The sequence below is a fragment of the Mauremys reevesii genome, linkage group 15 (genome assembly GCF_016161935.1).
Source record: "Mauremys reevesii isolate NIE-2019 linkage group 15, ASM1616193v1, whole genome shotgun sequence".
Classification (NCBI taxonomy): Eukaryota; Metazoa; Chordata; order Testudines; family Geoemydidae; genus Mauremys; species Mauremys reevesii.
In genome coordinates, this window is record NC_052637.1 from 7758806 (window position 1) to 7819753 (window position 60948).

A 60948-nucleotide genomic window follows, 5' to 3' on the forward strand; every position below is an offset into this window, starting at 1 on the left:
AATTGGACTTTCTAGTCAGCATTCAGCCAGGTGATCAACGGTGATGCACAGCTTGGTCACAGCCACTGGGTCGGATGAGGGCTCTACCTGGCATCGGAAATAGGAATGTTCTTCTGCTTCATTCCATCTAGTGCCAGCCGCTAAGGGTTGGAATTCTACAGCGCACCTGGTAACAGGGCTAGTCCCCTTGCATAAGTCCCAAAGTGTGGTCTCAGCAGAATGGGTGCAATTTGGGTCATTGAAGACAGCCACCACGTCTCAGCTGAATTCCTCAAGATGCCCTAGCAAGGGGCTGGAAGTTCTAGGGCGGGAAACACCCAGACTAGGGCTTCCCCCACTAATAGGCCGATAATGAACCCCACTTGGGCCTGGTCACTGGGAAATGAACGGGGTCGAAGTATGAACAGGAGCCCGTACTGATTCAGGAAGCTGTGAAATTTCCTACAGCCAATCAGATCTCCGATCTTTCTCTTGGGTGGCTCACACTGGTAGGATCACAACCAGGTTGTGGGTGGTTGTATCTAATGGTCAGAACCATGGGGATGGCCAGGCCGGGAGGGTAGAGTGGAATCAAGCTGGAGACAAGAATCGGGACCACAGGGCACCTGGGGTCATCATCAAGAGCAGAGCTGTAAGCATGAAAAGGAGTCAATTTATGAATTTGCCAGGGTGCCAGATAGATTTCAAAGCTGAAACCTAACAAACTAGGCCTAGATATAATAGAATCCAACATAATCCCTTGTATTAAGTCCAGGGAACATTAGCTTACTAGTTTTAATGATGGGGTCTTTTCAGGTCCACTTTTAAGTTGAACTGTATTTCTCACATCAGGACACATGCTTTTCCTCAACCAAACAACAATTTATTAATTCACTCAGAGTCACATCAATATACAATCAGCAGTTCGCCACCAAAGTGCAGACACAACCAAAGTGCTAGGTGTATACAACACACAATACAGTCTTGAAAGCAATTCTCACAGGCTAGCGTGGAGGCTCAGCAGTTCTATCAAGGAACAAAGTACCAAGGTTTCTGATTACATTGATTTATGACCATCAATTCTAAATTCCTAACACATTTATCACACTTCCCAGGGTGCGCTTGTCTGCAAGGCACTTAGAAGAGTGTGGTTAGTACAGTTTGACTGGACTGGTCCGAAAGAGACAAGTTTAGAGTATTAAAAACAATTGCTAAAAGCAATTCTTTTTAATCTGTCAGGCCAATTTGCTTGGGCTTACAAAGAAGTTAAAATATGGTTACTTGAGGTCTCACTAGAGAACACAGACTGAGCAAGATAACGCACAGTAATTTATATGAAAGAACAGAATGGGAAATACAATCCTTGAAATGAAATCTCACCACTTCTTATCCATATAATCCTGGACTGGGGGGAAGAGTTCTTTCCACGTCTGGTCCGGGAGTGAGTTGTACTTAGGATTTTTCACTTTCTTGTTGGGTTCAGTCAACTCTCTTTAGCATATGGTGACTTCAGTTTATATACCCTAGTTTCAGGGCTCATAGGAAAGGGCCACATACACATTCCTATTGGACTCAGGTCAAATAAGTGCTTAGGTTTTTTCTTTGCTGCTTCCATTGGTATCCAGTGGGTGGCGTCAGTGTATCACAAATTTCTTCAGTCTTTTTTTTTTCATCAGAGGCTTTGTACATTTGATTCATTTCAAGGATTGTATTTCATCATTAGCCCCTCCTATCGATTGGGACACCCTCTTTTAAGCAATTTCTCGTAATATCCCAAAGTGATACCCTGGTTTATATCTTTTTACATTTCTTCTTCCTTGTGCCAGACAATTCTTAGAGGGCAACATTTACAATGAAACCCAACAAAACCTTTATACTCTTCTAAATTTGGAGGACATACTCCATACATTCTTTTGATTGTACATAAGCATTTCACCTTATTTAGGACATACAACAGAACAAGAGACATTTTCCACCTACAGAAGGATGTAGATCTGAGTCACAATCACAATGCAAACAGATGTGTGGATTTTAATTTGGGATGAAAGATGATTCACAGTATATTTGATTTACAAGGGAAACAATGTACAGTTTATACTTTGGAGTGAAAACATTTTGCATAGGCAAGCAGGGTGTTACCGTAGTTTGGTAACTTGGCGTTCTTTTTAGTTAGGCTGGGAGGGAGAAAGAGGTGTATACATAAGCAAATGATGAGATATTCTTTCCTAGCTGATTAACAGTACTCTCATTTAGACATTTTAGTTTCTATTCTTGGGGAGAGGAAATCCCAACCTTGGCTGATCTACGGGTTCTTAGACAAGGTGTGTCATATGATATGAACCATTTTCTTGTTGTCTTTACTTCTTAGGTGGATCCTATTTTTGGGATAAACAGAGGCGGCCTTTTCTATTTTTCTGAGGGCCAGAAAGAACCAGTAACTATTAATCATTCAAAGGCATATCTGTTCCCTACATCCATCACAGAGCCAAGGGTGAAAGGCAGGGATCAAAAGCTGAAAGCCAGAGTCAATGGGTGAGCCGGAAGCATGTTCAGGAAGCAGAGCCAGGGGTTGCAAAGATGGAGAAGGACAGGAACTGAAGCAGGCAGCTGGGCCCAAGAGCAGACTGGTGAGAAGCAGAAAGCAAGAAGCAGGACCAAATGCAGCTGCAGGCGTGGAACGCATTGAGCTTCCAGCGAGCCCCAGTTGCTGCTGGGTCACGTAGTCGCTAGTTCCACCCCTTCACCAATCAGGAAGTGCAATCAATCAGGCACACCCTACCAGTTGCCCAGTGAGCTGCTGGGAGGCGGACGCTGCTGCAGAATAATGACAGATTTCAGACTAGCAACTGTGTTAGCCTGTATCAGTTAAAAGAACAGGAGTACTTGTGGCACCTTAGAGACTAACAAATTTATTTGAGCATAAGCTTTTGTGGGCCCAAACCCACTTCACTGGATGCATGCAGTGGAAAATACAGTAGAAAGATATATATATATATCTACAAGATCTCTATCAAGCATTCTTACAACTCCAATACCCACCTGCTGAAGTGAAGAAACAGACTGAAAGAGCCAGAAAAGTACCCAGAAGTCACCTACTACAGGACAGGCCCAACAAAGAAAGTAACAGAACACCACTAGCTGTCACCTTCAGCCCCCAACTAAAACCTCTCCAGTGCATCATCAAGAATCTACAACCTATCCAGGACGATCCATCACTCTCACAGACCTTGGGAGACAGGCCAGTCCTTGCTTACAGATAGCCCCACAACCTGAAGCAAATACTCACCAGCAACCACACCACACAACAAAAACACTAACCCAGGAATGTATCCTTGCAACAAAGCCCCTTGCCAATTCTGTCCACATATCTATTCAAGGGACACCATCATACGACCTAATCACATCAGCCACACTATCAGAGGCTCATTCACCTGCACATCTACCAACGTGATATATGCCATCATGTGCCATGTACATTGGCCAAACCGGACAGTCTCTACGCAAAAGAATAAATGGACACAAATCAGACGTCAAGAATTGTAACATTCAAAAACCAGTTGGAGAACACATCAATCTCCTTGGTCACTCAATTACAGACCTAAAAGTTGCAATATTACAACAAAAAAACTTCAAAAACAGACTCCAATGAGACACTGCTGAATTGGAATTAATTTGCAAACTGGACACCATTAAATTAGGCTTGAATAAAGACTGGGAGTGGATGGGTCATTACACAAAGTAAAACTATTTCCCCATGTTTATTTTTCCCCCCTACTGCTCCTCACACCTTCTTGTCAACTGCTGAAAATGGGCCATTTTGATTACCACTACAAAAAGTGTTTTTTTTCCCCTTTCCCTCTCTCTCCTGCTGGTAATAGCTCACCTTAACAGATCACTCTCGTTATAGTGTGTATGGTAACACTCATTGTTTCATATTCTCTGTGTGTGTATTTTTATATATATATATATAATATATAATCTTCCTACTGTATTTTCCACTGCATGCATCCGCTGAAGTGGGTTCTAGCCCATGAAAGCTTATGCTCAAATAAATTTGTTAATCTCTAAGGTGCCACAAGTTCTCCTGTTCTTCTTCCTGCTGCAGCAGGACCCCGGACAGTCTGTGCTGCTACTGTAGGGAAAGACCAGGTGTGGGGGATTTTTCAGAGCTTGGGTGCTCTTTTAGCACACTGTTGGAGAAGCGAGATTTTAATCTTAGCGGGGGGCAATTTTAATTGTGCTCCTAACGAGCGATTGGCTAGGAACCCTGGAACTGCATCCACTCTCTGCTCGGTGACTTTCAACTCTTCTACAGGCTCGAATCTGTCATTTATTTTTCTTGTTTTCACTGCATTTTAGGTACCGATTTTATTAAAAGTCTTTTATTGTGGGAATTCTCTGATGTATAAAAATGTGAGAGCTCCCACTGAATCTTTTCTACCATTGAAGTGTTTCTAGGGTGTCTCACCCTTGTGGATTCTCCGATGTTTGGTGAGGTAGGAGCTGTTATTGAAGCTTTTCCCGCAGTCCAAACATTTATGGGTTTTCTCTCCCATGTGGATTGTCTGATGTGTGATAAGGTGTGATCTCTGAATGAATCTTTTCCCACAGTTGAGGCATATATGAGGTTTCTCTCCCGTATGGATTCTCTGATGTCTAATAAGGGCTGATCTCTGACTAAAACTTTTCCCACAATCCAAACATGTATGGGGTTTCTCTCCCGTATGGATTCGCTGATGCGTAATAAGGGCTGATCTCCGAACAAAACTTTTCCCACATTCGAGGCACTTATAATGTCTCTCTCCCGTGTGGGTTCTCTGATGCATAATAAGGTGCGAGCTCTGATTGAAAGTTTTCCCACACTCAAGACATTTATAGGGTCTCTCTCCTGTGTGAATTCGCCGATGTTTAGTAAGGTGTGAGCTGTGACTGAAGCTTTTGCCACAGTCCAAGCATTTATGAGGTTTCTCTCCCGTGTGGATTCTCTGATGAATAATAAGTTGTGATCTCACATTGAAGCTTTTCCCACAGTCGAGGCACTGATAGGGTTTATCCCCCGTGTGGGTTCTCAGATGCGTGATAAGACTAGAGCTCTGATTGAAACTTTTCCCACACTCAAGACATTTATAGGGTCTCTCTCCCGTGTGCAGTCTCTGGTGCGTAATAAGGTAGGAGCTGTGATTGAAACATTTCCCGCAATCCAAGCAAACATGGGGTTTCCTTCCCGTGTGGTTTCGCTGATGTTTAATAAGGTTTGATCTCACGTTGAATCCTTTCCCGCACTCGAGGCATTTATAAGGTCTCTCTCCTGTGTGCAGCCTCTGGTGTGTAATAAGGTGTGAGCTCTGAGTGAAGGTTTTCCCACAGTCCAGGCATTTATAAGGTCGTTCCCCTGTGTGCATCCTGCTGTGTTTAATAAGGTCTGAGCTCTTACTGAAGGTTTTCCCACAGTCCAAGCATTTATACGGTTTCTCGCCTGAGTGGTTTCTCCAACATGTAACAAGGTTTCTACTCACACTGAACCTTTTCCTACTCTCTAGGCGTTTATAGGGTTTCTCTTCCTGGTGATATGTCTGTGGGGGTGTGGTTTCCTTGGGATCTTTGCATCCTCCCCCATATTGAATGGATTCATCCACCCAAAAAATGAAGTAGTTTCTCAGCTGGCTCTCAGACCTGCACCGATTTCCCCAGGCTTTTCCCTGTTCCAAGCATTGGGAAAAATTCCCTTCAGCTCTTCTCAAAAACGTCTCCTGCAGTTTCACTTGCTCAGGACCTTTCTGCTGCTGAATCTCCTCCTTGTTCTCACTCACTGTCCTATCACCTGCTGGGAGAGAGAGAATCCAGACAAGGGTCATTGCCTGGGCTGGTAGAAAGGACAGAAAGGGGAACAGCACAGAGGGAAAACACAACACAGTGACTGTTGGGGAGATGGAGACACTGGATTCTGCCTCCACATCCCACCCCCAACACTCCCAGGGAAGTAAAGTCAGGGAGGACATTCCCAACAGCTAACAGGATGGCTTGGAAGCTCTGACTGATATTTGCCTTGATGCTACAACACCTGCTGACTGCAGCCCTGACTTGGGTGAGATGGGGAAGAACAGAGAGGGCTCTCGCTCACAGCATATTTTGGGAGTCCCAGCTTTTTCCTTCACTCACCGGATGGTTTCTCTGTCAGTTTCCCTAGCTCCTCATCTGTGTGGATGCCTCTCGGGCTCTCCCCTTCCTCTGCGGCCTGGAGATCCGGGACCCACGGCTCTTCCCCTCGTTCCAGTTGGGTGATCAGGTCAGGTTTGGGAATGGGGAATCCTGCTCAGGGGGTGAAATCAAACACGATCAGGATGCAAGGAGCATTGGTAGAGTATCTTTCACAAAGGGCATTCCCTGATTTTAACCTGGCCCTGTGCTGTGCTGGAGGGGTGGGAATGTGGAATCTGAACAAAGAGGGACATGGTCATTGAGCCTCCTTGGGAGAGGCAGACATGTGGGGAGGTGGGGGGAATTGTCTCTCACTAGGAGTTCCCAGGATCTGTGCGCTCTGGGGGACTTGCTGACGTGCACACAGCTCTGCTGTTTTAAACCACTGCCTATTTCCAAATTTGCAGAGCCCAGAGCCCTCCCCATGGATGGAGCTAGTCCCAGGAAGGGAGGAGAACCAGGATTCTGTGCGTGAGTGAGAAGTAATACAGGCAGGACAAGACACGGCTTCTGCCCCCTTGAAAGCTGGAGAGATGGGATGAATTAGCACATCCATTAGAGCGCAACATGTAATTTACCTGCCTCATGGGCAGCTGGTGAATATGTGCGTGCAATACAAGCAACTCACTGCCCTTAGAGACAAAGCACAGGGTGTGGAGGCTAGAGCGCCTTAACTGGAGGAGCAAAGGGAGATAGAGAGGTACAAAGAGGAGACTTTTGAGGACACTGTAGAGCGGTCCCACCTCCTGTCCAACAGGCCCTGTGCTGTTGAGGAAGATGAAAGTCTTGGGGCTTGAAAGCATCACGCTGGAACAGAGGGAAACGATCTCACAACTGGGACCCACCTTCCAGATGATGTCATGATAACCTCAGACACTGAGGATACCGATGGATGGGTGACCCCAGTTATTAGGAAGAGACAGGTAATAGCAATGGGGAGTTCAAATATTAGAAATATAGATGGGTTTGTGACAACTAGGAGAACCGCATGGTGCATTGCCCACTACATGCAAAGGTAGTAGTTCTCACAAGACATCTAGCGACCCTTACAAGCAGTGCTGGGGAGGAGCTGATGGTCGTGGTACATGTAGGTATCAATGACACAAGGAAAGGTAGGACAGTGTTCCTGGAGGCCAAAGTTAGTCTGCTAGGTAAGAGATTGAAGTCCAGGACCTCCATGGTAGCGTTCTCTGAAATGCTTCCAGTTACATGCACAAGGCCAGGAAGACAGGCAGAACTGCAGGGTCTCAATGCATGGACAAGATGATGGCGCAGGAAGGAGATATTTAGGTTTATTAGGAACCGGAGAACTTTTGGTGGCAGGAAGAGACTCTACAGGAGGGATGGGCTCCCACTAAACCAAAATGAAACTAGATTGCTGGCATGTCAAATTAAAAAATGTGTAGAGGGGTTTTTAAACTAAGGGAAGGGGGCGAGCCTTGTATCCGGTGAAGACATCTCTTAGGAATGAATTTATTAAAGGGATAGCTCTATATTCTAGTATCGAGGCTCAGGAAGGAGTTGGTAAAGTACAGGTAGGAGCTGGAGAGGAACAGTTACACAAAAGAGCGTCCCATTGGCACAGAACACGTGAAGGCAAGCCTATTGAGAAAACGTACAAGTGCTTATATACAAATGCTAGTGTCATAAATAAACAGATCAGGGTTAAGGTCTCTTTTACCTGTAAAGGGTTAACATGCAGTGCCTGATGACCACCTGACCAGAGGACCCATCAGAGACAAAAAAATTTCAAATCTCTGTGGAGGGAAGCCTTTGTCTGTGTTCTTTGTTAGAGAGCTCTCTTTGGATCTAAGAAAGAACAGTCATGTCTCCAAGTTCTCCTGGAGTAGTTTCTACTATTTAATAGTGAGTATTAAATTAGAAAGGTGGATTAGTCTTTTGAGTTGCTTTCTATATTTGCAATTGTGTGTTTTGCTGAAGGAAATTCTTTATTCCTGTTTGCTGTTACTTTGCTTTCACTGAGAAAGAAAGGGGGAGGGGGGATTCTCTCCAGAGATTGATAAGCTTAGACCCTGTATTGTTCTATCTTGAATTACAAAGACAAGTTACTTTCTTTTTATTCTTTAATAAACTCTTTTCTATTAAGGACTTGTTTGGTCTTTCCTTGGGTGGATTCTCAGGGAAAGAGAAGGAGGAGGTATCCCTCTGTAGTTAGATCCCGGTATCTCTCCTAGGAAAAGGGAGGGGGGAGGAAGCAGGGGGAATGGTAAATTTCTCCTGGGTGTAAGAACTCCATGGATTTGGGGCTCTTGGAATCCCCTAGGATTTTGGGGAAGGACTGTGTCTCAATCCACATATCTGATTGAGTGGTGGCAGCTTACTAGATCTAAACTAGGATTTTAGTTTAGAGGGAAACCAAGTCAGGTCCCCACATTGGAGCCCAACAGTTCCAAGTGGGGGTGAGACCTATGACAGCTAGAAATCTACAAATACTAAGATGGCTGAACTTGAGGGCATGGGTTAAATGAGCTTATTGATATAACAGGCATTACAGAATCTCGGTGGAATGAGGATAATCAATGGGACACAGTAATACCAGGGTACAAAATATATAGCCATGATAGAGTAGGTCACGCTGGTGGGGCAGTGGTGCTCTTATATGATAAATTAAAAAAACAGAGTCAAATAGGGTGAAAAACTAAAATGAATCAAACTGTAAATTATGGATAGAAATTCCATGCTTGAATATTAAGAGTATAGCAGTAGGAATAAGCTACTGACCACATGACCAGGAAGTGACAGTGACTGTGATATGCTAAGGGAGGTCAGAGAGGCTATAACAGTAGAAAATGCAAAAATAATGGGTGATTTCATCTATCCTCATATTGATGGGGTAAATGTCACCATGATTCAGAGATAAAATTTCTAGACACCATAAATTACTGCTTCTTGGAGCAGCTAGTCCTTGAACCCACCAGGGGAGAGGCAATTCTTGATTTAGTCCTAAGTGGAGGACAGGATCTGGTCCAAGAGGTAACTATAGCTGAACCATTCAGTAAAAATGACCTGTAATGTATTAAATTTAATATCCTTGTAGGCGGGAAAACACCAAAAAGTCTAACTTCAGTACCGGGCAAACTGGTTGAAACTACAGTAAAGAACACAATTATCAGACCCACAGGTGAACACACTATATTAGGGAAGAGTCAACACATCTTTTGTAAAGGGAAATCATGCCTCACCAATCTATTAGAATTTTTTGAGAGAGTCAACAAGCATGTGGACCCACCATAATAACATTTAACTTTAACGAGGGAAACGACACAAGAATGAGGATGCTGGTTAGACAGAAATTAAAAAGAGCAGTCCCCAGGGTAAAATGCCTGCAGACAACATGGAGACTACTTAAAATCACCATAATAGAGGCTCAGACTAAGTGTCTATCCCAAATAAAAAAAGACAGTGGGAGGACCAAAAGAATGCCACCATGGCTAAACAGCAGAGTAACAGAGGCCATTAGAGGCAAAAAAGCATCCTTTAAAATTTGGGCCTCCTAGTAAGGATAATAGGAAGGAGCGCAAACTCTGGTAAGTTAATTCGAAAAGTAAAATATGGCAGGCCAAGAAAGAATTTGAGAAACAACTTGCTAAAGACGCAAAAATTAACAGTAATTTTGTTTTTAAAGACATCTGAAAGAGGAAGACTGCCAAACAGGCAGTGGGGCCACTAGGTGACAAAGACTCAAGGAAAACAAGGCCATTATAGGGAAGCTAAATACATTCTTTGCGTCGGTCTTCACTGCAGAGGATGTGTGGGAGACACCCACATCAGAGCTATTCTTTTTGGGGAACATCTTTGAGTCCATATTTATCCCAGAAGATGTTTTAGACCAAACCGATAAATTAAACAGTAATAAGGAACCAGGCTCAGGTGGTATTCACCCAAGAGTTCTGAAGGAACGAAAATATGAAATTGCAGAGCTACTGATTGTAGTATGTAACCTCAGTCTCTGTACCAGAAGTAAGCTATGCAATGTCATTTTCAAGGATTCCATAGGTGATCCTAGCAATTACAGGCAGGTAAGTCTAACTTCACTACTGGGAAAATTGATTGAAAACCATAGTAAAGAACAGAATAATCAGACATGTAGATGAACACGATATGTTGGGGAAGAATCAACACAGCTTTTGTAAAGGGAAATCATGCCTCACTAATCTATTACAATTCTTTAAGGGAGTCAACAAGCATGTGGACAAGGGCAATCCAGTTGACATAGTGTATTTGGTCTTTCAGAAACCCTTTAATAAAGTTCCTTACCAAGGCTATTAAGGAAACTGAGGCCTGGTCTACACTGAGTGGGGAGGGGTAGGGGGGAATTGATCTAAGATACGCAACTTCAGCTATAAGAATAGCGTAGCTGAAGTTGACGTATCCTAGATCGAATTAAAATTACTTACTTTGTGTCCTCGCGGCGCTGGATCAACGGCCGCGGCTCCCCCGTTGACATTGCTTCTGCCTCTCGCAATGCTGGAGTTCAGCAGTCGAGGGGAGAGCGATCGGGAATCAATTTATCGCGTCTACACTACATGCGATAAATCAATCCCCAATAGATTGATCGCTACCCGCTGATCCAGGGGTAGTGTAGACATACCCTAAGAGTCATGCAATAAGAGGGAAGGTCTGCTCATGGATCAGTCACTTGTTGAAAGATAGGAAACAAAGGGTCAGAATAAATGGTCAGTTTTCACAATGGAAAGAGGTGAATAGCAGGGCCTGCAAAGAATCTGTACTGGGACCTCTGTTATTCAACATATTCATTGATGATCTGGGCAAGGGATGAACAGTGAAGTGGCAAAATTTGCAGATGATACAAAATTGTTCAAGACAGATGAGTCTAAAGCAGACTGTGAGGAGTTACAGAAGGATCTCACTGAACCATGAGACTGGGCACCAAAATGGCTGATGAAATTCAAGGTTCATAAGTGCAAAGTAGTGCACATTGAATATGTATAGTTAGGATTATTTTCTCCAGTGTATGTTCTAAATTAGCTGTTTCCACTCAAGAAAGAGATCTTGGAATCACCGTGGATAGTTCTCTGAAAACTTCTGCTCAATCTTCAGCAGCAGTAAGAAAGTCTAACAGTATGTTAGGAACGATTAGAAAAGTAATGCTGGAATGCTGTGCCCAGTTCTGGTCCCTCCACCTCAAAAAGGGTATCGCGGAACTGGAAAAGGTTCAGAGAAGGGCAACAAAGATAATCAAGGGTATGGAATAGCTTCCATATGAGGGGAGACTAAACAGATTAGGGCTCTTTAGTTTCAAAAAAAGATGACTAAGGGCGGGATCTGACACAGATCTATACAATTATGAGTGGTGTGCAAAAACTGAATAGAGAAATGTTATTTACCCTTTCATACAACACAAAACCAGGGGAGACCCGATTAAAATAACTGGCAATAGGATTAATACATACAAGAGGAAGTTCTTTTTTCACACAACGCAGAGTTAGCCTGTGGAACTAATTGTCGACGGAAGTTGTGATGGCCAAAAGTATAACTGGGTTCAAAAACAAACTGGAAAATTTCATGGAGAATAGGTCCAGCTAGGGCTATTAGCCAAGATGATCAGGGATGCAACCCCATGCTTGGAGTACCGGCGAACATCTGGCTAACAGAAGCCATGAGTGGAAGACAGGTGTGGGTCACTCCATAATTGCCCTGTTCTGAACACTCCCCATGAACCTCTGGTACCAGCCACTGTCAGAGACAGGATACAGTGCTAGATGGACCGTAGTCTGACCCAGTACGGCAACTGTTATGCTCTTACGTTTCTGATTCCCCTATCCCACTGGAGGGGGTATGGAGATGAAAGTCTCTCTCATGCTGCAGCTGTGGACTCTAGGACCTAGTCCCCCCAGTCTAACTGACCAGGGAAGAACCTGACCAGATTCAGACACGCAGACCCCATGGTATCTAATAACTGAGGGGACAGGAATCTCTTACCCAGTGAGGTCACCATCTCGTAGTTCTCCTGCATGACGTCCCTGTAGAGGGCTCTCTGAGAGGGGTCCAGCAGAGCCCCCTGCGCCTGGGTGAAATACACAGCCACCTCCTCGAAGGTCACCAGCATCTGGAACAACAAGAGTCCCCCACTCAGCACCTGCTGCCCCAGCCACAATCCCACTAGTCACATGGGAGGAAGGATAAATAAATGGAAGCTCTGGGGGTGACAGAGGAGCAGAATCCCACCCCCACCCTGCTCAGAGCAGCCAGGAGGCTTCAGGGGGTGGGAGAAGGTGAGAGCTCCTTGTCCCCCAGCACCCGGAGCAGGGCAGGGTCTTCTCATTTCCCACACACCTGCCAGTCACAGGCTGATCCGGGAAGCAGAGCTCTGAGCCGGGGACAGGGACAGGAATCCCGACAGCTTCCCTGCATATTTCACAGCAGCCTCTGGCCAGTGGGGTCAGGCTCCAGCCCTGGGAGTCTGGTCAGTTTTCCCAGCCCTGCCCAGGGGGGTGTTTCCTGTTTCAGAAATGGGGGAATGTTTCTCCCCCACCGCCACCTACCCCACTTCTCCCCCGCCACTGCCAATGGGCCTGTTCAGAAAATCAGGCTCCAAGTTGAACGTGGCCCAGCAGGTTTTCACACCCTGTCCCCTCCCTGCCTCCCCCTGTGTGTTTCCTACCCCCGTCTACAGAAACTCCCCCCTGCAGCTCCCTGAAAATCCCCTACCTGAGCTGGCTCCATCACAGCTATTTCCCTTCCCTGGCTCCTGGAAGACAGGACGATCTGGAGCGACACGCGGACGTGATTCCTCAGCCTGTCAGGGCGAGACGGACGATGGGGGAGGTTTCAGAAGGGGCTTGAGTCCATTTCACACCCCGATACCCCCCGGCTCTCCCTGCAGACAGACGCTCTAGGCTCTGCCACGCTGGGAAAACCCTCAGTCACTTTATTACAACACAGACCCGGCGCCTCCCCCCAGCACTGAACCCCCTGAGACACTTTTAACCCCCCCCCCCAGGGACAGTCACTAAGACAAATGCTAGAAAAGAGCAGAATCAAAGGAGCCACTTTGGGGGATTCCCCTTGACATTGGCCCTGAGGGCAGCGCATCCCCACAGCAGCGCAGGGACTGAGCCAGGGCAGGACCTGGCTTCTCCTCTCTCTGCTCCTCCCCTTGTTCCCAGGAGAGTCAGTCTGCCCCGGGGGATGCAGGGAATGAGGCTTGGAGACTCTCTTCTGGCTTCTTGCTCCTGCTGCCCTTTTCAGTCTCTCCACTCTCCCTTTCTGTCTCATTCCCTCTGCCTGGGAGAATTGGTTACTGCTCCATTTACACGGGTGTTTGCTCTCCAGTAGTCAGATCTGCTACTACAACAGCTACGTCTGTGTCACTGGGGGCAGCAGCTCAGGGACCCCCAGGCACAGGGGGAGCCCCTCCCTCCCGGTACAAACTCACCAGCAGGTCCCTGAAAGGGGCCCTTTGTGCAGAGTCACTGTCCTGCCCAGCCCCAGCCCTTTCCCCCGGGTCTCCCCATCCCCTGCAGGCTGCGGCTCAGAGGCTGGTGTGGGCAGAGCCCAGGGCTGCCCCACTGGTTCCAGCCACCAGAGAAAGTGCCCACCCAGGCTGGGCATAGATGGGGACTGAAGGTCTGTCCCTGGCACAGCCCCAGCTGGGGAGCAGCAGTGTCACAGTCTGGGCTCTCAGGCAGAGGAGGCAGCAGAACCTGACCCAGGCAGCTGAATTAAAGGCTTTAATATCAGGAGCAGAGAGAGACACGTACCAGCCTCCTCCTCTCCCTGAGCAACAGCCAGAGCCCTCTGGTGGCAGCAGCTAATGACTGAGCCTCCCTGTGCTACCTCTGCAGTCCCCAGGGACAGGCAGACAGAGGCTGATCTTGTTACACTCACCCCCAGCCAGAGCCAGCAGTAACACCGGTGTGGCTGAGATCTGAATCCTGCACGGAAATCAGGCCAGGGCCCTGGGCAGCCCCCAACACTCATAATCTTGACTTTAGCAAAGCTTTTGGTACGGTCTACCACAGTATTCTTGCCAGCAAGTTAAAAAGGTATGGGCTGGATGAATGGACTATAAGGTGGATAGAAAGCTGGCTAGACTGTCAGGCACAGCAGGTAGAGATCAACAGCTCGATGTCTAGTTGGCAGCCGGTATCAAGTGGAGTGCCCCAGGATTCGATCCTGGGGCCGGTTTTGTTCAACAGCTTTATCAATTATCTGGATGATGGGATGGATTGAACCTGAGTAAGTTCTCAGATGACACTAAGCTGGGGGTGAGGTAGATATGCTGGAGGGTAGGGACAGGGTCCAGAGTGACCTAGACAAATTGGAGGATTGGGCCAAAAGAAACCTGATGAGGTTCAACAAGGACAAGTGCAGAGTCCTGCACTTAGAGAGGAAGAATCCCATGCACTGCTACAGGCTGAGGACCGACTGGTTAAGCAGCAGTTCTGCAGAAAAGGACCTAGGGGTTACAGTGGATGAGAAGCTGGATATGAGTCAGCAGTGTGCCCTTGTTGCCAAGAAGGCTAATGGCATATTGGGCTGCATTAGTAGTGTAAGCAGAGTCAGGATGAGCCCCACCCTGACATCTGGTGGTAAATTATGGGGAGTGCGGAAAGTGTTGCATTGGTATTTCGGTTATTTGCATGGGCACTCCCACCCCACTTAGCATACCGCAAAGCAGCATGGGATGGTTACTGTCACAGCTGTGGGAGCCCCCAATTTCGTTGTTATTGGGGCAGGAGGAATGAAATGTTGTCACCCTGATTGGGTAAATGGGGAACTACAAAATTGTCTTGTGATGGGGGGTTTCATTGTCAGCTGGATAAAGCTTGCTAGATGGGGCACATGGGTTCCAAAACCCATTGAAAGAAGAGAAGCTGGGGGACCAGTATCTGTACTTGGTGGTGCAGGTGCCTTCTGTGAGCCAGAAGCACCAGTTCCACCTGTGCCTCTCTCCACTGTGGAATGTTAGAGTTAATGTTTGATTCCCTTAAGAATCTAGATGCAGGTTACTGAGCTGAATTCACTGGTACTGGGGCTCTCCTACTATGAGCTGAAATCACTGAAGAGCTGGACTTGCTGAGCTGAGAGTACTGTGCTGATGAGTGGGGGAGCCTGAAGCAATACTGGCAGAGCAGAGTGGAGCAGTTTGTGCAGCCACTGGGTGAGTGGAGCTGAGCAGCTCGTGAGGACGGCTGGAGCGGATCACAGGACAGCTGGTGGACCAAAGCAGCTGGCAGAGTGGAGCAGCCCACAGAGTAAGCAGAGCTGAGCTGTTTGTGGGGACGACTAGTGGAAGCAGAACCCCACGAAGAGGCAGGGCAGCTGGCCCCGAACCATGTAAGGTGCCCCTTTCTACCTAGGCTGGGGAGGGGGACCTCTGCAAAGAGACTCTTGAACTCTGGGCTGCCTGACCCGGGACAGAGACTTTTGAATTGTGGGACTTTTGGGACTGTGGGTGATTTAGGGGGGTTGCTGGACTCAAGGGCCCAGAGAGAAGGACACGGCCCAAGTTGCTGGGGTGGGTCTTTGCTCACAGTTTGACCTATGAACTCCAGTTGAGGTATTTTCCAAATTTCATGCTTCTTGTTGTTTATTTTATGTAATTAAACCTTTTCTGCTACACCAAGAGTCTGTGCTTGCGAGAGGGGAAGTATTGCCTCCTTGAGGCGCCCAGGGGTGTGTGTAAGATTTTCCCAGGTCACTGGGTGGGGGCTCGAGCTGGTCTGCATTACGTTGTGGGGAAGGGACCCCTAGGTATTGAACCTGGCCCTTGCTGCTATTGTTTCAGCCTGGCAGAGGGGTTACAGTAGGAGCATTGACAGCAAACTGAGGGAAGTGACTATTCCCCTCTATTCAGCACTGGTGAGGCCATATCTGGAATATTGCATCCAGTTTTGGGGCCCCCACTACAGAAAAGATGTGGACAAAATGGAAAGAGTCCAGTGGAGAGCAACGAAAATTATTAGGGGGCTGGGGCACATGATTTACGAGGCAAGGCTGAGGGAACTGGGATTATTTAGTCTATAGAAGAGAAGAGTGAGGGGGGATTTGATAGCAGCCTTCAACTACCTGAAGGGGGGGTTCCAAAGAGGATGGAGCTCGGCTGTTCTCAGTGGTGGCAGATGACAGAACAAGGAGCAATGGTCTCAAATAACAGTGGGGGAGATCTAGGTTAGATATTAAGAAACACGATTTCACTAGGAGGATGGTGAAGAACTGGAATGGGTCACCTAGGGAGGTGGTGAAATCTCCATCCTTAGAGGTTTTTAAGGTGTGGCTTGACAAAACACTGGCTGGGATGACGGGGGGAGGGATAGCTCAGTGGTTTGAGCACTAGCTGTTAAACCCAGGATTGTAAACTCGATCCTTGAGGGGGCCACTTAGGAATCTGGGGCAAAAATCAGTACTTGGTCCTGCTAATGAAGGCAGGAGGCTGGACTCAATGACCTTTCAAGGTCCCTTCCAGTTCTAGGAGATAGGTATATCTCCTATTAATTTTTTTTTAGTTGGTGTTGGTCCTGCTTTGAGCAGGCAGTTGGACTAGATGACCTCCTGAGGTCTCTTCCAACCCTAATCTTCTATAATTCTGTGATTCTATGAGACAGACCCCAAAATCATGTGTGTCTTTAAAAAATGAAATAAAATAAATTGGGAGCAGGGAGGGGGGTCTGGATATTGGCTTAGTGGCTTTTGAGCCCTTAGGTGGAAGCCTCCACCTACCCCCAAAGCATCACAGACTAGTTGTGCTAAAGGAATTCCCGTCTGGCTGCTGGGAGGGGGCAGCCCCTCACCTGCCCCATGGGGTGGGGGAGCTGCACTTGTATCTCCCCCTCCCCTTCTCCCCAACCCCTCCCTCCCCCAGCCAGTCTGCTCTTCCTCTCCGTCTCCCCCCAGCCTCCCCTCCCCACACCCCCACTTTCCTTCACAGCGCCCCCTACTCAGTTTCCTTCTATTGCAGCCTTGTTCCCATCCGCCCCATAAGTTTCCCCCGATTGCCCTGCATCGCCACATCCTCCCTTCAGCGCCCCCCCACCCCATCCCATCCTGCCCCCTAAAATCCCCCCTTACTCTCACCCCACCCCGGCCCTCTTCAGCCCCGTACCGGCTCCCCACCCCGTCACTGTCCCACCCCCAGCACGGCCCGGCCGGGCTCCCCCCGCCCCGCCCCGCCCCCACCGGGGCTGGCGGCAGCTTTCCCAGGCCCCGGGCGGGAATCGCAGCCAGCTCCGCTGGGAGCAGCCTGGGGCCAAACCTCCCCCTGCAGCCCGGGGGTGCCGGGGGGGGGGCGGGTCTCTCTCACCTTCCCGCCGAGCGGGGCCCCCGGGGCAGGGGCCGGGCCGGGCTGGGGGCGCTGCCCTGGGCGAGGCTCCTGGGAGCAGCGGGAAGGGCCCTGCTGGAGATTCCCCTCTCCCGGCTGCAGCCAGGGCTCCCCGCACCAGCCGCCCCCCGGGGCTCGGGGATCTCGCCAGGAGCCTGGGAGCCAGAGTCACCGCAGCGGCTGCGAGTCACTTCCTGCGGCCGGGACTGACCCCAGAGATCGCTCCCAGCTGCTCCTGGGTCCTAGCGATAAACCCACCGACTGCAGCCCCCTGCCCCAGACACTTGCCATCAGGGGCTCCATACAGAGGCAGCTTCTCTCAGCAGTAAGGGAGCATCGTGCACAGAAGCCAATGTGCCCATGGATGGTCAGAGAGGAGAGGATTCCAGGGAGGGGAAGATGGGGCATATGTGGGGAGCCGCTGGCTTGTTACCTGGTGCGTGGGGGGTCTCAGTCCGTGCCGCTCACTCAGTGTCACCCTGGTGCTCCACCTGTTTCGTGGGGGAGCACCTAGGTCACACCCGAGTGAGCAGTGGGGCAGCCAGCACTGCTCCTCCTCACCACTGCAGTGTGCGGCAGCCTACACACATACACACAAATTGGGGCCTAGATTGCCAGTGCCTTAAACTGGGCCTGACCTCACTTGATCCCTCCAGGGTTGGGGTTTTGGAGAGGGGACTTGACTTATTAGCTGTGCCCAGCCGAGGCGGGGCTTTACGCTGGGCCAGGGAGGGAGAGAACAACTCTGTAGTCCAAGGGGCACCTGCCTGGGAGGGTCCTGTCTCCTTTAATGACTCATCCAAAGTGCCATGGGAGGACACATTCAGGGAGTCCTACACCAGAAGATCCCATGGCCCAGTGGTGAGAGCACTCTCGTGGGAGACTGTGATCAAATCCCTTCTGCAGTGGGGGGCAGAATTGAACCCTAAGCTTTTGCACAGCGGAGCAACTGCTCGAACTCCTGGGCTGAATGTTTAAAGAAGTAATCCCCCATGCACACTCCTCTACTCTGGTTACGTGGAGCAAGGCACCTGTCTAACTCACTTGCTCCCACAAGGAAAGAGCTTAGGAACCTGCCTTCCTTCCCAGCTGTGCATTCACAGTCAGACACAGGTGCTGTGATGCTACTCAGCAGAGCGATATCTAGGGATTTTTGTGCCCGAGGCAAGGGACAGGGGCGGCACGTTTGGCTCTTCGGCGGTGGGTTCCTCTCAGATGGTTCCTCTCCCTTGCCGATGACCAGTGGCAATTCGGTGGCGGGTCCCTCATTCCCTCTCAGAGGGAAGGACTTGCCACCGAATTGCCACCGAGAGATTTTCTGTGCCCCTCACCTTCTGCACCCAAGGCAAGTGCCTCACTCGCCTTGCCCTCGTTACGGCACTGCTACTTAGGGCCGGGTGTTACCTTGCTGTCACCAGCATGACGGAGTCTTGCCTGTGCCAGCTGGGTATTAGCACCTTAATACAACCAGCCTCTCAGCCACCATACCTCTCTCCCCTGGGCTAAACCAGCTCCGCCTTTGCCCTCCAGGTTGACAATAGACACACCCCAGTTCCTGCTTCCCTTCAAAGTGCCCCCCTGTGGTATCCAGCCCTTAATCACTGGATAGCCACAGACGTCCCAGTTCCATTGTTCCCAGAGGAACAGTGTACCCTGGTTTACCAGTTTCACCATACACCACCACTCCAATGTCTCATGCAGCACTGGAGTCTGATGATAAGAGAAAAAAAAAAGCTTCTTAAGAATAGAGATTCAAATAGAAACAAGTGTGAGGTACTCTTGTGGGAATTCTGCACCAAAAAATTACAAATTCTGCACACAATATTTTAAAATTCTGCTGGGGAATCTCTTCCTTGTTCTCACTGCCAGTCTCATCACCTGTTGGGCTAGGGAGTGAGAACCCAGACAGGACTCATTCTCTGTGCCAGGGAGAGAGGACAAAGAGAGGAACATTAAAGAGAGGAAGACACAGAACTGTTGGGTGGAGAAAGTGGAGTCTATTTTCAGTCCCATCCGGACAGCAGAGGGGAAGCAAAGGCAGGGAGGGAGTTCCTATCAGCTGTTGGCCAGGATGGGTGTGAAACTGTGTGTGACATCTGCCATGAAGATGGGACATCTGCTAATTACAACCCTGACCTGGAGAGATAAGGTGGAAGTGGGGCCTCACTCTCAATAGGGATAGCTCAGTGGTTTGAGCATCGGCCTGCTAAACCCAGGTTGTGAGTTCAATCCTTGAAGGGGCCATTTGGGGATTTAATTGGGGATTGGCCCTGCTTTGAGCAGGGGGTTGGACTAGATGATCTCCTGAGGTTCCTTCCAACCCTAATGATCTATGAACATTTCTGGAGGCATCTGGCACTAATCAGAGGGTTTCATTGATACTTTGCCTGTGCAAGTGCCTCTCCTAGCTTTCCTCAGCATGCTGGAGATCGAGGACCACCAGCGATTTGTTCCAGTTGGGTGATCAGGTCAAGTTTGGGAATGGGGGTGAAATCAGGATGCATCATGTTTGATTAGTTTGTCAGAGGAACATTCCTTGATTATGCCTTTGTCCTGCAGCTGGGAGGGGGACATGGAATCTGAATGGGTCTGAACAGAAGGGAACATGGTCACTGAGCCCCAGATGTCTGTTTAGGTGTGTGGCAGGGTTGCACCCCCAGGAGGGGACTTTTCTGTGTCCCCCACGGCTGGAGAAGCTGGCTCTCCCCACCAGGACCGGCTCCAGACCCCAGCGTGCCAAGTGTGTGCTTGGGGTGGCATTTTGCTGGCAGGGCGGCAGGCAGCTCCGGCGGACCTTCCGCAGTCATGCCTGTGGAAGCTCCACCGGAGCCGCGGGACCAGCGGACCTCCTGCAGGCATGACTGCGGAGGGTCCTCTGGTCCTGCGGCTCAGGTGGACCTCCCGCAGGCATGACTGCGGAGGGTCTGCTGGTCCCGTGGCTCCGGTGGACCTCCCACAGGCATGACTGCGGAAGGTCCGCCGGAGCCGCCTGCCGCCCTGCCAGCAAAATGCTTGGGGCGGCCGGATTCCTAGAGCTGCCCCTGCTCCCCACCCCCTGTGGCCGGAGGGCCTGGTTCTCCCTGATGCATGCAGCTCTGGGGCTGGTGGAGTTTGCTCTCCCCCCCAGCAGGAGGAACTGGATCACCCCACCCCGGCCCAGAGGAGTTCTGTGCCCCTGCAGATTGGGGGATCCCACGTCCCTGCTTGCCCCCCCTGCACAGACCCCTGGGTGCAGCCACATTGTGCATTGAAGCATCTACCTCAATGTGAGATGGAAAGGGGGTGACTTCACTATCCCAGGGAGAGCAGACAAGGGGGATTTCTATGGGGACTGGGGATTGTTCCTGGGGTCTCCAAAATCAGAGGGGACACAGGGCAATGGGGGCCTGGCCCTGGCAGTGCTTAATTTGTGCCAGGGCTGAGCCTTTAGGCTTGTTGCATCAGTTATGAAAGTAAAAAAATTGCTTGAGCCCCCCAGCCCCTCTTACATTACAGATTAAGCCCTGGATCCTGGCCCTAGAGAGGCTGCGCGGAGCCCCAAGCTGCAGGGGACGTGTTTCTCAGTGGCACTGATCTGTCTGCTATTTGCTCTGCAGGTTTCTGGAGTTCAAGGGCAGAGAGAGAAGGGCTCTGGCCCCAGATCTTTCCTGGGCCAGGGCTGAGCTAGGTTCGGGGGAGTGGGGGGAGCTTCATCAGCTGCTGTATCCAGAGGGCTCTGGTTCTTGCTCAGGGAGGAGGGGAGGGGAAGCTGTGTTTGCTCTGGCTCTGTTTATCTTCCTGGGTCAGGAGCTGCTGTGTCCTCCCTTGTCATCTGGGGAGGAACCAGCAGCTGCTGCTCCCCAGCCGGGTCTGGGCAGGGGCGAGACCTTCATTAAAGCTCCTTCTGTGCCCAGCCCAAGGGGGGGACTTTTTGGATCTAGCCCCCCGGGGCCTCCCCAAGCTCTGCCAGCACCAGCTCCTGAGCCGGAGACTCCAGGTAATGGAGGGACGGGCAGGAAAGTGACTGCGCAAAGGGCCCCCGGAGACTTGGATCTGGCAGCTGTGTGAAGTTGCCTGGGGGGTTGATCTCTCCTTAGCAGCAGCCCTTTGTGGGGGAATCTGCTCCGGGGTGGGGGTGGGGGCAAACTGGGGGATTCAGGAGGGGAAACAGGGAAGGGGAGACCCACCCACTGGGTTTTCCCCTTTGTGTTTCTGGCTTGTCAGAAAGGGAAGGGGGTGAATAAGGAGGCAGAACCGAAGGAAAAGCAGTGAGGGGAATGGCGAGGGTGTGTTTGTGGAATGGTGATTATTCTTCCTTTAAAAACCAAACGCATTACTTCCCAGCCATCCTCCCTCCCTCCCAGCCCTGGAGTTCCCCCTCCCCCTTGAATTCCTCAGAAGTCTCTTCACTATTCAGCTGCTGACAGGGACATGTTTCCTGCAGCAAATACCTCCCAGCTACAAGGAGGCAAGGTCCTGTGTTAATGAACAGTGCAGTATGTGATTCTAGCATTAGAGATTGTATTACAGTATAATGCACCGGACGAAATCGATACTCCCCAGATACCCTTTATTCTGGCACAGCCTAGCTGTGCGTGTTGGATTTCGCAACCTTAATAACATTTTCTTAATGTCGTTTTTGAGGGTAATATAGAAAAAAAACCCCAAACCCTCCAATTCTGATGCTTCTCTTTATAAGTATCTTCTCTGGCCACTTTTCTCTCCAATAATCAAACACTGCTGGACCATCCTTCAGATTTTTTCTCTTATTGAATTTGGATATAAAATCCTATCTGATTTTGATCCGTTTCTCTGTATTTATACATTATTAATCTCTGTGTAAATATTGCTTATTGTTTTCATCTACATATGCGTTATTAATATAAAAACCAATCAGATTTTGCTGGGATTTTTGTTTAATTAGTGAATATATGTAAATTTTCATAGATTTGCCTCATTTTCTCGCTCACTTATCAATCCTGATTAAAAAAAAAATCTTCGTATTCACTGATGTTTTTCCACCTATAATTGTTGAATAATAGATAATTCCCTCAGTTTTGCAGAATTATTGCCATGAATTATTGACTTAATTACAGGGAGAAAATATCAGGTACTAAAAATTTCTTTCATCTAGCGGAGAAAGGCATAACAAAAACTAATGGCTGGAAGTTAAAGCCAGACAAATTCTGATTAGAAATAAGGCCTGAATTTTTTACATTATTAGCCAAAGACTTTAGTACTCCTGCAATGTTGGGAGACCCACATTCAAATCCCTTCTCCACATCCCAAGCGAGCATCCTAGCCGCCAGGGTAAAGGTTACAAAGAAGGCACCAATATCTTCTCTTCTGGCCATTTTATGAAAGGTGCCTCGGTCCCTCCACAATTTTGGGGTGCGTGGAGGGAGTGAAACTAGTTGGTGAGTTCTATCAAATTCACAAATAGTTTCATGTCGACTGAAATTATGTTCTTCAGCAAATAAACTCTGGCCAAAAAATTTAACCCAGTTCTATTTGTGAACAGACTCCCCCAGTTCTGCTTCACCTCAATCCAACCAGCGTTGAACCAGTAGGTGTCATCATGCACTCATGAACTTGTCTCTCTCCTCAGTGGAAGTTGGTCCAATAAAAGATGTTACCTCACCCACCTTGTTTCTCTAATACCCTGGGACCGACACGGCTACACTGCACTGCATACATCATATACTCCTGGCTTCCCACCTGTCCTAACTGACAGCTGGCAGGAGTTTCCACCCTGACTTTGTTTCCCCCTGAGTGTTTGGATGGGATGGGGAGGCAGAATCCAATTCCTCAATCTCCTAAACAGTTATTATGTTGTGTTTCCGCTCTTTGCTGTTCTCCTTTCTTTCCGGCCCACAGAACGACTCCTCTCTCTTTCTCTCTGTCTCTCTCTCTCAGCAGGTGATGGGACAGTGAGTGAGAACAAAGGAGGAGAATCCTCAGCAGAAAATCCTCAGCAAGTGTAACTGCATGGGACGTTATCAGGAAGAACTGAAGGGAATTTCTTCCAGAGTCGTAAGAGAAGCAGCTAGGAAAATAGTGGATAAATCTATTTGTTGTGGGAGAGGCTGCAGGAATCTCAAGGAAACCATATCCCAGCAAGGAATCCAAATGGGAGAGAGAAAAAACACATCCACTGAGTTTGGAAAAAGTTTTAATGACAGCTCACACCGTCCTAGACAGCAGAGAACGCTCACAGGGGAAAGACCCTTCAAGTGCTTGGACTGTGGGAAAAGCTTCAATCTGAGCTCAAACCTTCTTACCCACCAGAGAACTCACACAGGAGAGCGACCTTATAAATGCTTGGACTGTGGGAAAAGTTTCAGCCTGAGCTCAAACCTTCTCACACACCGGCGACACCACACGGGAGAGCGACCCTATAAATGCTTGGACTGCGGGAAAAGTTTCATTCAGAGCTCTGATCTTATTTCACATCAACGACTCCACACAGGAGAGAGACCCTATAAATGCCTTGACTGTGGGAAAAGTTTTATTCAGAGCTCACACCTTATTAGACATCAGAGTCTCCATTTGGGAGAGAAACCCCATAAGTGCCTCATCTGTGGGAAAAATTTCACTCAGAAGTCACACCTTATTAGACACCAGGGAATCCACACAGGAGAGGAGCCCTATAAGTGCACTGACTGTGGGGAAACATTCGTTCAGAGCTCACAGCTTATTGTGCATCAGAGAATCCATACGGGAGAGAAACCTTTTAAATGCTTGGACTGTGGGAAAACCTTCAGTCGGAGTTCCCACCTTATTGTGCATCAGAGAACCCACACAGGAGAGAAGCCCTATAAATGCTTGGACTGTGGGAAAAGTTTTAGTGTCAACTCAAACCTTATCACGCATCAGAGGACCCACACAGGAGAGAGACCCTATAAGTGCCTGGACTGTGGGAAAAGTTTCCAGCGGAGCTCACATCTTATTAAACATCAGAAAATCCACACGGCAAAGAGGACCTGAATGTGGGTGACTCTTCACTTGGGGCAATGATCATAACTGGCTTCTTCAAATCTATACAGGATAGAGACCTCCTAAACGTCCATAGTGTGGCAAATGTTTCAAGCAGAGTTCACATCATATTGGACCTGAGAGACTCCACACAGCAGAGAAATTGTAGCAGGCTGCCAGCCTCTGCTGTCGTTAGGACCAGTTTTCTGTTTAATGCTTGTCTCTTCAAAGTGCTCTGAAACTTGCATGGTTACTCGGATTGCTCTTGGTATTTGGTGTACCTCATGGGTTCGTGGGGTAGGGTGAGTGAACTAAATTTGGGGCACTTGAATATGGGGTTCCTGAGATACAGCCCCCTGACAGCAGCTGCTTTTTGCAAAGTTGAGAGGTTCCACCAATGTTTTTTTGCCCAGATCTGGGGATCTGTCAGAGGGTTCGAGGATGCATCACCTCTGACCCTGTAACCCTGAGAGCCTCACAATGTTTTGCTACTGGAACTCCCTGCCTGAGACATTCAGTCAGCAACCAGCATGCAGGTCACAGCCTGAGTGTCTGTGTATAACTGCCACCCTGGTCCAGCCACTCTGACCCCAGCAACAGAGCAGGCCCACTCCCTGCTCTCTACCAGCCTGGGTTACCACCGGCAGGGTGACCCCAACGCACTCCTAGTCCCGAATTTTCCCGAAACTGTGGGCTCTGCAACGTGCAATGTCAAACAAATTTGTTAACAAAAGGTCATAGGTTAAGTGATGCCGAGAAAAGGAATAAAAGTAGAGATGGTTACAAGCAAATGAAAGTGAAAATTTGCATCTAAAAGTCAAAAACTGAATCTAGAGAGGTATGGGCTTTATTCAAGATAGTTTCTCTCAGCAATCTTCCTTCTTGCCAGCCAGGGCTGAATTTCTCTCAGTCGGGATCTTCTGCAGAAGCCCAAGGGGCTGGCTTCCCTTGTCCACCTGGGTGAAAGACCTTTGCCTAAGTGGATTTCTTACCTATATTCAGTTCCCAGAGACTTCAACCCCTCCCTTGGTCCCATCTTTCTCAGCTTGCAAGAGATCTGTTCCTTTGTGTCTGTCTAGTGAAGGATCCCAAAGACGGCTTCTGTCCTTGCTTATGTTTTCCAATTTTCAATGACCTTGCTTTAAGAGGCAGGATGACCTCATGCTCTACTTCCCTTCCTGTGGACTTCCCAACCCCCTGCTGATTTCTATGTAAATGGGGCTTCCATTGTTTTTGGTTAAACCTTGCATTTAGGGTGAACAGATGTCCTAATTTTATAGGGACAGTCCTGATATTTGGGGCTTTGTCTTATATAGGTGCCTATTACCCCCCACCCTGTCCCGATTTTTCACACTTGCTGTCTGGTCACCCTAATTGCATTTCACCTTTCATTGCAGCCAGGTAGATAGCTGCCTTCTCTCCTACCTATTTCTCCCTGTCTGGCCACAGACTTTAAAGCATAATATCATTAGGTGTCCATATTTCCTCATATAGCGTTAATATGGGCATTTCATAATGCTATTAATCGCCAGTGTGTCATTAGCTTTCAGAAAAGACTTCACTCTATATACTTTTGTAAGTACAGTAATATTGTATCCAATCAGTTGATTCAATTGCTTATCACCTGAGATTCAGCCCCTCCGTCTTTATACACCAGTAAACCTTTGCAGCATATTCTCCTGAATGTTACTCCTCCAAGTAAAGTTTATGTGAGGAAGGCAACGTGGAGTCATGTGGTGATGGAAGCTCCATGATGGTTTTTTTCCCCCATGCTGGTATTTGCTAAAATTCAAATTGTTCTGTTCCCTGCAATCTCCTCCCTCTGATGTCTTGATCATCCTGTTTATAGGTAAATTGAGATAAACACATTCCTTTGTTTAGGACAGAGCTAGGTCACACCTTTACTGAGGCAAGGCTGTCTGGTCTTGAACATGTTCTAGTAACATCATACGGGGGCACTCGTATAGTGTAAACATTTCCCCATGGTATGGTTGAGCAGCAAGTGAATCATTTTTAAATGATACCTCACAAGGCCTATTTTGTGCAAAGATTCTTGCAATAGTGCGGAGGGGTGTGTATCTATACCTGGATGTTTTGGGTTGCAGGGTCAAACCATGGCTCTGATCTGGGCACAGGGATCTCTAGCACTTATAGACTCCGACTCCATGGGTGCTCCGGGGCTGGAGCACCCATAGAAAAAAAATAGTGGGTGTGTTTGGCGGTGGGTAGGAGGTGCTCAGGGAGGGGGCGGAGCTGGGGCAGAGTGGGTTGGGAAGAGGCAGAGTGAGGGTGGGGTCTTGGGGAAGGGGCGGAGTGGGGCGGGGCCTCAGGGCAGAGCAGGGGTGGAAGCACCCACTCAGAAAAATGAAAGTCAGCGCTGGTGCTCATACTGCACATGCATCATAGCTAAGGCAAGGCATCTACTGTCTCTTGCCAACATCATTTTTAAAGGGAGCTAGGTCTCAAGTTAGTCACCTACCTAATGCTCATGAGTTAAACTGATTACACTGAGCATGCCCAGAAAAGTCAGCTAATGGGCTTGAGTGTACCGTTTCTCATGAAGTTCAATAGCTCAAGGGCATGTGCAATTGCCACTGTTCAACCCAACCTTCAGCCAGTGGTAGCTTGTATCCAATCTAGGGCTAAACTCTCTCTCTCTTGGGGGACAAGGCAGGTGAGATAATACATTTTATTAGACCAACTTCCCTTGATGAAAGAGACAAGCTTTCGAGCCACACAGAGCTCTTCTGCAGGGTTGGGAAGGGTACAGCACAATGCAAAGTGGAACAGATTGTTTAGCATAAGTAGTTAGCACCTATTGTAAGTGACCATTCAAGGCAGACCATTAACACCTCTGCAGTCATAGGACAAAAAGAGAGGGGTAGCGGGTTACAGCTTGTCCTAATAAGCCATAAAACCAGTGTGTCTGTTCAGTCCTTGATTTTAGGTGTCTAGCAGTTATGAATTTAAGCTCCCAGGCTTGTCTTTTGAAAGTGTTGGGTAGGTTTGCTTTGAGGATGGGGACTGAGAGGTCAGATATGGAGTGATCACTTTGTGAAAAGTCACCTATTTTGTCTTTTAGCATTTTCCTGTGTGAATTCGTTCGCGAGCGTAGTGATTGTCTGGTTTCACCCACCTAGTTGTTATTGGGAGGGTTATTTTGGGGAAGTGTCATCAAGCTACTTTTTAGAAATAAAATAAATTAGACATATGAATGCTTGCTGAGAGGGAAGGGGAATTTGGAGACAGAGGTGATGGGTGAGAGATGGGTTTGGGGCTGTAGTGACTTGGGGGAGAGGGGCTATGGGACCAGTGACTGCTGAGGCAAGTTTATATCAGCATTTGATAATTAAGAGAATATGAGGAAAACTCAGAGAAGATTTACACTAATTGGCTAAGTAGACAGGGGAAAAAAGCAAAATCTGAAAGGTTTGGTATCGATAGTGGGCATTTAGAGGAACAATAAGCAATATTTATGCATATAATATATTAGTAATCCCTAAACAGAAAACTTTATCAATGGCTTTGGGGGTTTTATATTAAAATTCAATATGTGACTAAAAGGGAGAAAAGCAAGCGATTGTGCAGCCATATTTCAGTGCTGGAGAGCAAAAAGCCAAGAATAGAGGGGATTATAGCTGCATATTAGCTAATTATATAGAAGAGCAGAAAAATTGGGAGGGCTTTATATCAATATTACCCTCAACCTGTTACTTTAAAAGGAAGTTCTTAAGGCTGAAAAGTCAAGCAATTTCAGTTAGGCAGTGCCAGAATCAAGCTGTGTGGGCAAAGTTATTTCTTTTCCCTTGTGTCCTGGCATTAGGATATAATCACTCATGACAAGATCACATGCTACTGTGCTCATTAGCACAGGACATCTCTGCTGGAGCAAACATGTTCCTGTCAGCACTTAAAACGGGAGATTTACCCATCTCTGTGGAATTCAAGCTTGTCCCCAGGGCAGCCACGGGGTCAGATTAGTAAATGAATAATCATCCCCAAAACAAACACATTCTCCTCTCTGCTGTGTCACCATCTCTGCTCTGTCTTAGTCAGGGCAAAACACACTGACTGTGTGTGGTGTTAGTTACATTTTCTCTGTGTGGGCCACAAATTGTTCCTTTGCCTTTTCTGCTTGTGGTTTTGAACAATTTAAAACTGAAATACATTTTTCCTGAGGCTTTACTGGAGTCTGGAAACAGGTGTGGATGTGAACTGTTGACTCAGAGAAGTCATAAAACTTATCACAAAAAAAAAAAAAATCACCCTTCGGTTCAAGGGTCGCTCTGTACAGAAATCTTCAGGTTCTGAGTGAAGACAGGAGAAAATACCGATCGGCCCCAGTCAGAATCAGCCAGCAGCAAGTAGGACACAACTTGTTCCCAGGTTACAAGATGCCTCTGATATTAACCCAGGAAGTGATTGTAAATTGGCAGTTCCTAGGATGGGAATGTTAGACTGTTCAGCATCTAACACAGCACAGCCAGGTCAGATTGACACACACGAATGTCACTGACATGACATAACAGGGTGAATTAAGACCATATAAGTTATTTCAGTGCAAATCTGTATGTGTCTGAGACATTCTCGTTTCAGATTAAGAGCAACCTAAATTTGTTTTTTGTATTCATCACCCACTTTATCCTCCCCCTGCCTTTTCATTCCCTTTTTATTTCTCTACCCTCTTCTCCTCCTCATCCTATGTAGGTCGAACTTCCTTATTTTCTGATCTTTTCTCTATTCCTTCTCCCACCCCCTTCTTTTTCTGCACCTTCTGCACCTGTGCTGGAGAGCAGCTGATAATGGAAGGTCCCTGCCTGACCTGCTATCAGCAAAATCACTTCTGATTTGGAGCAGAAGGCAGAGATAATGGAAGCCCAGCTCCTAGCAGCCATGGCTTCAGGGACTTCTGAACAAGGACTCCAAGAGGAAACCAAATGTCCCATCTGCAGAAACTATTTCACGGAGTCGGTGAGCGTAGACTGGGCACAACTTCTGCCGCTGCTGCATCTCTCAGCACTGTGACACATGGACAGAGGGGGACTATGACCCTTTGTGCTGTCCCATGTGCAGAGCCCAGAAGGAGAATCTATGGCTTGACTGGGACCTGGCAAGATTAGTAGAAATCTATTTAAATAAAAGATTTTGTTTCAATTTTGCCTTTATTCCTTATATTATATACAATAAAATGTTAAACAAAGGTCATTTTGAAACAAAAAATCAAAATGTTTTGTTCCGTAGGTATCAAAAGGGGCATTTCAACATTAATGAAATGCCTTGTTTAAGTTTTTTTCTAAACTAAGTTTTGTTGAAATTGACACACTCCCATGGAAAGTTCAGATATCGATGAAATGGTATTTTCCAAGAAAAAACATTGTCTCAATTTTCAACCAGCTCAACTTGATGTTTCCCCATCATCAGACATTTTACCAAAATTTTTTCCTGTGTGCGTCTGACAGAGCTAGAAAATTGTAATGGTAGTTGTAAATGACAATGTGTCCTTCATTGCCAGTCTATAACTGGACAGATGGTCAGGGGAGCATTCTCTTTAGATCCATGTATACCTGGACTGAAGAAAGGCCGGAGTGTCCCGAAGAAGCTGTATTTGAAAGTGTAGATATGGGAGTCATCACACAAATTGTAAAATGAGAGCTCTCCTGCCTCATAGTCCAGAAAAATCCCAACCCTCGTGGGCTTCATTTCCAAGGTGATTGTTGTCCGAGGAGTGGAGAGGGCTTTGTATTCTCCATTCCACAACCTTATGGCCCAGTAGCCACCTTCAGGTGCTATATTTTTGTACCTCTCCCTGTTTTCTGAGTCAGCACAAACCCCCAAGTGCCACATAGTCTTGTTCTTAAGCTCCACTTCCCAATAATGTCTCCCAGAGTTAAATCTCTCAGAGCCCAGGACACAGCAATAAGAATCAACAATGTCCAGATCTTTAGGTTGTTCCCCCGTTATGTCTGCACAGTTCACACTTTTGAGGTCCTTTGACACCAAGAGTTCAGGATGTGCTGTTTCTGGATCCAGAGTCACATTCACTGGAAGGAGGAAAGAGATCATTTTAAATATGTTATTCCTTTAAGTTAATAACATCTGGGAAGCCATCACATTCTATTCAGCCCATGTTCATTTTATCATAAAAGTAGTGGAGTTTCAAAAATTACAAGTTAAATTATCAGGTTTATAAGCATATTGTTACTGGTTTGAATGTCATCATGATTCCTTACACTAGCCCAAAAGTGCCGATTCTATGGGTGCTCTGGGGCTCGAGCACCCATGGGAAAAAAATAGTGGGTGCTCAGCACCCATTGGCCACCTGCCGATCAGCTGTTTAGCAGGCCCCACCGATCAGCTCTTTCCCCATCCCCTCCAGAACCTCCTGCCCTCCGCCAATCAGCTGTTTGGTGGCATGCAGGAGGCGCTGGGGGGGAGGGAGAGGAGCAGGGACAGGAAGAAGTGGAGCAACGGCAGGGCATGCTTGGGAGAGGGGGTGGAGCGGGGCTGGGAAGAGGTGGGGTAGGGTGGAGCAGCAGGGGTGGGAAGAGGCAGAGCGAGGGTGGGACCCTGGCTGAAGGGGCGGGGCCGAGCAGTGGTGGACCACCCCTGGGGAAAGCTGAAAGTAGGTGTCTGTGCACCAGAAGTTCATGAGTAGTGTTTCATTGTCCTGGATTTAGAGAAAGAGGTCTTTAAATCCATGTATCCCCAGAGGAAGGACTATCTTCTCCCCCATCTCCTCCAGCCACCTCCTAAGAACAGGGAGTGGAAACATGATCAGGCATATTTTCATTGGCTATTTCTGGGAGGGAGTTATTTGCGGGTGGGGTATTTGGTGGGGGCATGGTGAGAAAATAGGAGTATTTGACATTTGCTCATTTATGGAGCAGCGGGGACAGAAGGCCAGTGAGGATAATTGGCGGCATGTGACTTCCAGAAGAGGAAAGAGTACCAGAAACGTCCATGTACCAGAAACACAGACGCAGGTGAGCAACCGTTTTCATGTTCTCTCCGCAGGTACTAGTGCAGAGAGTGGAATGGATGATACATCTGAGGGAACAGAGCAGAAGGAGACTCCACTGATTGGAAGGCATGAGATGCACCGTCCTAGGGATGGGGGTTCCACGACCACCACTCCCAAGAGGAGGAGGAGGAGGAGGGTGGTGGTCGGGGACTCTCTCCTCAGGGGGACTGAGTCATCTATCTGCCGCCCTGACTGGGAAAACCAAGAGGTGTGCTGCTTGCCAGGATTCATGATGTGACGGAGAGACTGCCGAGACTCATCAAGCCCTCAGATCGCTACCCCTTCCTGCTTCTCCACGTGGGCACCAATGATACTGCCAAGAATGACCTTGAGCGTATCACTGCAGACTATGTGGCTCTGGGAAGAAGGATAAAAGGAGTTTGATGTGCAAGTGGTGTTCTCGTCTATCCTCCCTGTGGCAGGAAAAGGCCCGGGTAGAGACCGTTGAATCGTGGAAGTCAACGAATGGCTACGCAGATGGTGTCGGAGAGAAGGGTTTGGATTCTTAGACCATGGGATGGTCTTCCAAGTAGAAGGATTGCTAGGCAGAGACGGGCTCCACCTCACGAAGAGAGGGAAGAGCATCTTTGCAAGCAGGCTGGCTAACCTAGTGAGGAGGGCTTTAAACTAGGTTCACCGGAGGAAGGAGACCAAAGCCCCGAGGTAAGTGGGGAAGTGGGATATCGGGGGAAAGCACAAGTAGGTGAGTGCAAGAGGGGAGGGCTCCTGCCCCATACTGGGACAACAGGACGATCAGTGAGTTATCTTACATGCCTATACACAAATGCAAGAAGCCTGGGGAACAAGCAGGGAGAACTAGAAGTCCTGGCACAGTCAAGGAATTATGATGTAATTGGAATAACAGAGACTTGGTGGGATAACTCACATGATTGGAGTACTGTCATGGATGGATATAAACTGTTCAGGAAGGATAGGCAGGGCAGAAAAGGTGGGGGAGTTGCATTGTATGTAAGAGAGCAGTATGACTGCTCAGAGCTCCAGTATGAAACTGCAGAAAAACCTGAGAGTCTCTGGATTAAATTTAGAAGTATGAACAACAAGGGTAATGTCGTGGTGGGAGTCTGCTACAGACCACCAGACCAGGGGGATGAGGTGGACGAGGCTTTCTTCCAGCAACTAACAGAAGTTGCTAGATCACAGGCCCTGGTTCTCATGGGTGACTTTAATCACCCTGATATCTGCTGGGAGAGCAATACAGCAGTGCACAGACAATCCAGGAAGTTTCTGGAAAGTGTAGGGGACAATTTCCTGGTGCAAGTGCTGGAGGAACCAACTAGGGGAAAAGCTCTTCTTGACCTGCTGCTCACAAACAGGGAAGAAATAGTAGAGGAAGCAATAGTGGATGGGAACCTGGGAGGCAGTGACCATGAGATGGTCGAGTTCAGGATCCTGACACAAGGAAGAAAGGAGAGCAGTAGAACAGAGACCCTGGACTTCAAAAAAGCAGACTTCGACTCCCCCAGGGAACTGATGGGCAAGGTCCCCTGGGAGAATAACATGATGGGGAAAGGAGTCGAGGAAAGCTGGCTGTATTTTAAAGAATCCTTATTGAGGTTGCAGGAACAAACCATCCTGATGTGTAGGAAGAAAAGTAAATATGGCAGGTGACCAGCTTGGCTTAACAGTGAAATCCTTGCTCGTCTTAAACACAAAAAAACAGCTTACAAGAAGTGGAAGATTGGACAAATAACCAGGGAGGAGTATAAAAGTATTGCTCAGGCATGCAGGAGTGAAATTAGGAAGGCCAAATCACACTTGGAGTTGCAGCTAGCTGGAGATGTTAGGAGTAACAAGAAGGGTTTCTTCAGGTATGTTAGCAACAAGAAGAAAGTCAAGGAAAGTGTGGGCCCCTTGCTGAATGAGGGAGGGAACCTAGTGACAGAGGATGTGGAGAAAGCTAGTGTACTCAATGCTTTTTTTGCCTCTGTCTTCACAGACAAGGTCAGCTCCCAGACAGCTGCACTCTGCAGCATGGTATGGGGAGGAGGTGACCAGCTCTCTGTGGAGAAATAAGTAGTTCGGGACTATTTAGAAAAGCTGGACGAGCACAAGTCCATGGGGCCGGATGCACTGCATCCAAGGGTGCTAAAGGAGTTGGCCGATGAGATTGCAGAGCCATTGGCCTTTATCTTTGAAAAATCATGGCAATCAGGGGAGGTCCCGGATGACTGGAAAAAAGCTAATGTAGTGCCCATCTTTAAAAAAGGGAAGAAGGAAGATCCAGGGAACTACAGGCCAGTCAGTTTCACCTCAGTCCCTGGAAAAATCATGGAACAGGTCCTCAAGGAATCAATTCTGAACCACTTAAAGGAGGGGAAAATGATCAGGAACAGTCAGCATGGATTCACCAAGGGCAAGTCATGCCTGACTAACCTAATTGCCTTCTATGATGAGATAACCGGCTCTGTGGATGAGGGGAAAGCAGTGGATGTGCTATTTCTGGACTTTAGCAAAGCTTTTGATACAGTCTCCCACAGTATTCTTGCCAGCAAATTAAAGAAGTATGGGCTGGATGAATGGACTATAAGGTGGATAAAAAACTGGCTAGATGGTCGGGCTCAACGAGTAGTGATCAATGGTTCCATGTCTAGTTGGCAGCCGGTATCAAGTGGAATGCCCCAAGGGTCGATGCTGGGGCCGGTTTTGTTCAATATCTTCATTAACGATCTGGAGGATGGTGTGGACTGCACCCTTAGCAAGTTTGCAGATGACACTAAACTGGGAGGAGTGGTTGATACGCTGGAGGGTAAGGATAGGATACAGAGGGACCAAGACAAATTAGAGGATTGGGCCAAAAGAAATATGATGAGGTTCAACAAGGACAAGTGCAGAGTCCTGCACTTAGGACGGAAGAATCCCATGCACTGCTACAGACTGGGGACCGAATGGCTGGGCAGCAGTTCTGCAGAAAAGAACCTAGGGGTTACGGTGGACGAAAAGCTGAATATGAGTCCACAGTGTGCCCTTGTTGCCAAGAAGGCTAATGGCATTTTGGGTTGTATAAGTAGGGGCATTTCCAGCAGATTGAGGGACGTGATCATTCCCCTCTATTCAGCACTGGTGAGGCCTCATTTGGAGTACTGTGTCCAGTTTTGGGCCCCACACTACAAGAAGGATGTGGATAAATTGGAGAGAGTCCAGCGGAGGGCAACAAAAATGATTAGGGGGCTGGAGCACATGACTTATGAGGAGAGGCTGAGGGAACTGAGATTGTTTAGCCTGCAGAAGAGAAGAATGAGGGGGGATTTGATAGCTGCTTTCAAGTACCTGAAAGGGGGTTCCAAAGAGGATGGATCTAGACTGTTCTCAGTGGTAGAAGATGACAGAACAAGGAGTAATGGTCTCAAGTTGCAGAGGGGGAGGTTTAGGTTGGATATTAGGAAAAACTTTTTCACTAGTAGGGTGGTGAAGAACTGGAATGGGTTACCTAGGGAGGTGGTGGAATCTCCTTCCTTAGAGGTTTTTAAGGTCAGGCTTGACAAAGCCCTGGCTGGGATGATTTAGTTGGGTTTGGTCCTGCTTTGAGCAGGGGGTTGGACTAGATGACCTCCTGAGGTCCCTTCCAATCCTGAGATTCTCTGATTCGGAATGGTATTTGCTCATTTGATGGAAGAAGGGCTACTCATTTAGTGTGGAAGGAATTGGTTTTATTGTGTTTTGTTTTATCTTTAAGTTTCTATTACAGGGGATTGTAGAAGAACTGGTAGTTGGAGAAAGAGGGGTATTTGGGTACATTCAGCTGGGGATGACAGACCTACCTCTTTTGGATGGCTAATATTGTGCATGTAGGAAGGGCTGAGGGTAATGAGAGAGGTGAATGTGATATCCCTGGTGTTAAGTGGAAGAGGGAATAGGAGGATATAATGACCCTCCTGTCCTAGGTGTGGATGAGAAACCTGCTAGAATGAGCTGGCCAAATTTTCAAAACAGCTCCAGAGCCATTGTGATGAACTCTTGAAAATCTAGCCCTAAAAGCCAGAAATCATCTGCCTTGTCTCACTGTGACCATCACTAAAGGAAATTCAGAGAATCTAAGAAATTGTATAGAATGCCCACAATCAGATCTCTCTGTCCTCAGCTCACAGCAGCATTGCTCAAACTTCTCAGTTATCCATATCAGGACCTACAAAATGGGGTGTAATATCCATCTCCTCGAAAAGCCTATTCTTCCCTCACCCTCCCTCTACCAGACTAAAAGTTATCTCCAGCTATGATAGGAAGAAAATAACTTACAGATAACATTTAAGGCCCAGATATACCTCCATCCCACATAAATATGGAGTTGTCTCATTTTGTATGTTATTTACATCAAAGATGTTGAGAAAGGTGGTTGTAGATATTTGCAGTAGCTCCTAAAGGAGCATTTATTAAAGCACCTAAATCATGGGTGTTTTTGTTGCACTGTCACTAAGAACATAAGAACGGCTATATTGAGTCAGACCAAAGGTCCATCTAGCTCAGTATCCTGTCTCCCGACAGCAGCCAGTGCCAGGTGCCCCAGAGGGAATGAACAGAACAGGTGATCATCCAGTGATCCATCCCCTGTTGCCCATTTCCAGCTTCTGGCAAACAGAGGCTAGGACACCCAGGGCCGGCTCTAGCTTTTTTGTCCCCCCCAGCAAAATAATAAAATAAATAAACAAACGCAGCTGAACTGCCGAAGCAAAAAAACAAAACAAAACAAAAAACACCACGGCAGGGCGGCCAGACTGTGCCACCCCAAGATTGACCGGAATGCTGCCCCTTACAACGTGCCGCCCCAGGCACGTGTTTCCTTGTCTTGTGCCTGGAGCCAGCCCTGGGGATCCAATCACTGCCCATCCTGGCTAGATGAACTACTGTTTGAGTGCTAAGCTACATGTTACAGGTGGCTAAACATTCAAAGCCAAATAAGAAAACAATTCTTTCAAGATGGTCTTGTTCTGAGGTGGGACAATATTTGAACCACAGAGGCAGGACACTTCAGATACAGGAGAGCTCCCATCCAAATTTGGATTGGCTTGTGTTTTGGGGCTGAATGTGGGTGGATAATAGTTATGTCTAACAAGTCATGGATTTAAGCATGATTCTCCGCATGGGAGCAAGGCATTTAAATACATATTCCCTTCTGAGGCCTCACTCTACTCAGATGGAATAAATTAGGGGTTACAGCACAGATCTCTCAATGCATTAGATTTAATAGAATCATAGAAGTGTAGGACTGGAAGGGACCTCAATAGGTCATCTAATCCAGTCCCCTGCACTAGTGGCAAGGCGAAGAATAAGATTATCTAGACCACCCCTGGCAGATGTTTGTCTAACCTGCTTTTAAAAACCTCCAATGATGGAGATTCCACAGCCTTCCTAGGCAATTTATTCCAGTGCTTAACTACCCTGACAGTTAGGAAGCTTTTCCTAATGTCCAACCTAAACCGCCCTTTCTGCAATTTAAGCCCATTGCTTCTTGTCCCATCTTCAGATGTTAACAAGAAGAATTTACCTCCCTTCTCCTTGTAACAGTCTTTTATGTACTTGAAAACTTATGTCCCCCCTTCAGCCTTCTCTTCTCCAGACTAAACAAACCCATTTTTTTCCTATCTTCCTTCATAGGTCATGTTTTCTAGACCTTTAATCATTTTTGTTGCTCTTCTCTGGACTTTCTCCAGTTTGTCCACATCTTTCCTGAAATGTGGCACCTAGAACTGGACACAATGCTCCAGCTAAGGCCTAATCAGCCTGGCGTAGAGCAGAAGAATTACTTCTTGTGTCTTGCTTAAAACACTCCTGCTAATATATCCCAGCATGATGTTTGCTTTTTTTTGCAAAAAAGTGATACACTGCTGACTCATATTTCTGTTCCTCTGAGCTCTTTATCCTGTTTATAATGTTATGGGTTGGGCTAAACCCATAAAAGTTGGTGGGTCTAACAGCTGCCTTCATTCAGTATCAATGGAAAAAGCAATTGAGCTCCTTTATGTAACCACGTAGCTGAAACAATAGCGTTTTCCACCAATAACACAAGCAAATGATACGGCCCAAGAAAAAGGCACACGTGCGGCATATATGGGCTGAGAGGTTTCCGTGGGTATTGTTTCAGTAGAGGTGTACGTGTGAGAGAAAGGCAGGAAGAACAAAGCAGTAACAGACACAGATATAAAGCAGAAAGTGAAGGACACATCCTGAATAGACACTGGGAGCGTGGCCCGGAGAAAAAGCCTTGAGCAAAACTTTTGTGGACTGAATGTTAGCTGAAAGAGGCCTGGGACTGTGCAAAAAGAAACTATTTCCTCTTGTTTGACTCTTCCTGTATTCAGAGATGCATGACTTTGTACAGTCTTTGTAAATAAACACGATTGCATTAAAGACATAGCTGACTCCAACATCAATTTTTCCTCCTAACAAACAGCCTGCAGGACCCCAAATTTGGCTGACCGCTCAAGTCTAAAAGGGCTAAACACTAACTTGCATTTTTATATTATCGCCTCTTACATCTCTCTTAAGAGCCAATACTTTTTTATCCTGATAATTGAGAAGAAAAGGGAACAGTGGTCTTTGAAAGAAAGGTATTTTGACATTGATAACATGTCAATTTCAGTTACCTGCAAATCTTCGGGCTTCTCTGATCACTGAAACAAAGGTACAAAAACAGCTGAAGACTTGTCCAAATACATGCAGTCTTAATATAATACAACTTGGTACCACTTTTATGGCCAGGAAATCTTTTTTTGTTAAACTCAAATCAGAAATCTGAATGCTCCAATCCTTACAAGAACACTGTGGTTTCAAACTATGGTAACTACCTGTTTTTCTGAGTACTATATCTAAAAAATGCCTTCTCTCAATAACCTCAAATACACTCATATTTCCTCTTCCCAAAGATTACACATCTTAAGTATAAAGCTAAAATACTTTTCACTTGGTAAATTAGAAAAGAGGAGAGAACTATGCTTATAATGGACAGGAATATTCAGTCTTAACTGTGGAATGGCTGCTTTTTCATAATAATAGAGGAAAATGGAACTTACCAAATCCTGAAAGATATTTTTCTGAAACAAAAAACAAGACCTGAAATGAATAATGCTGGAAAAAAAGAGCACTGTGTCTCCTGCCATTTTTAATTAGTTACATTACCTAACATCTGATTTACTTGGTAAGTGGTTAAAAGATACATTCACCCTTTTGCTGTAGGCCATCAATATTATGCATCCCTTCAATCAAAATAAGGTTTAAGTGGGCTTCAAGCAGTGCATGTGAGGTGACTCCTCTCCACAGAAGTCAATTTCACCCTCTATGATTTCCAGTTGCTGAGATACAGTACACACATTTAAAAAGTGCATTCAGGTTTTACAGGTATTACTGGTTCCAGTGATATTTCCTGTGCTGAAAACGGGGGATACCACTGGCACAGGTAATGGTCATATTTGTTGCAATGCTTAACCACTAGATGCCCTGGTGCCTTCAAGAATTCTCAGCCTGAGTTGAGTTTGAGAAAAGTTGCTCTGGTAGTTTTAAAGTTATAAAAGTTTATATCATATTCACTCTGGTGATATCCTGGCTTACAAACAAAAAGGCTCTTCAATGCAGGGCCGCCCAGAGGATTCCGGGGGCCTGGGGTCTTCGGCAGCGGGGGGCCCTTCCGTTCCGGGACCCGCCGCTGAAGTGCCCCAAAGACCCGCGGCGGGCCCCCCCCCGAATTACCACCGAAGTGGGACCCGCCGCCGAAGTGCAGCCCGGTCTTTGGCGGTAATTCGGCGGCGGGGGCCCCCACCGCGGGTCTTCAGGGCACTTCGGCAGCGGGTCCCACAACGGAAGGGCCCCCCGCTGCCGAATTACTGCCGAAGACCGAGCTGAACTCTGGCGGTGGGTCCCGCTTCGGCGGTAATTCGCCAGTGGGGGGTCCTTCCGCCCTAGAGCGTAAGGACCCCCCGTCGGCGAAGACTGGGAGCGGAAGAAGCTCCTGCGCCCGGCCCCGCAAGAGTTTTCTGGGCCCCCCGGAGCGAGTGAAGGACCCCGCTCCAGGGGCCCCGAAAAACTCTCGTGGGGGCCCCTGTGGGGCCCGGCGCAAATTGCCCTTCTTGCCCCCCCCTCTGGGCGGCCCTGCTTCAATGAAAACTAAAGTCACAGCCTATCTTTCCTTAGGTGTACAGCTATGGAAAGAAAGCGGTGTTAGCAAACGTGTAATAAGCAGTTTCCGAAAGCACATCAAGCAGCAGCAGTCTAAATATACAGTTTGATTTAAAACCGTTTGAAATTTTTCAGCTTTTGATTTTACAATGATGTTTTTCCATCAAAAACACAAATTTTGACTAATCCAGTATAACATCTTGAAAAGGGTTTGCAAATTGTGCTTATTTGATAGATTTATCCAGCTCCAATCAGAATGTTTGATATCTCTAATTTTCCTCTGTAACGTTTCCTCTCAGGTAAACAGTCACTTTTGGTTTACTTAAAAACACCTCTTCTACCAGAGAAACAAAGATAAACTTTTATTACTTTTTCTTCATTTTAGAGACACACTTAGGTAAATGAAACTTACCTTTCTCTTTCTCCACCTGAAATCGTTGTTTATCTAGAGGAAGAAGAGAATGAAATACGAGATTCATGTCATATTTTTGGTGATATTCCTTCTGTTATTTCATATAATTATGCTAAAATTATAAAAGACAATGTGAGACAGAAAGATTGAAAATCTTTCTCCTATTAAAGATGGGATATTGAACTAGCTGGGCACACATCTAATCCAGTATGTCCATTTTCCTGTTTCCTATGAAATAAGGACAGACACAAGTTGATCTGTGGAAGCCCAATTGCAATTTATCAAAATTAAAAACATACTAAAATAGACTTTTTTGATCTTTTTCCTACAATCATGACCATAAACACCACTTGTACAAAGTCTCATTTTAATAGCTGTTTGCAGCATTGATCTCACAAGATGGGTTGGTTCAATTAAAGATATTAACTCACCCACCATGTCATCACAGACATGGACCAACCCCACAAGTTTGGGGTTGTTTTTTACATAGGTAGGTTTTGTTATACTATTTACTGAAGCCTTCAACGTTTACTGTTCAGAGGATGTTCTTTTCGTGAAAATATGACAATCAATTGGCAATTAAATGGGTGATAGAGGGCCGCAGAGGGAGAGTGGTGGTCTTTGTCTCCTAGTTTGGTATTTGTGCTGTATTAGGACAGTGAAACCCCACAGCAGAGATTGATTAAATTAGCCGGTGCTACTCTTGGCCTCCCTAGGAGTGTTTTCTGTTCTATGACCTTAGCCTGCAGATCAAACTAGGGTAGGCTGTGTGGCCAAGTAAGTTTCTGGAGAATCAGAGCAGAAGCTGGGAATGGGCAACAGGGGATGGATCACACGGTGGTTACCTGTTCTGTTCATTCCCTCTGAGCCACCTGGCATTGGCCACTGTCAGAAGACAGGATACTGGGTTAAATGGACTTTGGTCTGACCCAGTTTGGCCGTTCTTATGACCATGGAATTTGCTGCTTATCAGCTGGAGCAAGAAGCAGCCTATGATTAAAAAATATCTCCCACGGCCAACTCCTCGCTGTAAGAACTATTGTTTGATTTCACTGCATTTATTAGCATTGATATAGTCAAGAATGTGCCATTCTTTCCAAACAGAGAGTGTGAGGACCCTCTTTACTGTATCTGTGGTAAAGTCTCTTCTATCTGATCGTTCAGATAAACCCCAGCTTGGAGTTTGTCAGCTCCTGGGGATGCAGATTGAGCTTCTAGGGGACTTTACCAAAAGGACAACAACTGTAATGGCTACCACGTCCCTCTGACCACACTTCCCAGCATTCTTGGAGTCAGGAGTGTAGACATTAGGGACTGAAACCCATGTTGAGGTCAGTTGCAGTCCATATGCTTTATAAAAATATGCTTATGAGTGTGAATATGATGTAACTGGAATATGCTTTATGCAAAAGGTCTCTTGTTTGGTATGATAAAGGTCACAACCTGCTGAATATAGTCCTCCTATTTGTATGTATGTATCATTCTTGTATCTGAAGCTAGAAATATGATGTATAACTCTGAGGTCCTATTATAATTATGCAAAGTGTGGGCCATTAATGGTGGCTTAGAATCTTGATGGCTCCCATTGACTAGGATAATTGGTTGGTTTATTTACTTGCAAGCCTTTCTGTGTACGTGTGGGCCAGCCCATGGGTAATGAAGAATGAGGTCTCACAGGACATGTGATCGTGTCACATGATACTGAAATCCATCTTAAATCTGGTACTTTTCCATTTAGAAGGAGGAGTGGGGACCTAGAGAGACAAAAGATTCCCGCCTGGTGCCAAAGCTATAAAAGGGGGTGGAACAGAAGAAAGAGGGCTGCCAGTCATGAGAAAACCCCTAGTTTCCATCTAAGATGTCTGCTGGAACTAACAAGGACTATACCAGGGAAAGGATTGGGCCCAGACTAGGAAGGCGTCTAGTCTGTGAAAGAAGCTGTTTGGAAGACCTCTGAGGGTGAGATTTTACTTGTAATCAGTTTCTTAATGTATTAGGCTTAGGCTTGCGTGTTTTTGCTTTATTTTGCTTGGTGACTTACTTTGTACTGTCTGTTATTACTTGAAACCACTTAAATCCTACTTTTTATACTTAATAAAATCACTTTTGCTCTTTAATTAACCCAGAGTAAGTGATTAATACTTTGGGGAGTAAACAGCTGTGCATCTCTATCAGTGTTAGAGATGGCGGATAATTTATGAGTTTACCCTGTATAAGCTTTATACAGAGTAAAACAGATTTATTTGGGGTTTGGATCCCACTGGGAACTGGGTGTCTGGGTGCTGGAGATAGGTGACCTGCTAAGCAGTTTTTGGTTAAAGTCTGCAGCTTTGGGGGCGTGGACCAGACCTGGATCTATGTTGCAGCAGGCTAGGGTGTCTGGCTCAACAAGGCAGGATTCTGGAGACCCAAGCTTTGGCAGGAAAAACGGACTAGGAGGTGATTCCAGCACATCAGGTGACAGTCCCAAGGGGGTCTCTGTGTCTCCGAACATCACTGCAGCCCTGCAACGCTCCACCTTGGGGGACACAACCTCAGCCTGCAGTGTTGGGATGGTGCCAGGGTGGGAGCTGGGATTTGGAGGACTTTGTGAGTGCTCAGAGGCAAGGAAAAGGTTTGTTCATCAATGTTTATTAAGTATTAGTTAAATTTAACCCCTTCCTTCCCCACATCCTATTTTTCCTGTTCCCTGTAATGTCCCCCCATCCGTTATGCTCTTATTTTGGGTGTGTTATTACGTTGCTAAGTTTGTTTTGTTTGCCTTGCCTATGTGTACTAGGCTTTACAGTCCTTGCCAGCTAGCAGTAATTGTACTAATTTTCTCAAGGGACAGAACCCCTGTATACATAGGTACTGACTCCATGACTGCTCCAGCCCTGGAGAACTCATGGGAAAAAAACAACAGTGGGTGCTCAGCACCCACCAGCCACAGCTGGTCAGCATATGGAGGAGACACATGGGGGAGGGAGGAGAGCAGCGAGCGGCAGGGGCCTGGGTTGGAGCGGGGTCAGGAAGAGACAGAGCAAGGGTGGGGCCTTGACAAAGGGGGAGGGGAGGAGGCAGAAGAGATGTTGCGAGGGTGGAGCCTCAGTGGAGGGAGCAGAGCAGGGGCAGGAAGAGGCAGAATGAGGGCGGGGCCTCAGAGGGGACAGGGAAGACGCAGGAAGAGACAGAGCAAGGGCAGGGCATTGGGGGAAGAGGCAGAGTGGGGGCAGGGCGTTGGGGTGGAACGGGGGTTTTGCACCCCTGGGGAAAAATTAAAGTCAGAGCCAATGCCTGTGTATATGTGAACTCTCAATATTGGTGACAGCAAGCACCAGATAGAGATAAAAGGGAGGAGGCTTAAGCCACACCTCAGGGGAGGGACTACACATACATGATAATAAACGTTGTTTTCTTGGCTTACCTTATTTCATGGACTATTTAAGATCAGATAGCTCACTTGCTCCATACAACCCATAAACTTACCTTCAAAGACTTTCAATTTAGAGTGCAGAGAAGCTATTGGAAGGAAATGATCAGATATGTTAGATATCCTTTCACCTTTATGGTGACATTTCAACTGATATTTACTGTAATTTTGCTATAATTGTGGTAGAAACAGATAACTGAAAAACAAAACAAACAGATGTACATGATGTGGAAGGTAATTTACAATTAATCAGAAACCAAAAAAAAGTTAAAATAGTTTTGGGTTTTTTAAATCTCACAGTAAGTAGATGTACATTTGTATTGTTTTCCATACCAAGAAACAGCATTCAGCTTTGTTTCACTGTGTGCAATTCACTATAGATAAAAGAAGCAGAATTATATCTTTTGCTTGTATCTTGCATTTCTCATTACTATGCCAAAAAAAGACGACATTCTTACAGTATAAAAATGATTTTTGTTCTATTGCCAATTCATAATGAAACTTTTAAACTGAAATGATTTTTTCTAACGTCTTCTTCTGACTCAGAATTGCATAACGTTTCTTCAATGTATGGTATTTTAACTTTTCTTAATTGTATTGTATTTTGTAATATACTGAATTTGTAGGAGTTCACATTCACATACAGCAGGGGTGGCCAAACCATGGCTCACAAGCTGCATGCGGCTCTTTTACAGTTAAAGTGTCACTCGTGGAGCCCCCCATGCCCACCCAGTGGTGAACTGGAGGCGGTTCCCACCGGTTCATGGGAACCGGTTGTTAAATTTAGAAGCCCTTTTAGAACCGGTTGTCCCAGTTCTAAAAGGGCATTTAAATTTAACAAAATCTCTGGAAGGTCCCTGCCCTGCCCCTGGCCCCAGCTCACCTAGCTCCGCCTCCTCCCCTGACGCTCCCCCCCAGCTTCTCCTCCCCTGCTTCTTGTCAATCAGCTGAGCTGGGGCAGGGGCGGGGCGTGAGGAGGGCTCCAGGCACCGCACAGCCCGGCTCTGGCCCAGCCCTGATTCTGGGCCCCAGCCCCGACTCTAGGCCGTGTGGCTCCGGCCAGGGGGGTTGGGTAAGGCGGGGACAGGAAATGGGGCATGGGGAGGTTGGATGGGGCAGAGGTTCTTGGGGGGCGGTCAGGGGATGGGGGGGTTGGGTAGGCGCCATGTGGGAGTTCTGGGGGTCTGTCGGGATGGTGGTGAATGGGGTCGGGGCAGTCAGGGGACAGGGAGCAGAGCGAGTTGGGCAGGGGGTGGAGTCCTGGGGGGCTGTTAGGGTTGGGGGTCTCGGGAAGGAGTGGTCAGGGGACAAGCAGCGGGGGGGCGGGTTATGGGTTGCGGTTTCTGAGGGGGGCAGTCGGGGGCAGGACATAGGTGGGAGGTGAACTCACTGGACGGTTCCGTACTGGGTCTTTGGTGGCGGGTCCTTCAGCCGCTGGAGCCGTGCCACCAAAGACCCAGTAGGGAACCAGTTCCTAAGATTTTGGCAGCTCATCACTGCGCCCACCCCTTCTCCGCCTACCCCACTGGGAGGGGAGCTTGGGGTTTCTGCCCTGTGGCAGGGTGGTGGGGCTAGAGGCTTCTGCACAACAGGGAAGGGGGGGCCTCAGTGCTTCTGCCCCATGGTAGGTGTTGCTGGGGCTTGGGGCTAAAGCACCTCCTACAGAACAGAAGCCCTGAATCCCACCACAGGGCAGGAGCCCTGGCAGGTGTGCCCCACAGGGCTGACGTCCCAAGTCTTGACAGGCACACCCAGCCACAGGCACCGGCTTCCTCCGGGCCCCAGGGGTGCTCGACCCCCCCCACCCGACCACTTCCTCCAAACCCCCACCCTTGCCCCCACTCTGCCCCAGGCTTTGCCCCCACCCAACATCTTCTTTCAAGCCCCCACCCTTCCCTCCATCTTCCTGCCCAGTTCTGCCCCCTCCCCTGAGCGCACCCCGCAGGGCCGCCCAGAGGATTCAGGGGGTCTGGGGCAAAGCAATTTCGGGGGCCCCTTCCATAAAAAAATTGCAATACTATATTCTTGTGGGGGCCCCTGCGAGGTCCGGGCAAATTGCCCCACTTGCTCCCCCCCCCCCATGGGTGGCCCTGGGAAAAATAAACCTTCCGCATCTCAGGACAAACCCAGTTTTGAGAAAACTTCTTTACAAGGTATCACTGGTTCTCAGCATCAGCTAGTGTTAAAAGGCACTAAAGCTAATTAAAAGGATTGGACAAATATTTCCTGTCAAAACTTTTTTTGGATTGAAAACTAGGGGTTTTTAAAAAGCAGAAAAAAATCACGGACAATGTCTGCTTTCCTTCAAAATTTGTTGTGGTGTTTTAAATTGAAAAGCTGAAATTAATCTGCCAAAACCTGAATATGGTTTGGGGTTTCAAGAAGTGTGTGGCCAAATATTTGCTGCTTGCTGTGTTTGATTGTTTAAAAAAACAATACAAAATTCTGCTTAAAAAAAATCCAAAACTTTTGAACCAGCTCAGATTGTGACCAAACGCCTGAGCCCATCCAGTTGGAGATTTTTCCAGGTTTCTGATACTCTGCTGGCTTCCTTGACTCGTATCTGTCTCCATAACTTTGAGTTCATTTAGGTTAGAACATAAGAATAGCCATACTGGGTCAAACCAAAGGTCCATCCAGCCTAGCATCCTGTCTACCGACAATAGCCAATGCCAAGTGCCCTAGAGGGAGTGAACCTAACCGGTAATGATCAAGCAATCTCTTTCCTGCCATCCATCTCCACCCTCTGACAAACAGAGGCTAGGGACACCATTCCTTACCCATCCTGGCTAATAGCCACTAATGTACCAAACCTCCATGCATTTATCTGTTTCCTAGAGACTGGCTCCATGGGGTCGCTCACAAACTGGAGACGGTTACTGTGGGTTTGTCTTTAGTATAGCTTATGTACATACTCCATGAACTCAGCATTTGAGCTTGTTCCAGAATCTGGGATGAGCCTATGTTGTGAAAATTGAAATGCTCAAAATAGAACATGCATGTGAATGGACACAGGGTGCTAAAATTAAATTAACCCGGGGTTCTCAAACTGGGGGTCAGGACCCCTCAGGCTATTATGAGGTTATTACTGGGCGTCACGAGCTGTCAGCCTCCACCTCAAACCCCACTTTGCCTCCAGCATTTATAATAGTGTTAAATATATAAAAAAGTGTTTTCAATTTTTAAGGTGGGGGTCACACTCAGAGGTTTGCTATGTGAAAGGGGTCACCAATACAAAAGTTTGAGAACCACTGAATTAACCCCTCTGAAGCCTCAGGGAATGCTGGGGGGGGGGGGGTCACCGTTGGTAAGGTTGGGAAGGAGGTAGTTGGTGTAGGATATTGCTCTTCTCATGTGATCCCTCCCCCAGTGGCTAATTTTAAATGAAGCTACCCTCCCCTGACATGAATCTCCCTATGGCACTGAAATTAAATATAGACTATAATTTGGCATTTGAGAAGTGAAAGGGATGGTAACCCTAAGGGAAAAGCTAACAGCTTGGCTCTTCTGCAACCTGCTGAATGAGCTTGAGGGTAGGGAAGGCTGTGCCTCCCAAACAGCCTGGCCCTGCCCCCTATCCGACCTCCACCCACTTCCTGCCCCCGACTGCCCGCCCCCCACAGAATCCCTGACCCATCCTGCTCCTTGCCCCCTCACCGTCCCCCAGAGACCCTCCCACCACCACCACTCGAGGACCCCACCCCTTCTCCCTGTCCCCTGACTGCCCCGACCCCTATCCACCTCCCTGCTGAGTCCTGACAGACCCCCGGAATGCCCATGATCCAACCCCATTCCCTGTCCCCTGACCGCCCCAACCACTACCCCCTCCCTGTCCCCTGACTGTCCCTGGGACTCCCTGCCCCTTATCCAACCCCCCTGACCCCGGCCTCTTACCCCCGACTCCCCCCTCTCCCGGAGCCTTAGCTTGTCGCTTCCAGGAGTGTCCCTGAACAGCTGCAGCGTGGCTCCAGCAGGGCCTGAGCTCCGCCCCGCTCAGAGCCGCATGGTAAGGAGGAGGGGCTGCGAGCTCCAGTAGGGCCTGAGCTCCCAGCCCCGCCCCCTTACCATGCAGTTCTGGGCGGGGCGGAGCTTAGGCGCCACCGGAGCCACACTGAAGCTGTTCAGGGACACTCCTGGATGCGCTGAGGCTCTGGGAGAGGGGTGGAGGCGGGGTCGGGCCGAGGCCGGGGCGGAAGCCTCACCCGTTCCCTTGGGGGCCCCTGCGGAGCCCGGGGCCTGAGGCAAATTGCCCCAGTTGCCCACCCCCCTCTGTGAGGCCCTGGCACCCTCCTCGCTCTTCCCCTCCCACCCCCAGCGCCTCCTGTACACTGCAGAACAACTGATTGCAGCAAGCGGGAGGCACTGAGAGGGATGGGGAAGAGTTCAGCAGGGCCGCTGGTGGACAGGAGGTGCTGGAGATGAGGGGGCAGTTGGCTGCCAGTGGGTGCTGTGACATTGTGCAGTTTATATGGTTTTATAAAAATATGGTAATGAGTGAATGTAATATAACTGGAATATGCTTCATGCAAAAGGTCTCTTGTAAGGTACCATTACAAAGCTTATCATCTACTGAGTGTGATCATCCTATTTTTTATAAATGTACCACTCTTGTATATGGGACTAGAAATATGAAATATAACTCTGAGGGCCTAGTGTAATTATGCAAAGAGTGGGCCATTAATGGTGGTTTGGAATCTTAATGGCTCCCATCAACCAAGACAACTGACTGGGCCTCTGTTTGCAAGCAAGCCTTCCTGTGAGTCAGGCTGGGAGGAATGAAGGCTTGGGGTCTTACAGTGACATGGATTCCAGTTCATGTAACATGATCACATCTTTAACCTGGTGCTTTTCCATTGAGAAGGAGGGGTGGGAACCCAGAGGGACAAAGGGTTCCTGCCTTATGCAAAAGATATATAAAGGGGTGGAACCGAACAAAGGGAGAGAGGAGCCATCATGAAGAATCCCCTAGCTACCACCTGAGCTGGAACAAGAGCTGTAGCAGGGGAAAGAATTGCGCCCGGGCTTGGAAGGTGTCCAGTCTTAGGGAAAAAAACTTACTGAAGCATCTCTGAGGGTGAGATTATCTGTATTCAGTTTGATTAGACACAGATTTTCACATTTTATTTTATTTTGCTTGGTGTCTTACTTTGTTCTGTCTGTTACTACTTGGAACCACTTAAATCCTACTTTCTGTATTTAATAAAATCACTTTTTACTTGTTAGTTAACTCAGAGAATGTATTGATACCTGGGGGAGCAAACAGCTGCATCTCTCTATCAGTGTTATAGAGGGCGAACAATTTATGAGTTTACCCTGTATACGTTTATACAGGGTAAAACGGATTTATTTGGGTTTAGACTCCATTGGGAGTTGGGCATCTGGGTGTTAAAGACAAGTACACTTCTGTGAGCTGCTTTCAGGTAAACCTGCAGCTTTGGGGCAAGTAATTCAGACCCTGGGGGTCTTTGTTGGAGCAGACTGGAGTGTCTGGCTCAGCAAGACAGGGTGCTGGAGTCCTGAGCTGGAAGGGAAAACAGGGATAGAAGTAGTCTTGGCATATTGGGGGGCAGCTCCCAAGGGGGGTTCTGTGATCCAACCCATCACACTAATTTTTTTCTGTGGGTGCTCCAGCCCTGGAGCACCCACGGAGTCAGGGCCTATGCGCCCAGCCCTTGAACTTCTGAAGATTATCATATGTGGCTTAGAGGGTCAGTAAGTTTGGCCAACCGGACATAGAGTGTCAAGATTACTCTTCCAGAGGGAAGATTTTAAGTATCTGAAGGCTCTGCCTCTCCTCCATGTTTGGTTTACAAAGGGACAGAGTTTCCAAATAATCTGTCTACAATTAGATCATTACACAGTGTATCTATTGTCCACAATCAACATGTGGCTGTGCATAGGAAGAACAAGAGAACCCCAAGGAAAGTTGAACACTGAATTGAAATCCTCTATTAATCCTTCTATATACCACCCTCTCTCATTTTAAAAATATCTCTCTGATTATATCTGTACTCAAGGCCATCCATGTAGGGGTGTGGGGCCTGGGACAATCCCCCCAACTCCGGCCCAGGCACCACCCCCACTCCATCCCTTCCCCCAAGCACCTGCCCTTTTCCCACCCCTGTCCCGCCCCCGCCCCACCTCTTCCTGCCTCTGCTCTGCCCCTCCCTGCCCTTCCACTCTTCTCTCGAGCTCCAACCCACCTCCTTCTGGGTTCTGCCCTCTCCCCTGAGCGACACCAGGAGCCAGCGGGGTGGGGCAGAGCAGAACAGGCTGGGGCCAGGTTGCTCGCTTTTGCCAGCACTCCCACCCCCCATCAGCTCCCCCACGCTTCCCTGGACTCCGTGTCCTGATGCACGGGCCCCCCCAAAGCATGGGGCCTGGAGCGGTTTCCCTGGTCCATCCTATGGACAGGACTGCTCTGTCTATACTGTCCCCTTTATTTCATGTATTACCTTTTTCTTTGTGTTGCTTCCATGTACAATAAATAGTCAAAGGAATGAAAAACCCCAAAACCAACAGGTTTAGTGACAGGCGAATCACCGTCACATGGGAGACCTTTGGGAAAAAAGAATCTGAAAAACAAATGCATATTATTAATTCATTATGAACCTTGTTATTCTCTCTCTTTTTTCCAATACCAGCATCCCATTTCTAACCCCAGTGTCAACCCTCTGTTGAGTGGTAGCAAATATCTGGGCCTTGCACCTCAGTTTCCAGCAGAGGAAAACCAATGACCTGAAATCAGAGTATATTCTCAGTGTAACTGACTTTATTTACACATGGAGATGCGTCCTGAAATGCATTTAGGCCAGTGGATTTCAATCTTTCGAATGGAGGTGCGGACCCCCTTTGGAAATCTTAGATACAGTCTGCCGAACCCCAGGGCTCCATGGACAACAGACTGAAAACCACTGATGCAGGACAAATAGTTTATCGAACCAGACTTCATATCAATGGATGTATGAACTGACCTGCTATATAAACACTTGATACCTCTTCTTGGTTCAGGATGTTGTTTCTGATTGTGCAGGTCAGATTCTGGTTGGAATTTTCTGTTACAATAAGTACAGATTCAGTCTGAAACAGGCCATTTTCATCACGGAAGTATTTTGCAGGCAATGATGGGAGAGGCTGTCCTTTGAGATCCTTCCACAGCGACTGAGGCTCTGGATACCATCCACCTGATCGACACACCATTCGGATACCTCCATCCTGGTAACCCTCAATAGAGATCAGGGGATTAGTACCTGAAACTGGAGAATGAAGTAAATCTGCATTAATTGTGTATTCTGGGTTAAAAATTTAACATATTCGGCAACAGAACATCGAGGGCTAGACTGATCCTTTAGGTTCAGCCTTGAGTAAGGGATGACACATTTATCAATTCAAGGAGCAGCCTTGAAAGGAATTATGGCTCAGAGCCACAATTACCCCTTTACTACTCTTTTGTGTGGGGAGGGAAGTAAGAGGCTACAAAAAGAGAACAACAACAGGGGATTTCAACTATCCACACATTGATTGAGAACATGTCTCCTCAGGATGGCATGCAGAGATACAATTTCTAGACATCACTGAGTGACTGTTCTTGGAGAAGCTAATCTTAGAGGCAGTTCTTGATTTAATCCTAGGTGATGCACAGGATCTGGTCCAAGAGGAGAATATAGCTGAACCATCACTAATAGAAACCATAATGTAATTAAATTTAACATCCTTGTAGAGGGTAAAATACCAAAGAAGCCCACCACAGTAGCATTTAAATTAAAAAAGGGGAACTACACAAAAATGAGGCGGCTAGTTAAACAAAAATTAAAAGGAACAGTCACAAGAGTGAAATGCCTGCAAGCTGCATGGAAACTTTATAAAAACACCATAATAGAGGCCCAAACTATATGTAGACTGCAAATTAAAAACAAACAAACAAACAAATCAGTAAGAGGACAAAAGAAAATGCTACCATGGCTAAACAACAGAGTATAAGAGGCCCTTAGAGACAAAAAGGCATCCTTTAAAAATTGGAAGTTACTTTCTACTTTTCGCAGTAGAATTTAACGTAAACTCTGGCAAGTCAAGTGTAAAAGCATAATTAAGAAGTCCAAAAAAATAATATGAAGAGCACCTAGCAAAAGACACAGAAATGAGCAGCATTTTTTTTTAATTACATCAAAAGCAGTAACTCGTCCAAATAATCAATGGGGCCACTGGATGATCAAGGTGCTAAAGGAGTACTTAAGGAAGACAAGGCCCTTGCAGAGAAGCTAAATACATTGTTTGCGTTGGTCTTCACTGTAGAGGATGTGTTGTAGATTCCCACACCAGAGTCATTCTTTTTAGGTGACAAATCTGAGGAACTGTCTAAGATTGAGGTATCAATAGAAAAAGTTTTGGAACAAATTGATAAATTAAACCATAATAAGTCACCAGGACCAGATGAGATTCACCCCAGAGTTCTGAAGGAACTCAAATGTGAAATTGCAGAACTACAAACTGTGGCATGTAACCTATCACTTAAATGAGCCTCAGTACCAGATAACTGGAGGATAGCTAATGTGACACCTACTTTTAAAAAAGCCTCCAGAGGCAATCCTGGCAATTACAGGCCAATAGCCTAACTTCAGTACAAGACAAATTGGTTGAAACTATAGTAAAGAGCAGAATTATCAGACAGATAGATGAACATGGTATGTTGCAGAAGAATCAACACGGCTTTTGTAAACAGAAATCATGCCTCACCAATCTATTAGAATTCTTTGAGGGGATAAACAAACATGGACAAGGGTGATCCAGTGCATATAATGTATACGGACTTTCAGCAAGCCTTTGACAAGGCCGCTCACCAAAGGCTCTTAAGCAATGTAGGCAATCATGGGCTAAAAGGGAAGGTCTTCTCATGCGTCAGTAACTGGTTAAAAGAAAATGTACTGAGGGGAAGCAGCTGCTTCCCCTGCACCCCACTAGCTATGCTACTGGTGGAGCGGGATCCTGGGGGGCAGTGTGGGGCTAGGGTCTCACGGAGGGGGCAGAGCAGGTGTGGGGCACCCACCAGAAAAACCAAAAGTCAGCGCTTATGAAATGAGATACAACAATGTCCTCTCAACCTAGGGAAGGCAATGTAGAAAATAAAGTTTACTGACCTGATACATGTAGTTCCAATGCAGCTTCTTGATATGAGAACTCTGATCGAAAGAAACACTTGTACAGCCCTGAATCAGAGAGTCTGATATTGCCTATCCTCAAGGCAACTCTTCCATCAGCCAGGCCCTCTTTCAGAAACTCTGTCCTTTGCCGATATTCTGACATCTGCTCTGCATACTGATCCTTCCCTTCACGGTACAGGTGAACAACTGAAGAAAACTGACCCCGGAACCATCTCACCTCCATGTTCTCGGCACTCATGCTGGGTGACAGGTGGCAGGCTAATGTGACTTCATTGCCTACAGAAGCGGTGATAGGGTGATCGGGTCCAATCACTGAAAAGTGTGCTGTTAAATGGAACAGGACACAAAAGCAATTGAATTCAAGAAGAACTGAGAATAGGATTTTAATTTCCTGGTCAGGCACAGTATATACAAAATATATCCCTTACAGCTTTTCAGTGCATTGTGGTTGTTCATGGCTCCTGACTTCGTATGTGAATTTTAATACACTTCCCTGTTAGCTTTCAGGAGAAATGCTAGCCTTTGATGGGAAATTATTCAAATGGAGAATTAAAATGGGAATTTATGACAAAAATGGATGAAAAATATTGCAGATCAAATTTTGCCACCAGATGCTCACACATACAACCCTCAGTGACATGAAGAAGTATTATGTAGTTGGTAGGTAGCATGGCCCACTGAACGGGGTACTAGTCATATACCCTGGCACGCAGGGTTCTAGCCCTCTTTCTGTCACTAGCTTTTGTGGCAACTTGGGCAATACGCTTCCCCTCTCTGTACCTCAGTTCCTTCATTGGTAAGAATGACCTTCTTCTGTATGAGTTTTGAGATATGGAGATGAAAAGAGCTAAGCAGTACTATCTGTGTGCAATATTTGGCCAGATTATTTTCTGGTATAATTTTAAGACCCACATTCTCTAAAATAGCCTTTAACTCAAAGTTCTACACCCAAAATTTTAGGTCCACAATATTGAAGGTCCAGCCTGCTCCATGCCACCGATGAGTGCTGGGGGACGGTTCCCCTCTTCCCTCCAGTCCCAAGGCTGGGAGCTAGGGGAGCAGAGCGGAGTGGGCTGGGGTCGAGTCACTCCAGTTCCTGCCAGCCCGTGAGTGCAGGGTCGGGCCTGCCCTGCAATCACCGGGTGGCAGGAAGTGGAGCAACCCGGCCCCAAACTGCTCCGCTCCACTGGCTTGTGCTGGGGGGTGGTTCCCCCCTGCTCCCCAAGCCTGGGGAGGAGATGGAGCAGTGAGGAAGGGGCATGGGATGGGGAAGAGAAGAGGATAGGGGAAGCGGGGGCAGGGGGAAGAGGCAGTGGGGAAAGAAGGGGTGGTATGGGGAGGAGATGGAGTGGTGGGGAAGGGGCATGGAATGGGGAAGAGAAGGGGATAGTGGAAGCAGGGGCCCAGCATGGGGATCCCCTTGGCAGCAGCTGGGGCTCCTCTGTTAAACAAGCCCATCAAACCCTCACCCTGACAAGCCCCACCTCCCCTGCATCTGCACCACCCCAATGACCCACCCGAGACACTCTCCCCACTGAGCCCCAACCACCTACACCTGGACCCCCAGCCAAATGAACCCCACCTCTCCTGCACCCAGACACCCCTCTGCTGACCTCCAACCACTTTCGCTTGGTCCCCCCTGCAGACCCCCATTGCCCCTGCACCTGGAACCTCCCTGTGCATCCAGATCCCCCACCAGGGCCGGCTCCAGACCCCAGCACGCCAAGCGCGTGCTTGGGGCGGCATGCCGCGGGGGGCGCTCTGCCTGTCGCCGGAAGGGTGGCACGCGGCTCCGGTGGACCTCCTGCAGGCGTGTCTGCGGAGGGTCTGCTGGTCCCGAGGCTCTGGTGGACTGCGGAGGGTCTGCCGGAGCTGCGGGACCAGCGGACCCTCCGCAGGCACGTCTGCAGGAGGGCCACCGGAGCCGCGGGACTGGCGACCGCCAGAGCGCCCCCCGCGGCGTGCCGCCTTGCTTGGGGCGGCGAAATTCCTAGAGCCGCCCCTGTCCCCCACTGAGCTGCCCGCACCCAGACTGCCCCCCACAGAACCCTCTTACCCCCAAGGGGATCCCCGCACACTACATCCCTCTGGACTTGGATCCTGCTGCCAGGCTGAGCCTCCTGCTCACATCTGGCGCAAAAGGGGCAGGGCCTCAGGGTGTTTCTGTGGCAGGCCTGGCCCTTGTGCTGTGTGAGGGTCAGGTTCAGCCTCACTGCCAAGTCCCTGTTCCAGAGGGGCAGGGGAGGCTGCAGGTTATTCTCGCACCTCAGTGGCCTGTGTTCTGCTCTGGCATGGTGGAGCTTCCACATTTATTTATTGTAAAAAAAAAAATTGCAGAATTTTAAAATATTATGCCCAGAATTTGATGCAGAATTCCCTCCGGAATATGGGGCACTGTACAGCTGTGGTGGTGGGACTGTGAAGGGGGCGCTGGACAGTTGGGGATCTGTGGGTGGGGGAGCTGGGCAGGGTGTGCAAGGTGCTGTGCAGTTGCAGTGGGAGGTCAGCAAGAGGGGTCTCTGGGCAGGTGGTGGTGGGCATAGCAGGTCCAGGGGCATTGGGCATAGGGATCTGTGAGGGAAGTCTCTGTGTGAGGGGGCACTGGCATAAGGGCAGGGCACTGGGCAGGGGGGCAGTGTGGAAGGGGCACGCTGGCAGCACATGGCTGGGTGGGCCAGTGTGCATCTAGCAGTTGTGGGTTTGTAAACAGTGCCCTTGTGCTGGGCTGAGTGGGGCCACTCCCGCTGCGCTGCACCTCATTGCCCCCAACAAGCCCCTTGCTCTGCGGACCGCCCCCCATCACATGCCCTATTTTCCCAATGGGGGCACACAAATATGTTTGGTGCCAGGCCCACAAAAATGTTAATCCAGCCCTGCCTACAGCCCCTCTCGCCTCATCGCCCTCTCCCCTGACCCCCCCCCCGCACCTCTTCACCCCTTCCCCCACCCCCCGCCAACAGCTCTTCGGCCACTCCCACCTGCCACTAGCACAAGATGCCTGGGAGTAGACCTGCTTGACTAATGTGTAAAAAATGCTGTCACTGGATTCTTTCTTAAAATTTGTAACTATTTTTTTGGGTTGGTTTTGTGTTTTCCAAAATGTTGATAACATTTTTATATGAACTGCCTGTTCCTCTTCACTTATTCCCATTCCCCTTACCTTCCCCCCGAACTTCCTAAGCTTCCAGGGGCTTCCCAGCTGCAGCCAACCTGACCCTATTAAGGTAGAGAAGGAGGGAAGAAAGGGTGTCCCACAAGAATGGAGAACTTCTGACACTGTCTACCCCTTTAAGACTACCATCCTGCTGTAATGTGAGACGAAGAGAGAAGCGGAAGGACATGCAAGTACTGTCAGAAGGAATCTGAACCTGTTTGTGCCTGAGTTTTCAGTACATGAAAAATCTGAATAACATTTTTGATAAAAAAAAGCAGTCACATTTTTGTTTAAAAATGTCATGAACATTCTTCCCCAAAATTGGTCCATTTCAAACCCTTCAAAAGAAAAACAACTTTGGAATTTCATTTTTTTCATAGAATTAATATTTTATTTACAGGAGGCACCAGAAAGTATGTTGAAAAGTAGGAATTCTTACCTGAGTCCAACTTGTGAACAAGAAGAGAAATGAAGATTATGGTGTAACCAAGAAGGGAGGAGCTCCCTACTGAGCTCTTGGAGACAGAGAAAGGTCTCATCTTCACTTTAGTTGGTGCTGGGCAAAAAAACCCAACAAGAACAAAAAAAGCCAGAAATAAGTGAGTGTCAGCCAGTGAATTTGATGCAAATATGGTGAACATTACATAAAATACCCTGAATATTTTATTTGCTTTGAAGGTTGAAAACTGGGTGATCCATTAAAAAATAGCTCCTGAGTAGCTTCCAAAGAGTTATCTTACCACCTGCATTCTGACCGGGATGTAAAATTGGAGACAATGAGGTTGTGCTTCTCTTTATACTCCTGGGATTACTTAGCTTGCAAACTTTTTGAAGTAGGGGCCAACTTTATGTTCTGTATTTGTACAGCCCTTAGCACAATGGAGTCCAGGTCCATGACAGGGACTCATGGGCGGTGCATGAACCACCTGCTCATGGGGGCTAGGCCCCAGCCATGCCCCTTCTGCCCGAGGCCCCTCCCCTCCACTGCTGGAGCCCCAAGCCCCCCACCATGGCCAGAAGAGCCCCGCCCCAGCTGCCCCAAGTCCCAACCCCTTGGCTGGCCCTGGCCGCCAGCTCCTCCAACCCAGCCCTGGGCTGCTCCAGCCAGCCCACCCCAGCGCCCCCAGCCCTGGAGTGCCGGGCAGGTGGTCCCAGTACCCGCAGCCCCAGAGTGTCATGCGGGCAGTCCGTTCCCCAGCTCCAGAGCACTGAGCAGCCCCAGCACCAGGCATCCTGAGCACTGGCCCCAGCTGTCTCAAGTCCTGGGCTGCCAGCCCTAGCCCCAGGCCCCACCCGCTTTGGGAAGAGGAGCAGCCTGGGCTGGAGCCACAGTGGAAGAGCAACATGCAGGAGGGGGGCTCAGGGTGGAGTGTGGGCAGGGCAACACTTGGCTGTTTGGGAAGACTTAGACTCCCCTGGTCTGCAATACCCACCACCCATGGGCACTATGATAATACAAATTATGATTATCATTAATTAGAAGCCAAGAAGCCAGGATGAAAATCCTCCCCATCTTTGCTCTGGAATTCAGTCTCTTAATTAATGGATGAAGTAATGAAAGGGTGAATACAACTCCACTACATATCTCAGTCCTCTGCTAGTGGGAGGCTAGAGAAGCAGAACATCCATATTCCAAATATAGGAAAATATAGATACAAAGAGCATGAGGGAATTAGTCTCTTACTCTGCACTAGACACCCATTCTTAGAGAGAAAGGTGAGAAAGCAGCTTCCTCCCCTCCGTATGCTCCCACCTTTGAAAACCCTCTTGACACAGCACATGGGGGTAAAATATATCCTCCCCTCCCAGTAATATACAAGATGGCAAACTATATAAGAATGTCATTACCTGCAGCTATAATATCTCATCAGTCTTCCCGCAGAACTCTACGTTAATGACAGTGGAGAGTTCTGCATGAGAACTGAATGTTAGTGTCCTAATCATAATAACGAAGGAAAGTACCAGCCTCTGACAAGCCTATACTGCTAACATAATTTAAATGCAAAGTAAGAAACTGACGGTTTATCTGTGGATGTCCTAGGACCAATGTCTATTTGACATTAACAGTTCATCTAAAGAATAAATGCCACAGAGTGAGTAGGGAAACCTAGAAAAAAGCAGACTAGATGGTATTCAGATGAACAAAGATCACCTACCTGATGAATCCTGGAGCAAAAATACTTCTGAGTAATTTCAGGCTCCTCACAGTGTTCTCAGCCACCTTAACATCCACTTCAAGGCATTAGCTTTAACGTAATATTTTTAGTGAATATGTCAGCTGAGGAGGGTGCATCATTACTTCTACATATGAAGTCAGAGTTTTACATTAGCCTGATGGTATTTTTACCCCTTTACCTGATGTGTTTTGCACTGCTTTGAAATGTTCTCGCACTGCGCTCAGTAACTTTAGAAGTGAAAGTAGATTAGCAGCCAGGATCCTTATCGTGTGCTGGTTATAATGGAGAGATAAAGATGCTGTCTTAAAGAAAAACACAACAATAAAAAGTATTTCCAAGGCAGCCATTTTGATTTTCCAAGGTTCTCCGTTTGCCTGATGATAATTATAATTTTGAAAATGTTCTTTTTCCCATGCCCCCAAGCATTATGAGGCTAAAATAAAATTGTATTTAGAAGGCAACCATCTGTCTCAGTTTTCTGCTGGGGAGAATCATCTATGCCAAATGTATCTGAATTTCTTCAGCTGTAGCTAATATTACATCACTTCATAATTGTGCAAAACAAATAGGCTGCATTTCAATGGGGGCATCCAGATAAAACACAGAATTACTTGTAAACTAGAAACACTTGAAGAAAGGTGGAGGATTGTTCCAAAGGCAGGGACCCTATATGGTAAGTTAACAAAAATGGGGAAGACAGAAGAAAGACAGACTTCATGGAGGTTTCCAAATACATTCTGCAAACATTAGTAACATACTGGTATACGGAACCAAATTGGGAGCTTCTGTTTCTTCTTTCTCATATAATAGAAGGAGAAATAGAGCAACTAATGAAATGTAAGGGCAGCTATTTTAAAAACGGATAAAAGGAAAACCTTTTTCACAAACAAATAATTAATCTTTGAAACCAACTGCCTCAGTGATTACCTGAGGCCAGAGGTTTATTGGAGTCAAAGGAGAATTAGTCATTGCCATGGATAATAAAAACAATTAAAGTTAGAGCCAGGGTAAAATTTACAAGGGACTTTCTGTTTAATGGCCCAAAGTATAACTGGATTCAAAAAAGAACTAGATCAGTTCATGGCGGATAGGTCCATCAATGGCTATTAGCCAGGATGGTCAGAGACACAACCCCATGCTCCGGGTGTCCCTAAACCTCTGACTGCCAGAAGCTGGGATTGGATAACAGTGAATGGGATCACTCAGCAATTGCCCTGTTCTGTTTATTCCCTCTGGGGCACCTGGCAATGGTCACTATCGGAAGACAGGATACTGGGCTAGATGGACCTTTGGTCTGAACCAGCGTGGCTGCTCTTATGTTCTTATATGCGTAACCCTTCTGCCGGTCTGAGTTGGCAGCAACAAGGGTCGGGTTCAGTATCTAGGGGTTCCGTCTCAATAACACAATGCAAAACTGGCTCAAGCCCCCACCGAGTGACCTGGGACAATTACATACCACCAAGCACCTCTAAGAGGCAATACTTCCCTACTCGCAAGCACAGAGTCTGAGTGTAACAAAATCCTTTTAATGAAGGAAACAATGCGGCACTACATTGGGGGAAACACCACAAACAAGATTCATAACACAACCCATGAGCAGGGTCTTAAGTCCAGCAACGCAAATGATCACCCAGAGTCCCAACAGTCCAACCCCCCAAAAGTCTCTAACAACCCAAAAGTCTCTGTCCCTGGTCAATTCAGTGCCAGAGTTCAAAAGTTTATCTACAGAGTTTTACCTCCCACCCCCACCTGGGTGGAAATGCACCTGGGTGGGGCAGTAAGGGGCACCTTACATGGTCCAAGGCCAACTGCCACGCCTCTCCACAGGGTTCTGCTGCAGCCTTCACTGTGAGCCGCTCCAACCATCCTGCGAACTGCTCCACTCTGCCAGCCACTCTGCTCTGCTCCACCAGCTGTCCTATGAGCTGCTCCAGCCACCCCACAAACTGCTCAGCACCGGTCTGCTCCACCAGCTGTACCATGAGCCACACTAACAGTCCCACAAACTGCTCTGCTCTGCCATCAGCTTAGCAATAGATTTTCAGGCCCCCCACTTGTTAACACAGCACTCAGTGATTTTAGCTTTTCATTGTCTTCAACCTGTAGTAGGGGAGCCCCAGTACAGGTACACCATTGACCTAAAGTGAAGTCAGCTCAGCAGCCTGTAACTAGACACCTAATAGAACCAAAATTAGCTCTGATATTCAACAGTCCCAGTCCCTCAAAGCAGACCCATGGCACCAGGTACAAACACCTATCCCAACCTCTCTTAATTCAGTGGGATTTGGAACCCATGTCCCTTGTCTAGCGAGTACTACTTCAGTGATGGTAAGACCCTCTGTCATAAAACAGTTTCATTGTCCTTGATTCACATAATCAGAGTATCAACACTTTATTCCCCATATTCCTCCTGCCCCAATAACAGAGAAACGGGGGATCCCACAGCTGTCAAAGTGACCATTTTGGGCTGCCATGGGCTCATGCTAGGCGGGGTGGGTGTGCCTATGCAAACAAGATCAGCCCCTGAAGTTCTTTTCCACACTTGCCATAATTCTCCACTAGATGTCAGGGTAGAGCTCATCTTGACTCTGCTTACATATGTAAGGCATATTTCACTAAGGCTCAGATCCCAATTTTAGTGGGAGTTTGGCACCTAAATACTGTGAGGATCTGGACTTAAGTGTCTGAGGTTAGGAAGAAATGTGCCCTATTGGCAAGTTATTTCAGAATTGTCCACTGCTTCAGGTTTCTTGCCTTTTCCTCTGAAGCAGCTGGTACTGACTGCTCAGAGACAGGAGACTGGATGAACGGCTGGTCTGATAAAGTATAGCAATTCCTGTACACCAGACTTCCATTGACATCAATGAGAGGATGTTTATGGAGTAAGGACTAAGTAAACCCAAGATCCCAGGACCCAGTTCCTCAAAGAGCTCAATCGCATGAGAGTTGGTGTGGATAAAGCAGTGTAGTGAGTACAACAAGAAACTCCTGCAATCTAATCCTGGCTCTAGCATCAACTCTTGTCATCTGTAAAACTGATATTACTTCTCTACC

At 47.6% G+C, this 60948-nt stretch overlaps 3 protein-coding genes across 6 annotated transcripts; 1 reads left to right on the forward strand and 2 right to left on the reverse strand.

The window, feature by feature from the left end:
• Positions 1–4020: 4020 nt before the first annotated feature.
• Positions 4021–12184, reverse strand: LOC120383898 (zinc finger protein OZF-like). 2 transcript variants are annotated; one of them, XM_039502218.1, is made up of 3 exons: positions 12142–12184; positions 6139–6288; positions 4021–5800 (listed from the first exon to the last, which is right to left on the reverse strand). In XM_039502218.1, the coding sequence occupies exons 1-3, from the start codon at positions 12173–12175 to the stop codon at positions 4434–4436; spliced, it is 1551 nt and encodes a 516-aa protein (XP_039358152.1). In that variant the 5' UTR covers positions 12176–12184; the 3' UTR covers positions 4021–4433. The 2 variants fall into 2 exon arrangements, with proteins under 2 accessions (XP_039358152.1, XP_039358151.1); XM_039502217.1 differs by having other exon boundaries at positions 4021–5803.
• Positions 12185–21299: 9115 nt separating this feature from the next.
• Positions 21300–26663, forward strand: LOC120383968 (zinc finger protein 239-like). Of its 3 annotated transcripts, none has more exons than XM_039502293.1 (2): positions 21300–21458; positions 23339–26663. In XM_039502293.1, the coding sequence occupies exon 2, from the start codon at positions 23450–23452 to the stop codon at positions 24446–24448; it is 999 nt and encodes a 332-aa protein (XP_039358227.1). In that variant the 5' UTR covers positions 21300–21458; positions 23339–23449; the 3' UTR covers positions 24449–26663. The 3 variants fall into 3 exon arrangements, with proteins under 3 accessions (XP_039358227.1, XP_039358229.1, XP_039358228.1); XM_039502295.1 differs by having other exon boundaries at positions 23378–26663; XM_039502294.1 differs by having other exon boundaries at positions 23381–26663.
• Positions 26664–29938: 3275 nt separating this feature from the next.
• LOC120383528 (butyrophilin subfamily 1 member A1-like) lies at positions 29939–56269 on the reverse strand. Its single transcript, XM_039501695.1, has 6 exons — positions 56157–56269; positions 52540–52887; positions 50380–50661; positions 49861–49980; positions 39994–40026; positions 29939–30477 (listed from the first exon to the last, which is right to left on the reverse strand). The coding sequence occupies exons 1-6, from the start codon at positions 56254–56256 to the stop codon at positions 29939–29941; spliced, it is 1422 nt and encodes a 473-aa protein (XP_039357629.1). The 5' UTR covers positions 56257–56269.
• Between the last annotated feature and the right edge of the window lie 4679 nt (positions 56270–60948).

Excerpts from the sequence above, each read along its gene's own strand:
- LOC120383898 (XM_039502217.1), bottom strand. The coding sequence starts at position 12,175 with ATGCAGGAGAACTACGAGATGGTGACCTCACTGG. Across the intron at positions 6,289-12,141 it reads CGAGATGGTGACCTCACTGG|GATTCCCCATTCCCAAACCT; the intron begins GTAAGAGATTCC and ends CCCCCTGAGCAG. Across the intron at positions 5,804-6,138 it reads ACTGACAGAGAAACCATCCG|CAGGTGATAGGACAGTGAGT; the intron begins GTGAGTGAAGGA and ends TCTCTCTCCCAG.
- LOC120383968 (XM_039502293.1), top strand. The coding sequence starts at position 23,450 with ATGGGACGTTATCAGGAAGAACTGAAGGGAATTTCTTCCAGAGTCGTA.
- LOC120383528 (XM_039501695.1), bottom strand. The coding sequence starts at position 56,256 with ATGAGACCTTTCTCTGTCTCCAAGAGCTCAGTAGGGAGCTCCTCCCTT. Across the intron at positions 50,662-52,539 it reads ATTGGAACTACATGTATCAG|TTTCAGGTACTAATCCCCTG; the intron begins GTCAGTAAACTT and ends TTCATTCTCCAG. Across the intron at positions 49,981-50,379 it reads ATCAAGTGTTTATATAGCAG|ATTCTTTTTTCCCAAAGGTC; the intron begins GTCAGTTCATAC and ends TTTGTTTTTCAG.